This window comes from Papaver somniferum, unplaced genomic scaffold (assembly GCF_003573695.1).
Source record: "Papaver somniferum cultivar HN1 unplaced genomic scaffold, ASM357369v1 unplaced-scaffold_137, whole genome shotgun sequence".
Lineage (NCBI taxonomy): Eukaryota > Viridiplantae > Streptophyta > Magnoliopsida > Ranunculales > Papaveraceae > Papaver > Papaver somniferum.
In genome coordinates, this window is record NW_020622934.1 from 22,174,352 (window position 1) to 22,246,440 (window position 72,089).

General features: G+C 35.5%; 1 protein-coding gene across 1 annotated transcript; it reads right to left on the bottom strand.

Moving 5' to 3' along the window:
• Nucleotides 1-32,538: 32,538 nt before the first annotated feature.
• On the bottom strand, nucleotides 32,539-46,698 carry LOC113334689 (probable RNA-dependent RNA polymerase 1). Its single transcript, XM_026580885.1, has 5 exons — nucleotides 46,393-46,698; nucleotides 42,126-42,380; nucleotides 38,091-39,991; nucleotides 35,014-35,164; nucleotides 32,539-33,339 (listed from the first exon to the last, which is right to left on the bottom strand). The coding sequence occupies exons 1-5, from the start codon at nucleotides 46,696-46,698 to the stop codon at nucleotides 32,539-32,541; spliced, it is 3,414 nt and encodes a 1,137-aa protein (XP_026436670.1).
• Nucleotides 46,699-72,089: the final 25,391 nt, after the last annotated feature.

A 72,089-nucleotide genomic window follows, 5' to 3' on the forward strand; every position in this document is an offset into this window, starting at 1 on the left:
TGTTTAATCTGGACTAGGCCCCGGGGTTTTTCTTCATTTGCGGTTTCCTCGTTAACAAAATTTCTGGTATCTGTGTTATTTCTTTTCCGCATTATATTTTTATATAATTGAAATATCACAGGTTGTGCGTAGTTCAATCAGTTGATAAATCCGACCTTGGTTGTTGGATAGAACTTGATTGATACTTGGGCATTGGTCTTTGGTACCGTCCAAGTTATTTCTCATATAATTCAGGCTCACATATTTCTATCTGTTTGATTTGCTGATTGTATTGAGAAAGAGATAAAACTCTTTGATATATCTCTTGATTGAGCTCGCTTTTAAGTTGGTGCTCTCGGAATTATATTGGAGTTTAATCCATACTGATTTCCAAACGAATTATTGGTTGTGGTTGTTATACCCACGCTTTTTTACTATGTACAGCCACACCATTTTCTCAGGGCTAAATGGTGGTCGCGCATATGCTTGAAAGGAGAATATCCATCGTTAATTTATAGAATTTTTTTGAGAAAAAATTTAAAAATCGAAGTAGTGATATATTTTGGTGAAAATAGAATATTTTTTAGGAATTCAGTTGACGAATATAACCCTAGAATTAATTAACATGTCGCTCTATACTAGTAGGAAATCCATCTAGGAGCATTGTATTGATTCGAGAACGAGGTATATGATAGTAGAAGCACTACAACGGTTCTGAATGCATACATTCTATATAATGAAAAAACATATGTGAAGTGTTGTAGAAAGCACCAATAGTGTTTTGAAGTCTCAACAGAGTGAGTTTTGAATACAAAAACAAATACTGAGTCGGGCAGTATAATTAATAAAATATATAGAATACTGAGAGCTCAGCCGGGGGAGGCTATAATTATTTTCGTATATATTTATGTTTTGAAAAGGTTGCATACTCATTCAAAGATGCCTGTAATGAATTTATTTCAATTCTCTTGCAGAATGTAAAATATGAACTTCTGAAAATGTGGGGGTATCAAAATGCACCACCAACCTTTTTCTTAGGCAACTTGTATGGACAAACTTATATATAATTTCGAGATTTCAACTTGATGAATCTTAATCAAGAAATAATATTTAGAGATATATCAACTTCTCTCACAATTAGAAAGTTTACAGAGACATGTCCGTGAACCTGATTTGCGTATGAGAGTACTTGGACGATTCCAAAGATCAATATCCAAGTATCAATCAAGTCGTATCCAACAAACAAGGATGGATGTATCTACTTTGATTGATTAATGTACAACCTGTGATATTTCAATTATAAAGATAAACAATATAATGCGCAAAAAAAAAAAACACAGAAACCATAAATTTTGTTAACGAGGAAACTGCAAATGCAGAAAAAACCCGGGACCTAGTCCATATTGAACACCAAACTGTATTAAGTCACTACAGACACTAGTCTACTATCAATTAAATTCGGAGTGGAATGTAGTTGATACTGAATTAAACCCTCACAGTAATTCAGTTACAGTCGCGCTCCTTACGCAAGCTTGAATCCCAACAGAACTCTGTGCAATGGGCTTCCTTAGCTGACGTCCTTTATAGCCTAAGAGTTGCTTCAACTCAATTGAAGACTTTAAACCAATCTTCCTCCCACATATAAGCATATATGTGTGATTTCCTTTTTGATCGTATATCAACGTGAGACAGGAAATCGATAACAATACGCAAAGTATATCTAACCTCAAAATTTGGACTTACGCTTCCTGAAGAGCAGCCTCGATTATTATTCACCTCACAAGTATTAACCTTATGGAATCAACAAAGTCTGAGACAAACAGAACTTTGTGATTTTCATCTATTTTGATTGATGGAGCAAGCTCAACAATCGATCAAGATCAGGATACTCGAACTATCAAGATAACAAAACCTGGACCTGGCTTCACGAATCCCTATGAAGTTTTTATGGTTGCTAAACCCTAAAAGGGTTTTAGGAAGAGGACGAATTAAGGTTACAACTAGGACACAAAAAAGTAATGTCGGGATTCCCCTTTTATAGACTTTCAAAGATAAGTTGCTTTAGGTTTAAGCTAAGGTAGCTTTGGAAACAATCAATCAATATCCACCTTTAGATAAATCTTTGAAATGTTATTGACATATCAAGATATATACTATGGTTAGGATGAACCATAACGGAACCGTCTACAAATATATTTTCATAAACTATTAGCCGAAACTAGCCGATTGAACTATAAACTTAATCTTTTTCAGAAAAACTTAAGACTTTAAGTTTGAACCACAACCATAGGTTATAATGTGATTAGTCATGCCTCTATAGTGTTCTTAGAGATTTATTCAAATGCTAATTATCTCACAGAAATAATTTTATGTGTATTTGTTAGAGCACTTCCCGGTTGAACTCGCAACCGGTTGAAATAATAGTAAGTGTAGTTGAGATTTAGACTCCACGGCGTTCATGAAGACGAATAACTACTCAAGGGAACTTGTGAAACTTCATCAAAAAAAGTTATATGGAGACTTGAACTTATCTATCACTCAAAAGTCTATCTACTCTATCTCCTATATGAGACAAAAGTAGTATTGCTATATAGACTTCGATTATACACATTTGCTATTTCGAGCCGAGTTTATCTCGCTTATATATTTCTCGAAACATGTGTTGGTAAGCTTTCGCTTTGGTCAAGTTCATCTTTACTCGTGACGAAAATCATGTTGATTATTTCAATAACTTAAAAATCGCTTTGATGAAAATAGTTTGTGGATAACAACTATTTTAACATCCTTTAAGAAAGTTTCAATGATTGAAATAAGAGTTTAGAACAAGTAACCATGTTTGGATATAAGCATAGTATGTATTCACATTTGTGTATAAATCCACAACCGGGAACCTAAGTATGCGTACCCGTACGCGTACTGGCGGAAGTTTGGGTTCCGTGAATTTCTGCTGGAGTTTGGAATGTGAATTGGTATGCGTACCCGTACGCGTACTGGCGTAACCAAACTCGGTCCGGCTACTTAGGTATGCGTACCCCGTTTACATACTTAAGTAGGCTACTTTCTAAAATCGGTTTGTTCGTGAACTAAAACATTTATATAATAAGGAATGCAATCTTTTGCAAACCGTGGCTATGATGTTCATGAATTTAATCGAGTGAATCAAAATCAATTTTGCTTCAATTGTGTCTTGTATACTTCTATAAGATCTAAGCAATTGAAAAACTCTCTAACCAGTTTCATTTGAGTCATTTGAACTAGTTATGGTGAAGATGAATAAGGTTGATATGAAAGTGCTCATATGGCTAACCATTGGTTAACTATTATTGAACCGACTAAGTGTACACGTTTAGGTACGGTTTCCCAAACCTAAATGAAGTTACATTTCATTTGTGGATAAAAAGCTAAGTTCGATCTAAATGTTGAAAGATATTAGCTTGAATCTAATCTGGTTTTCATATAACAGTGAATATTGAATTCTTTGTTCCCTAGGTAACTTAGATTGCAAACCCTGATTTGAAATCTATATAAAAGAGAACTCTATCAACTGCAAACCTAATCCCCACACCTCCTATGTGATACTAGTTGCATAAGCTAGAGTCGATTCTCCTTTAACCTTAGGTTTTTCACGAAACCCTGTAGGTTAACGGCTTGAAGACTTCATTGGGATTGTGAAGCCAGACCCAACTATTTTCTCTGTAGTTGCGTGATCTGGTCTTTCTGTTTGCTATCGTGATTCAGTATAATCATAAGATTGACTTAAGATTTATATCTCCGATAGTCAAGATAGAAAAGTAGTCACAAAAACCTTTCTATCATAGTTTGTGATTCCACAATATCTTGTTTCATTAATCGATTAAGATTATTGTGAGGTGATTGATAATACTAGGCTGTTCTTCGGGAATACAAGTCCGGGTTATCAATTGGTTTATGTTCACCTTGATTTATCAAAAGACGGAACAAAAACTCGTAGGTTTATCCGTGGGATACAGATTTATCTATCGAATAGACTTTTCTGTATGATACAAATTTGTTTATCAAGTCTTTGACTTTGGGTCGTAGCAACTCTTAGTTGTGGGTGAGATCGGCTAAGGGAATCAAGTGCGCAGAATCAGACGTGGTTCTTGAGGCATAAAGAACGCGATTGTACCTTGATTAGTGTGAGATTGATTTGGGGTCAACTACATTCCAGAACGAAGTTAACTTGTAGTAGGCTGGAGTCTGTAGCGACTTAATACAGTGTGGTGTTCAATTCTCGACTAGGTCCCGGGATTTTTCTGCATTTGCAGTTTCCTCGTTAACAAAATCTTGCCGTGTCATTTTACTTTTATTTTCCGAATTATAATTGTTTTATTCTAATTAAAGTAAATTACACAAACGTTAATTCCTATTTACTTGATAAGCAATCCTATTGTGTTTGGTTAGGTCCAAACCTTTGTATCAAGTAAACACACTTCATTGTTGTATTGTCTTGATCTCGTATCCATAGACGATCACACGAAATGTGAACCGATTAGTTGTATTGTCTCGACTCAGTCCATAGACAATCACTTTCTGAGAAAGAAATTATACGTAGGAAAAGTTTTAGCCTGAGGTATATTTGGGTACCCTCGCCTTTTTAATTGGTATCAGAGCAGGCAAACACGAAAAGATCTAATCTGTGTTTGGTGCGATCCAACCTATAAGAATGAATCTGGTCACTGATTCAGTTAACGTTATGCAAGAGTTTAAATGCTCAGAAGTTGAAGATGTTAATACTTCGTTGACTCATGATCCAGGAGTTACGAAAACATCTATGTCTTTTTCTGAGGAAAAAGAAGATGCTGATAAAGAGTCGGTAAAACTCCTAAAACCTATACAATCTCTGTCTTCTAAAGTGTTTATTTTAAAGACAGAGCCAAATCTTTTTAAGCATAAGATCAGAGAAAAATACATTCAACTGGACTGTCTAGCCAAAGAGAAAATCGGTCTCGCTGTCAAACTAGAAGCTATAGGTAAATCTCTTATAGATAAAGAGACACGTCCTATGATTCTGACTAATGATGTTGTTGTGATTTCTTCTGATGAGGAAACTAAAAGTCCATGCTCGACTTTTACAAATTGTGAGAAAAATCGGTTTAATCACATCTGAAACAGATCAAGATGATGGTAGTTTTCCTAAATACATCAAGTTAGAAGAGGATAAGAAACCATCTTCTAGATCTACTGATGATCAAACGAAATCTTGTCCAAAGGAAACTTTGAACCGATTCCGTGGTGATTCTAAGGAATACAATTTTCAGTCACCTGACAAGAAACTTATTATTCTTCAATATAGGGTGGTAAAAATATTGAAGGAAGTTTCTTGTCTTAAAAAACTGAAAGATCATTCCTCAGTAGAAAGACAGATTATACCACATCCCGACAAGATCAACTCAAAGGAGTCAGAGGAAAGAGTAGATAATCTCTTCTGGAAAAAGGTTCCTCCACATCCATATTTTGATAAGGAACGACTTCAGAAGGAAGGGAAAGAGTGAATCTCTGCGAAAGGAAACAATCAGGAATTTCCGATAGTTGTTTCAGACGATCACACTAATGTGAATAATAAGGAAGTCCTTAGAATGAGAAAATATTATGAAAATCTCATTGAAAGAATTAAGAGAGATTTAGCTATCTCAGAAAATTCTCACATTAGTACATTTTCTCCACATAATCATATCTCTAGAGTTAGAAAAGATCATCGTTTTGGGAGAAAATATTTTAGGCAGAAATTCCCTAAAAGAAACATGAACTATGTTTCTGATAATCACTGTAAGCTGCAAAAAGCTTACTCCGATACAACTTAGTTGTATCATATGTTGTGCTTTCTCATCTTTTCATGCTCATATCTTTGATGGGAAAGGTATGATAAAACTGGAGCACATGTACCCGGTGTAGTAGTTTATCAGAAACTCTGTGATAGTATATGGGTTGCTGCGAATCCATGGCAGTCTAGAAAAAGTTCATTTTTAAACATGTTTCTCCAAATGGAGTTATTTGGAATTTTTAGATGTTTTTAATAAACCTTCCAACTTAAGTTTCTCAGATTAAGGAAACAAAATATATTTTCGGATTTTCCAGAGGTCTTTTGATCCGAAAGTTGTCTCTTTTATGAGGAGAAACTTTTTCTTGTCTGTATTCGAACCCCGGAGGAATCCTTTATATTCATTCATAATCTATCATGCCTCTAGTAACTCTCAGTGTCTCAAATACTAATAAGGAGGAAGCTCAAAAGGTTAAGGGTTGTCAAGGATTCAATACAGAGAGAAAGAAGAAAGGCATTATGTCTGATTATGACTCTGATAGTTCAGTTGGATCACAAGATGAGTCATGTATGTTGGCTTACAACAAACAAGATCCAACCAAAACCCAATGGATTCGTTATTATAGTATGTCTCAATATATCCAAGGTTTTGACGAACTAGAAACCAATCTTTCCATGACCATTCGACATCAAGATTGGGTAAAAGAGAAGTACGAAGGTACAAGAGGAATTCTTGCTGAGCTCAAAGCTCTAATTGAAGAACTTTAAAAACAAGAAGTGGTTGCGGACAAGTCCCTGGAGACATGCTTTAAGAGTTTGAACATCGAAGAGACCTCAGTGAACAACAAGAGAACCACTAAAGATTAAGTTATTTGTTGTATTACTTAATCTAGAATAATAGACATCAATTTTTGATTTCTTTCATTGATTGCATTGGTCTATTATGAATATAACTATTATGAATAAAATTATTTTATTAGTTTTTCTTGTGATAGTTTTCGGTTTACATAGCCTGTGCTTAATTGCTTTTATCTTATTTCTATGTATGTTTATGGGATGTTTGATTTCGGTTTTACTACCTTAATATTCGATCTCATATACTGTGAACCCTTATAGTTTGAGTGACTTTTTGATTTAGCGGGATTAAGTGCTATCCCTAGTAGGTAGGCTTTATCAAAGGATCATGAGGGGTTCTGATAGAAATAATATGTGAAAAAGTCACCATATGTTGAATCCGTTTTGGTTTAGCATAAAAGCATATATGTTTCGACGGTTTTCAACCTTTCTCTGGTAAAGCTTGAGGTATGTTGTTATTCTTTTGTTTATGCATAAGGATGACAACTAGGTGATATTTCGATATCAATTCTCCCTGAACGGAGATGCTATCATATTGGAGAAGTGGATGCGAAATTTGAGGTAACAATCTTGTTAGTTAATTGTTTTCCTGCTTAAGAAAAGCCTGAGTTAATATTATATATATTTGTTGCTTTAACTTAACAAAATTTCGGTTGAATTGATATTTATTCCATGATGTGTGTGTGGATGTGTGTTTAAATTGGTTCCGGTTAAGAACAATTATTGTTATCTTGCTTTATTATGTGGTATCAATTGTTTAGGCTTACAAAATTTCGGTATAATTGATGTGTGTGTGATTCAATTGGTTCCGGTTAAGAAAAACCATTGTTATTCTGCTTTTGTATGGGATCAATTGTTTAGGCTTACAAAATTACGGTGATTTTAATGTATATGTTGTTTCAATTGCTTCCGGTTGAGGTGAACAATTATGCAAGCTAATATATTTTGGTTTGTATAAATTATTTATGGCTTAACGAAATAATTTGTGTACCGGATGAGTTGTTTAATCCAATTCGATTCCGGATAAGAAACTAAGTTAATTCCGATCTTAGTTTGTCTTATCAAAGTGAGGTTTCGGTTATTCAAGTCTAATCGAATGCCTAAACAAGGAATGCTAGTTAACTAACCTAGTATTTGTCTTGTTTAAAATTGAAAGGTATAAGTTTATGGATAATTAGAACCTGATGAGAAAAATGGAGTTTATCTTTATTTTGGTCTTATCGAATTAAGCGGTTGTTTTTGAACAATCAGTTTAGCAAAGGGACTAATGTGATTAGTTGTTTTTGGTTTGCTAAACTAAAAATTGGAAAAATTGTTTCGGACAATTGTTTCCTTAGTAACATATCAAAATAAGACTACTTGTAGTTTCGGTTTTGATATTGGTTATCAGAACATGATGTGTGGAACCCTCGTGCCTAACTCTACAGGTTTGCAAGTCTATTAGATTTGTAAGATTCTTTTCGTGTTGTCCTTTATTTTTTTCGTTTCTTTATCATTTTTGTGACAAAAAGGGGGAGAAATATATGGAGTAAACAGGTGATGCTGGCATTGATTTTATATTGATTGGCATCGCTAGGGAAAAGAACATTGGTACTTGAATGTTTTATCTAACGAAAAAGTGAAAGCACAAACTAAGAGGGAGTAACATGTCATATATATTGGTATAACAAAGACGCGCGGATTGAATATCTACCTATCTTCCTTAGGGGGAGTATTTTATTTGTTATTATAATGTCAACAACGGCATTTCAAGGATTGAATGTAAGCAGTAGTACTGTGTTGTTGAATCGGGAAACAAGCGGATTGTAATGAATTCTTGTAATTTGTTTATCCATATGATGTAAGAGTTTTGTCACTAAAATTAACAAAGGGGGAGATGTTAGAGCATTGCTCGGTTGAACCCACCAAGCGTTGGTATGTCGAGTTTGGTTGTCATATTTTAGTGAATCAAAACTCATGTTAAGAGTCGCTTGATTATGTACTAGAGTCAACTTCATATAGGTTAGCTTGAAAGTATTAGGATATGATACATTACAAGTATTGCGAAGTCTTGAAGATGTGAAGAAGCAAGGAGCTACAACGACAACAATCATCCTTCCACTTGAGGTTAGTGATATTTGACTTGAACTGTTTCATTCCCTAATGTATATTTCAAGTCGTTCATATTGAAAACATAACTGCGAAGCATATGTGAACTCTAGATAGACATAGTATTAAGGAATACAATACGAGGTTTATTACTTAACCATTAAACTTTGTAGATAAGACATCGCCATAATCATTTGAATGCTATTGTGATTATGTATGGGTATGAGGTGAGGATTTCATCCTAGGGAGCAATGTTTACATGTTTTCTAAGGAAGTAAGTTCATAAACTTGTTTGTGGACCGAAAAGGAAATTGCCAGGTGTTATTGGTTTTGTTATTCATTGCATATCTTATGAACAACCAATATGTGTGATAGAGTATAACCGCTCACATCTTGTTGTGTGGTAGGACTTGAAAGAGTACCTACGACTATGTCTAACTGCAAGTGCACAGTGTTACAATGTAACACAGGGCAAGCACAGGTCGATCCACAGGGACAAGGTGGGTGTAAAGCTGAAACTATGGTCTCACTTAAACTGATTTTAAACAAGAAAGATTAACCAAAATGGGGGTTGTTTTGATGTGTCGATACGACAAGTATGAATGATTATACTACACAAACAATATTATAATGCAATTAGAAAGCACTAGGGCAGTCGAATCCACTGCTTAACCTGCACTAGATAATTCAGTTATGGATATTACTCTTGTCCTTTTAATGAATAGCGGTGAGGATTCGTGTCTTCCGCTTATTCAAGGTGATCTGAAGATGGATGACTAATCACAACTAAAGTATTTATCCTAAGTAATAATTGTCTAATTAAAGCACAACTATTCAAAAGATAAATCAATTCATTTAAGCATGAGTTGCAGCACAACAACATAGAATTGTTCCAACCACCTAGGTTGCATGACAAACAAGGTGAAAGTAATATGTTGTAGCACAAAGATTAAATCTATCCTTCATCTAAGCCCTAGTTAGAAAATTAGAACATTATAAGAACTGAAAACTAAATACTACAGCTTGGTGCACCGGCTAATCCGGGCATCTAGGGTTGAGCTCTGGCTAACCCAGGCATACCCTCACACACACACAAACCTAATATCTATTTATAGTACCAAATTTTACAAACCCTAAATGAAAATCCCCAAATCAGAAAAATTAGGGTTTCGAAAATAACCACTAAAAAATCAATACTTTCCTGAAATCTGCTCGACCCATACTTGTACTTCTCTTCCTCTTCTGTTATTGTCTGCTCGATCAACTCCTCTTCAACTGTGATGAAACCCTAGTTTCATATCTCTCTTGATTGTAGCACCTAGTGTGTGTGGGTGCTAAGAACGAGAAAGAGAGGCAACTAGGGAATGGGTTTATGGGGTTTTGGTGATGGAGGGGGTATGGAGATGGTGGCGCAGCGGGTGAAGGGATGGAGTTGCAGACTGTTGTCTAGGAAGAAGAAAGAAATTTTGGGAAGATAAGATCGATGGGAAGAATGGGAGTGTTTGGGTGAAGGGTATAGGTTCCGATGCTAGGGTGTGAAGCGGGGATAGAGAACTTTGATGCACAACGAGTACAGAGCGTTGGATGATCCCATATAGATTGAATCGAACGGCTACGATGGAGAGGTATGTAGCGACCGTTGGATTATGAGATACAACAAAACTGACGGCTTCAGATGGAGTTAGGTATTATGGTGTTTGACAGGAGCTTCGGATTTTGATGCACAATGATGAGGCGGTCGTTGGATGATGAGATGGATCCAATCTGACGGCTCTCATGGAAATGGGTATGGATAATGGAAATGGATTTGGGTAAGGGTTTTGGGCCTTGGGTATGCCAAGCCCATATATTCTTTAAGAACAATTCTTCCTCTTCAAGCCCACTTCTAATTGATCCGGCTCTTGCAAACACCAATCTTCGCTTCCTCCTAGCGGGAGTCTTTGCCAGTTCTTTGCTCTTTTCGCTCCGTGAGTTAACCAGGCTTTATTTAGTACCTAAAAATGCAAAATTAATTAAGAAAAATATTTATTCTTGAAAACAACGAAAACACAGAATAATGGGATAAAATGGAGCGTTAGTGCACAAATGATGAGTTAAATGCCAATAAAAAGGTGCAAATATATACAATATTTGGCGCTCATCATTGTGTTCTATGTAGAACTATTCACACAGTCCTGACTATGTATTGGTATAAATTTTATTAGTAAAACCGATATTAAGTAATCACCTGTGGTATGATCGGATTTTGTATTGGGGTGCAGTACATCAAAGGGAATCGATCCTTGTATTGGGTGCATCAAGGTTTATAGCAGAAAGGGGAACCGATCCTATGGACATGTGCAACACGTTTTTAGGCAAAGGGGAACCAATCCTATGGACATGTGCAACACATATAAGTTAGATACCATATATATGTGGGGAACCGATCCTAGTACCTAGTCAACCGAATTTTCGGAAAACTAGTGTGACTATGCACAGTACTCACATGGAGGTAGAACCGAAACTTGTTTTGGTAGAACCGTAAACCCATGATTGTGATTGAATGTTGGTTTGATCAATCACATAGTTCTTGATAGTCAGATGAACCAATTACAAACTTGTATGGAAGTGTGGCAAATCGGTTTCAAGGTTGTAAGTGTGAAAGAGAACTTACAAAGTTAAGATGTCGACAATCTTTGAACACGTGCTGTGAATGTTTATTTCTTTAATTGTTCAAAGATATTCCTTAACGGCTAAGGGAAGAGAATCCCAGGATCGAAACATAAGTAAGTTAAGAATCTTTTAATTAAGGTTATTAATTTCATTTTGTAGGGAAATTACAAAATTAGTAATGTGCATTTACTAATTAGATTTTCCGAGAGATTTCGATCGTTATTTTTGGACAGAGCATTTCCAGGAATTATGGAAACCGAATTTGTGCTTTAATTAATATCTTGAAAATATTTTCGGTTTTGGAAATTCCTTGGTGTCCAAAATTTCTTGTCTATAAATACTCGAAGTTTTCCTTTCTAGCAAACTAATCTTTCGTAACAACAGACTTCCTCTTTTGTTGTTGTTACTGGTGAAGCCGCCTATTCGGAGAGGAGAGTAACCTAATTAGGCGAAATCTCTTACCGCTGCTCAGTTTAAAGTATTCTTTGGGATTGAGAAGCTCTAGCGTGTACCGTTGGTGGGGAACTAGATAATTACGGTTTATTTTTTGTTTTCGATTGATTTGATTGACTAACGGTGGTTGAAATCTGATTGCACCTAGTTTGCTTATTCTTGAGAATCTTCTCTTCTGATATAAGATTCACTCAAACTAGTTCAGAGTTTCGACCGGGATCTTTAGACTGTTGTTAGTTCTAAGGACGATCTTGTGATAATCCATTGTTAACAGACTCCGTTCTGTGCGTGATTGATCACAAGAGATTCAAGTGATTGTGTGCAGGTGTTTATTGAAGATTTAAGAAGATTTTAAGACAAAGAAGATATTGAAGATCTGACTTGGGTTTTATAATCTTTGGTGTGCACAATACTTGTTTCGGTGAAAGAGGATCCAATTAATAATCGGTTTATCCTTGTGGTAAATTGGATTGATTAATTGAGTACATCGGCATCAACACGGTTCTTCGGATTAAAGGTGTTGTTGGCTTAATCTTAATCGATTACCTTTGGGTGATTGAATATAAGATAGATCTAAGGACCTGACGAAGGAGTTCATGTTGAGATAAACGGAAGATCCTTTGTCCGACTCATATCACTTGGTTGATTAGAGTTGATACCAAACAGATTTGTTGTTCCTTTACTGTTTGGAATACGAACCAAAGGAATTGTTCCAAGTACGTGACTTATTTATAAGTTGGAGGCGTGGGAATACAAAAGGAACTAGGTGAACTATAGGGTTAGTTACTTGGTCCCAACTATACGAAGTTAGTGTAATTTTGTGTAGCGGCTTAATCCTGAGAGTATTCAATTCTGGACTAGGTCCCGAGGTTTTTCTGCATTTGCGGTTTCCTCGTTAACAAAATCTTGCTGTGTCATTTACTTTTATTTTCCGCATTATAATTTTTTTATTCTAATTAAAGTAAATTACACAAATGTCAATTCTTATTTACTTGATAATCAATCCTATTGTGTTTGGTTAAGTCCGAACATTTGTATCAAGTAAACACACTTAGTTGTTGTATTGTCTCGATCTCGTATCCATAGACGATCAAAAGAAGTGTGAACCGATTAGTTGTATTGTCTCGACTCAATCCATAGACAATCATATTCGGAGAAAGGACTTATAGGTAGGAAAAGTTTTAGCTTGAGGTATATTTGGGTACCCTCGCCTTTTTAATTGGTATCAGAGAAGGCAAACACGAAAAGATCTAACAATCTGTGTTTGGTGTGATCCAACCTATAAAAATGAATCTGGTCACTGATTCAGTTAACGTTATGCAAGAGTTTAAATGCTCAAAAGTTGAAGATGTTAATACTTCGTTGACTCGTGATCCAGGAGTTACTAAAACATTTATGTCTTTTTTTGAGGAAAAAGAAGATGCTGATAAGGAGTTGGTAAAACTCCTAAAGCCTATACAATCTCTGTCTTCTAAAGTGTTTATTTTAAAGACAGAGTCAAATTTCTTAAGCAGGAGATCAGAGAAAAATACATTCAACTGAACTGTCTAGCCAAAGAGATAATGGATCTCGCTGTCAAACTAGAAGCTCTTGGTAAATCTCTTACAGATAAAGAGACACGTCCTATGATTCTGACTAATGATGCTGTTGTGATTTCTTCTGATGAGGAAACTAAAAGTCCCTGCTCGGCTTTTACAGATTGTGATAAAACCGGTTTAATCACATGTAAAACAGATCAACATGATGGTAGTTTGCCTAACTACATCAAGTTAGAAGAGGATAAGAAACAATCTTCTAGATCTACTGATGATCAAACGAAATCTTGTCCAAAAGAAAATTTGAAACGATTCCATGGTGATTCTAAGGAATACAATTTTCAGTCACTTGACAGGAAACTTATTCTTCTTCAACATACGGTGGTAAAAATGTTGAAGGAAGTTTCTTGTCTTAAAAAACTAAAAGATCATTCCTCAGTAGAAAGACAGATTATTCTACATCCTGATAAGATCAACTCAAAGGAGTCGGAAGAAAGAGTAGATAATCGCTTCTGGAAAAAGGTTCCTCCGCACCCATATCGAAACAGTTCTGGTTTTGATAAGGAACGACTTCAGAAGGAAGGGAAAGAGCGAATCTCTGCCAAAAGAAACAATCAAAAATTTCCGATAGTTGTTTCAGACGATCACACTAATGTGAATAAAAAGGAAGTCCTTAGAATGAGAAAATCTTATGAAAATATCATTAAAAGAATTAAGAGAGATTTATCTATCTCAAAGAATTCTCACATTAGTACATTTTCTCCACATGATCATATCTCTAGAGTTAGAAAAGATCATTATTTTGGGAGAAAATATTTTGGGCAGAAATTCCCTAAAAGAAACATGAACTATGTTTCTGATAATCACTGTAAGCTGCAAAAAGTTTACGCCGATGCAACTTAATTGTATCATATGTTGTGCTTTCTCATCTTTTCGTGCTCATAATATTTGATGGGAAAGGCACAATAAAACATGAGCGCATGTACCTTGTGTAGTAGTTTATCATAAACTCTGTGATAGTATATGGGTTGCTGCAAATCCATGGCAGTCTAGAAAAAGTTCATGTTTAAACATGTTTCTCCAAATTGGAGTTATTTGAATTTTCAGATGTTTTTAATAAACCTTCCAACTTAAGTTTCTCAAATTAAGGAAACAAAATATATTTTCGGATTTTCCAGAAATCTTTTGGTCCGAAAGTTGTCTCTTTTAAGAGGAGAAACTTTTTCTTGTCTGTATTCGAAACCCTGAGGAATCCTTTATATTCATTCATAATCTATCATGCCTACAGTAACTCGCAGTGTCTCAAAGACTAATAAGGAGGAAGCTCAAAATATTAAGGGTTGTCAAGGAATCAATACAGAGAGAAAGAAGAAAGGCATTATGTCTGATTATGACTCTGATGGTTCAGTTGGATCACAAGATGAGTCAAGTATGTTGGCTTACAACAAACAAGATCCAACCAAAACCCAATGGATTCGTTCTTATAGTATGTCTTAATATATCCAAGGTTTTTGACGAAATAGAAACCAATCTTGCCATGACCATTTGACATCAAGATTGGGTAAAAGAGAAGTACGAAGGTACAAAAGGAATTCTTGCTGAGGTGCGGACAAGTCCCTGGAGACATGCTTTAAGAGTTTGAACACTAAAGAGATATCGGTGAACAACAAGAGCACCACTAGTGATTAAGTTATTTGTTGTATTACTTAATCTAGAATAATAGACATCAATTTTTGATTTCTTTCATTGATTGTATTGGACTATTATGAATAAAACTATTATGAATACAATTATTTTATTAGTAATTTTTCTTGTGATAGCTTTCGGTTTACATAGCCTGTGCTTAATTGCTTTTATCTTATTGCTATGTATGTTTATGGGATGTTTGATTTCGGTTTTACCACCTTAATATTCGATCTCATATATTGTGAACCCTTATGGTTTGGGTGACTTTTTGATTTAGCGGGATTAAGTTCTATCCGTAGTAGGTAGGCTTTATCAAAGGATCATGAGGGGTTCTGATAGAAACAATATGTGAAAAAGTCACAATATGTTGAATCGATTTTGGTTTAGCATAAAAGCATATGTGTTTCGACGGTTTTCAACTTTTGCTTGCAATTGTTAAAACCGGTTTTCAACCTTTCTCTAGTAAAGGTTGAGGTATGTTGTTATTCTTTTGTTTATGCATAAGGATGACAACGTGCTGATATTTCGGTATCAATTCTCCCTGAACGGAGATGCTATTATATTGGAGAAGTGGATGCGAAATTTGAGATAACAATCTTGTTAGTTAATTGTTTTCCTGCTTGAGAAAACCCCGAGTTTATATTATATATATTTGTTGCTTTTACTTAACGAAATTTCAGTTCAATTGATATTTTTTCCATGATGTGTGTGTGGATGTGTGTTTCAATTGGTTCTGGTTAAGAAAACTGTTGTTATCTTGCTTTATTGTGTGGTATCAATTGTCTAGGCTTACAAAATTTCGGTATAATTGATGTGTGTGTGATTCAATTGGTTTCGGTTAAGAAAAACCATTGTTATCTTGCTTTTGTATGGTATCAATTGTTTAGGCTTACAAAATTACGGTGTAATTGCGGTGCTTTTAATGTCTATATTGTTTCAATTGCTTCCGGTTGAGGTGAATAATTATGCAAGTTGATTTATTTTGGTTTGTATGAATTATTCATGGCTTAACGAAATAATTTGTGTGCGGGATGAGTTGTTTAGTCCAATTCGATTCCGGATAAGAAACTAAGTTAATTTCGATCTTAGTTTGTCTTATCAAAGTGAGGTTTCGGTTATTCAAGTCTAATCAAATGCCTAAACAAGGAATGCTAGTTAACTAACCTAGTATTTGTCTTGTTTAAAATTGAAAGGTCTAAGTTTAGGGATAATTAGAACCTGATGAGAAAAATGGAGTTTATCTTTATTTTGGTCTTATCGAATTAAGCGGTTGTTTTTGAACAATCGGTTTAGCAAAGGGACTAATGTGATTAGTTGTTTTTGGTTTGCTAAACTAAATTTGAAAAATTGTTTCTGACAATTGTTTCCTTGGTAACATATCAAAATAAGACTACTTGTAGTTTCGGTTTTGATATTGGTTATCAGAGCGTGATGTGTGGAACCCTCATGCCTAACTCTACAGGTTTGCAAGTCTATTAGATCTGTAAGATTCTTTTCGTGTTGTCCTTTATTTTTTTCGTTTCTTTGTCATTTTTGTGAAAAAAGGGGAGAAATATATGTAGTAAACAGGTGATGCTGGCATTGATTTTATATTGATTGGTATCGCTAGGGAAAATAACATTGGTACTTGAATGTTTTATCTAAAGAAAGAGTGAAAGGACAAACTAAGGGGGAGTAAAATGTCATATATATTGGTATAACAAAGACGCGCGTATTGAATATCTACCTATCTTTCTTGGGGGAGTATTTTCTTTGTTATTATAATGTCAACAACGGCATTTTCAAGGATTGAATGTAAGCAGTTTTACTGTGTTGTTGAATCGGGAATCAAGCGGATTGTAATGAATTCTTGTAATTTGTGTATCCATATGATGTAAGAGTTTTGTCACTAAAATTGACAAAGGGGGAGATTGTTAGATCATTTCTCGGTTGAACCCACCAAGCGTTGGTATGTCAAGTTTGGTTGTCATATTTTAGTGAACCAAACTCATGTTAAGAGTCGCTTGATTATGTACTAGAGTCAACTTCATATAGGTTAGATTGAAAGTATTATGATATGATACATTACAAGTATTGCGAAGTCTTGAAGATGTGAAAAAGCAAAGAGCTACAACGACAACAATCATCCTTCCACTTGAGGTTAGTGATATTTGACTTGAACTGTTTCATTCCCTAGCGTATCTTTCAAGTCGTGCATATTGAAAACATAAATGCGAAGCATATGTGAACTCTAGATAGACATAATATTAAGGAATACAATACGAGGTTTACTGCTTAACCATTAAACTTTGTAGATAAGACATCGTCATAATCATTTGAATGCTATTGTGATTATGTATGGGTATGAGGTGAGGATTTCATCCTAGGGAACAATGTTTACATGTGTTCTAAAGAAGTAAGTTCATAAACTTGTTTTTGGACCGAAAAGTAAATTACCAGGTGTTATTGGTTTTGTTATTCATTGCATATCTTATGAACAACCAATATGTGTGATAGAGTATAACCGCTCACATCTTGTTGTGCTCTTGGTAGAACTATTCACAAAGGCCTGACTATGTATTGGTATACATTTTATTAGTAAAACCGATCTTAAATAATCACTTGTGGTATGATCGGATTTTGTATGTCTGACCAAGTAAAAGGAAAGAGGGAACTGATCCTTTTAAGGGGTGCAGTACATCAAAGGGAACCGATCCTTGTATGGGGTGCATCAAGGTCTATAGCAGAAAGGGGAACCGATCCTATGGACATGTGCAACACGTTTTTAGGCAAAGGGGAACCGATCCTATGAACATATGAAATACATATAAGTTAGATACCATATATATGTGAGGAACCGATCCTAGTACCTAGTCAACCGAATTTTTGGAAAGCTAGTGTGAGTATGCACAATACTCACAAGGAGGTAGAACCGAAACTTGTTTTGGTAGAACCGTAAACCCATGATTGTGACTGAATGTTGTTTGATCAATCACATAGTTCTTGAAAGTCAGATGAACCAATTCTAAACTTGTTTGGAAGTGTGGCGAATCGGTTTCAAGGTTTTAAGTGTGAAAGAGAACTTACAAAGTTAAGATGTCGACAAACTTTGAATACGTGTTGTGAATGTTTATTTCTTTAATTGTTCAAATATATTCTTTAACGTAAGGGAAGAGAGTCCCAGGATCGAAACATAAGTAAGTTAAAAATCTTTTAATTAAGTTTATTAATTTCATTTTGTAGGGAAATTACAGAATTAGTAATGTGCATTTACTAATTAGATTTTCCTAGAGATTTGGATTGTTATTTTTGGACAGAGCATTTCCAGGAATTATGGAAACCGAATTTGTGCTTTAATGAATATCTTGAGAATATTTTCGGTTTTGGAAATTCCTTGGTGTCCAAACTTCCTTGTCTATAAATATTCGAAGTTTGCCTTTCTATCAAACTAATCCTTCGTAACAACAGACTTCCTCTTTTGTTGTTGTTACTGGTGAAGCCGCCTATTCGGAGAGGAGAGTAACCCAATTAGGCGAAATCTCTTACGCCGCTCAGTTTAAAGTCTTCTTTGGGATTGAGAAGCTCTAGCGTGTACCGTTGGTGGGGAACTAGATAATTGCGGTTTATCTTTTGTTTTCGTTTGATTTGATTGACTAACGGTGGTTGAAATCTAATTGCACCTAGTGTGTTTATTCTTGAAAATCTTCTCTTCTGATATAAGATTCACTCAAACTAGTTCAGAGTTTCGACAGCGATCTTTAGACTGTTGTTAGTTCTAAATACGATCTTGTGATAACCCATTGTTAACAGACTCCGTTCTGTGCGTGATTGATCACAAGAAATTCAAGTGATTGTGTGCAGGTGTTTATTGAAGATTTAAGAAGATTTGAAGACAAAGAAGATATTGAAGATCTGACTTGGGTTTTATAATCTTTGGTGTGCACGATACTTGACCCGTCTGCTGTGGCGGGGCGGCTTTTTTCTTTCACAATAAGACATGGGCGATTATCCCTACCCTAGGTAGCTTACGAGTTTACGTCCATCCCTTTTCGGTAAAAGAGGATCCAATTAATAATCGGTTTATCCCTGTGGTAGATTGGATTGATTAATTGAGTAGATCAACATCAACATGGTTCTTCGGATTAAAGGTGTTGTTGGCTTAATCTTAATCGATTACCTTTAGATGATTGAATATAAGATAGATCTAAAGACCTGATGAAGGAGTTTATGTTGAGATAAACGGAAGAGCCTTTGTCCGACTCATATCACTTGGTTGAATAGAGTTGATACCAAACAGATTTGTTGTTCCTTTACTGTTTGGAATACGAACCAAAGGAATTGTTCCAACTACGTGACTTATTTATAAGTTGGAGGCGTGGGAATACATAAGGAACTAAGTGAACTATATGGTTAGTTACTTGGTCCCAACAAAACTAAGTTAGTGTAATTTTGTGTAGCGGCTTAATCCTGAGAGTTTTCAATTCTGGACTAGGTCCCGAGGTTTTTCTGCATTTGCGGTTTCCTCGTTGACAAAATCTTGCTGTGTCATTTACTTTTATTTTTCGCATTATAATTGTTTTATTATAATTAAATTAAATTACACAAATGTTAATTCTTATTTACCTGATAAGCAATCCTATTGTGTTTGGTTAAGTCCGAACCTTTGTGTCAAGTAAACACACTTCGTTGTTGTTGTTAGAGCATAGCTCAGTCAACCTCGCATGCGTTGTTATATCACGCATGTTTGTCAATGTTAGTGATCAAAACTATGAGTCTTGATTTCTAGTCTATTATAGCTAAGTCTCGGAATAGGATAGAAAAGTGTAGTTGAGCTCAAGGATTGCATGGCGGTTCATCATACAACGACGAAGATCTACTCAATGAACCGTGGAACTTCATCAACAAAAAGGTATGTGGAGACTTGAAGTTATCTATCACTCAAAATTCTATCTATTCTATCTTCTACTTCTTATGAGACAAAAGTCGTATGCTATATAGACTGGATCATACACATTTGACATTTCGAGCTGAGTATACTCTTCTTATCTTTTTCTCGAAATCGTATGTTGGTAAAGCGTTTCGCTTTGATCGGGTTTATCTTCACCTAGTGACTAAAGTCATGAAAAGTTTCAATTACTTTGAAAATTGCTCTGACGAGAAAGGTCTGTGAATAACGACTGAATAACGTCTTCTGAGAATGTTTCAATGGTTGGAATGAGAGTTTAGATCTATATAACTAATGATGGATATAAGCATGGTGTGGTAACACATATGTGCATAAGTCGTATTCCTTAATCCGAAGTTTTCGAAATTTGTTGATTGAGTGAAACAGGAGGAATTGGCTTTGCCAAGTTCGCGAACCCAGTCCGCGAACTGACGGAAGTTCTCTTACCGAGAATTTCTGTTGGGATTTTTAAAAACTCGTTTGCGTGTTTAGTCCGCGAACTGGCGGAAGTCTCTTTGCCGAAATTTTCTGCTGAGTTTGGAAAACTCTGCCGGTTATCTTAAGTCCGCGAACTTGTTTGTGAGCTTAAGTGGTTATGATCTAAAGATGTGCTCTGAACATGAAACTTAAATTACTAAGGAATGCTTTATGCAAACCGTGGCTAAAGTTCATGAGCCGATTCATCGAATCGAATCATCTTTGTTTCAAATGTGTCTTGTGTAGTTACATAAGATCTCATAGCAATTGAACAACTCTCTAACTAGTTTATTTGAGTCAATTAAACTAGTTATGGTGAAGAAGAACATGGTTTATATGAAATGCTCATATGGTTAACGTTTTGGATTACTATGTTGAACCAACATACATGTACATGTTTGGGCATGGTTTTCACAAACCCAGTAAACGTTTACCCAAGTGTGTGTGACAAGCTAAGTTTTCGATCTAACGGTTGAGTAATATTAGCTTGAATCTAAATCAGGTTTTCATCTAACGGTGAATATGGATTGCTTTGTAACTAAGGAAAAACCCTGATTTGAAGGCTATATAAAGGAGACATCTAGCATTGGGAAAAACTAATCCCCGCATGTCTGTGTGATACTAGTGCGCTCGCTAGAGTCAATTCTCCTTTAACCTTTGGTTTTCTTCTCTAAAACCAGGTTAACGATTTAAAGACTTCATGAGGATTGTGAAGCCAGACCGATACTACGTTTATCGTAGTTGTGTGATCTGCTCTTGCATCTCTATCGTACGAGTACAATCTATTGATTGGATTGAGATCGTGAGAGTTCTCCGATAGGCAAAATAAATAAGTCACAAACATCTTCGTCTCACTGTTTGTGATTCCTCGACATCCTCTTGTGTAGTCAAGAAAGATTGTTGAGAGGTGATTGATTAATCTAGGATGTTCTTCGGGAATATAAGACCGGATTATCAATTGGTTCCTGTTCTTGATTTCATATCATAAGACGGAACAAAACCTAGGGTTTTTCTGTGGGAGACAGATTTATCCTTTGATAGACTTTTATGTGTGAGACAGATTTGTTTATTATCAAGTCTGCGATTTTGGGTTGCAGCAACTCTTAGTTGTGGGTGAGATCATCTAAGGGAATCAAGTGCGCAGTGTCCTGCTGGGATAAGAGGCGTAGGGAGTACAACTGTACCTTGGATCAGTGGGAGACTGATTGGGGTTCAACTATAGTCCAGTCCGAAGTTAGCTTGTAGTAGGCTAGTGTCTGTAGCGGCTTAATACAATGTGTATTCAATCTGGACTAGGTCCCGAGGTTTTTCTGCATTTGCGGTTTCCTCGTTAACAAAACTTCTGGTATCTGTGTTATTTCTTTTCCACATTATATTTTATATAATTGAAACAATACAGGTTGTGCGTTAAGATCATCAATTGGAAATCCAACCTTTGGTTGCTGATTGATCCTTGGACATTGGTCTTTGGTACCGTCCAAGTTATTCCTTGTGTTTGATTAAAGACTCTCCATTGTTTTATCTTGAGTAAATCAAAACAAGTGAGAGATATTAACTCCTTGAGATACTTTAATCTAGATTGAGTCTGAATGTATAGTTGATTCTTTAGCAAAGTATTTCGGAGTTAGTCCGTACAGATTGCTAAGCAAAATATTAGGTGGTGTTGTTAGACCCCCGCTTTTTCAATTGGTATCAGAGAAGGCAAACACATTTAAGACCTCATCAGTCTGTGTTTGTAGCGATATGACTCTATGGACAAGAGTACTATCTATGATAAACGTGTCACCAGTAATAAAGATTCTCTCTCGTCTAAATCTATTAAATAGAAAAGTTATTCTGTCTCGAATATAGAAAAACCTTGTGGTTCGATGAGACAGACAAACAATGGCATGAGTGTTCTTGATTTCCCTTCGAAAGAGACCTTGTCTTCTAATGAATGGGGTACAACTGAAGAGAGTAAATTGATTCTAAATCTTGTTAGAATTCAAGTTGTTAGATTGGATCAGTTAAAACACCATGTCAATGTTCTTCTTGGCATTGTAAGATATTGCAAAGTCCATGGCAATGCTGAAGATCAATCTTCATGCTTGACTCTTGGGGCCAGCCTTGGAAAAGATGCCTTGGATATTGAACGCCGTTTGAATAAACTCTCCATTCAAGGATGTTCAAAGAAATATAATACACCAATAACTTCTGATGCTTTACATTCGGAAGTAAAAACAGGTGTTCCTAATGTTTCCACCAAACTTGGGACATTCTGTAAAAGAGGCAAATCTTCTGATAATGATATTAAGACAACATCCTCTGATCATTCTTATGATCAAAAGGTATGTCTTGTTTGTGAGACCAAGAGTTCTATTAGACAAAATAGAAACTCTAAGTTGAATAAAAACTCCTTAGTTCAACTTCAACACACCCTAGATCTGATCCTCAAAGGTGTGACTGACATCCGTATGATTGATCCAATTGGATTTCGTCCCTATCCTGTGTATGCTACCAGGAAAGTCAGTACAGTGAGTTCCTCCAATGTTCAAGGGTAGAATAGACGTCTTAATATTCATCGTCCGAAGGAAGTTCAACGCCGTGTCTCTAAAAGCAACGTAGTTCCTGTTGAGAAAGTCATCCCAGAAGAAAGGAAAATCGATGAGATGAGAAACGATATTAAAGAGATAATTGTAAGGTACAAAGAGCTTGTCGACAGATTATACTCTTCCTCATGTCAAGGCACTTCTAGTAAGGAGTCTAACTATGTCTCTTATTTCGATGACAGTAAATTTTATGATAATTTCTCATGTCAAATATGATTCCTCTCTAAGACTAAAAGGAAAAACAAACTTAACCAAAAACACAAAACTCTTAATGAGCCTATGGCTCGTACTTGTGTTAATTAATCACAAGGTTCGAGAGCTTACTAAAAAAAAAAAAAACCTTGTTGAGTAAGTTTGTGTTAAAAAAACAGGTCTACTTGTTGCTTGCATCTGTTAAGTTAGGATATTTTCTTATCGTTCATAGCAAAACTTATGTTGACAGATCCGCTAAGAACAAGTATTGGTTAAGTCAAAAGATTTTGTGGCATAGAGTCTTAAAATTTGTGTTTAGGTCATGTTTTCAAATACCTTAAGGACTTTATTTTCAATGGGTATTTGTTGTACTTGAACGGATTCTGTTCTGACCCGGGTCAACGTTTTTGATGAAACCCTAAATGGTCGTCCCCAAGAATAAATATCTAACTTCTTAGGGTTACAAGTCACATACGTGTACTCCTGGTTGTTTTCGGGTTTTCAAGAATGTCTTCCTCCTCTTCTTGCTATGGTGGTTTTGCAAAAGGATTTCTTGACAAAGGTGTTGAGGTTGATTCCAAGAGGAAGAGAACACTTGTAGATGAAGATCATCCCAATGCCTCATGCTTCTTTGCTTATACTCATGAAGATGCTGAAAAGGATGATATGATCTCTGCTGAAGTTATTCATGACTTTCTTAAGTACTTTGGGGAAGCAAAACAACAGCTTGTTGATACTCTTAAAGGTCTTGATATGGTGAAAACTGAGTTGGAAAAGGTTGTGTCTGACCTTGGTCTCATAAAATCTCAAATCAAGGATCTTCGAAAAGAGAATCATCTCTCCGTTGATACTGAGAAGGCTGTCGATCACAAGCTTGAAGACTTCTTGTCTCGTATGAATCCTGAACCTCCCGTGTTCTTGTTCGTTGTTGAGGATACACCGGAGTCCGTTTCCCCTTTAGCTTGTCATCTGTTTTATATACCTAGTAAATCTTCTTTTTGGATTAGTTGGAAGAATAACTAGCATTTTGAATAGCAAATACTGTGACTACACATAGTTATTTTTGTTTTCATCTTCTTATGTTATTTTCTAGGTTTATTTGTTTTAAATTCTAAAAATATTTGGAGGATGATGGTTATTGCATTATTAATCTATTTTGAAGTATTACAATATTTTTTATGCGATATGTATTGTTTGCGTCCGTGAACTTGAAGGTCCCATATTTTGTCGAAAGTAAAGTCGTTCATAAATTGATATTCGTATTAATGAAATGACGAATGGACTTTTGACAAATAAAAAAGTTATGCCTATGCAGTCATTTATTTGATGGAAAATATGATGAAATCTTTTGTAAGACAAGGATAAAGTCTATTATATCGTTATGCATATATATTGATGGAAAATAGAATAGATCCTTGTATGTTATCCACGGTATCGATCTTCATTGATCCATTTTTTTATGTATTACCGTGAAGGCTCCATTGAGCACGATACAACTAAGTCGATTAATTTTGGCCTTTTTGGTTGTTCCGTGAGATGTTATATGTTGAGCATTCTTGAACTAAATTAATCATCTTGATTGGTTATTTAGTTATTTGCTCCGAAAGTCTTCTTTTATCGAGCAAATCTTTTGACAATTAAATTGATTACTTTGGTGATTAGTTTGGTTGTGTATTCCAATTAGATTAATTATAGGTTCTCTTGTAATTAATCTAGTTGTGCTTTCATATATTCACAAGTTCTTGTGTTGAGTATATGAACGTCTATACTAATCATGTTCTATTGGTTAATGTAGTTGTATATTCCGTAAGGTTTTCCTTATGTTGAGTATTTGATCGGTTAAGTTAGTCATCTCCGTATGATTGGCTTAGTCGTAGCTCCGTAGGTTTACTTATGTTGAGCACAATCAATTAAATTGATCACTTTTGTGGTTTGATTTAGTTGCGTATTCCAATTAAATTAATCATGGGTTTTCTTGTGATTAATTTGGTTTAGTTTTGGATATAGAAAATCATTTCCATGGTTTTTGGTGTCCAATTAAAAATCCTTCTTTTCTTTCGAAATTAAGGTTGCTCTTGTTGTTCTTTCGGGAATGACATCAAATGGGGGAGAGTTCTTTTGAACGTGTGCTTAATGGTAACATCTTGCGGGGTGTGCGACTGTGGAATTTATAGGAGTTATCTTGTATCTTAAAACTCCTTGATGAATGCATTTAGCTTCGGCTTTATGATTGCATCTAAATTAAGTTGGTATGTATTTTTCTTTTAGTCTATGAAATGTCTCTTGTGGAAATTTCATTGTGATCCCTTTCTTTTACCTTTGCCAATTTTGTTGACAAAAAGGTGGAGAAATAATGTAGTTCACACTACAAATACATATGGTTTTCGGACCATTGTGTAAGGGGGAGTGGTTTCCATAATCGAGATGGAGTATTGACTAGGGGGAGTGATACATATCACCATAGTATTGTTGTTAAAGTCGTGATGCAATTGGACTTTGATGTTACATAATGATACTATGTCACTGTATAATAATGATCGAGAATCTCGATTTCTCTCATGGTTATAGCTACGGATCTTCAACAACGGTGGTGTCAAACTTACAACCTTTGGGATCATTGGAGTACTTGGAAGGACGAAGATTTCAAGGAACATTGAAGATTAGACTATGGAATAGGATCCACTAAAGTTTATCTTTTTTGTATTCCATATGTATTAATAGTTTTGTCACTAAAATTGACAAAGGGGGAGATTGTTAGCGCATAGCTCGGTCGACCTCGCATGCGTTGCTATATCAAGCATGTTTGTCAATGTTAGTGATCAAAACTATGAGTCTTGATTTCTAGTCTATTACATCTAAGTCTCGGACTAGGATAGAAAAGTGTAGTTGATCTCAAGGACTTCATGGCGATTCATCATCCAACGACTAAGATCTACTCAAGGAACCGTGAAACTTCATCAACAAAAAGGTATGTGGAGACTTGAACTTATCTATCACTCAAAAGTCTATCTATTCTATCTCCTAATTCTTATGAGACAAAAGTCGTATATTATATAGACTGGATCATACACATTTGACATTTCGAGCTGAGTATACTCTACTTATCTTTTTCTCGAAATCGTGTGTTGGTAAAGCATTTCGCTTTAATCGGGTTTATCTTCACCTAGTGACGAAAGTCATGAAAAATTTCAATTACTTTGAAAATTGCTCTGATAAGAAAGGTCTTTGAATAACGACTGAATAACGTCCTCTGAGAATGTTTCAATGGTTGGAATGAGAGTTTAGATCTATATAACCAATGATGGATATAAGCATTGTGTGGTAACACATATGTGCATAAGTCGTATTCCTTAATCCGAAGTTTTCGAACTTTGTTGATTGAGTGAAACCGGAGGAATTGGCTTTGCCAAGTCCGCGAACTGATGGAAGTTCTCTTACCGAGAATTTCTGCTGGGATTTCCAAAAACTCGTTTTCTTGTTTAGCTTGCGAACTCAGTCCGGGAACTGGCGAAAGTCTCTTTGCCGAGATTTTCTGCTGAGTTTGGAAAACTCTGCCGGTTATCTTAAGTCCGCGAACTTGTTTATGAGCTTAAGTGGTTATGATCTATAGATGTGCTATGAACATGAAACTTAACTTACTAAGGAATGCTTTATGCAAACCGTGGCTAAAGTTCATGAGACGATTCATCGAATCAAATCATCTTTGTTTCAATTGTGTCTTGTGTAGTTACATAAGATCTCATAGCAATTGAACAACTCTCTAACTAGTTCATTTGAGTCAATTGAACTAGTTATGGTGAAGAAGAACAAGGTTAATATGAAATGCTCATATGGTTAACCTTTTGGGTTACTATGTTGAACCAACATACACGTACACGTTTGGGCATGGTTTTCACAAACCCAGTAAACGTCTACCCAAGTGTGTGTGACAAGCTAAGTTTTCGATCTAACGGTTGAGAAATATTAGCTTGAATCTAAATCAGGTTTTCATCTAACGGTGAATATGGATTGCTTTGTAACTAAGGAAAAACCCTGATTTGAAGGCTATATAAAGGAGACATCTAGCATTGCGCAAAACTAATCCCCACACGTCTGTGGGATACTAGTGCGCTCTCTAGAGTCGATTCTCCTTTAACCTTTGGTTTTCTTCTCTAAAACCAGGTTAACGACTTAAAGACTTCATTGGGATTGTGAAGCCAGACCGATACTACTTTTATCGTAGTTGTGTGATCTGATCTTGCATCTTCTATCGTACGAGTAAAATATGTTGATTGGCTTTAGATCGTGTGAGTTCTCAGATAGGCAAGATAAAGAAGTCACAAACATATTCGTCTCACTGTTTGTGATTCCTCGACATCCTCTTGTGTAGTCAAGAAAGATTGTTGAGAGGTGATTGATTAATCTAGGCTGTTCTTCGGGAATATAAGACCGGATTATCAATTGGTTTCTGTTCACCTTGATTTCATATCATAAGACGGAACAAAACCTAGGGTTTTTCTATGGGAGACAGATTTATCCTTTGATAGACTTTTATGTGTGAGACAGATTTGTTTATTATCAAGTATGCGATTTTGGGTTGCAGCAACTCTTAGGTGTGGGTGAGATCAACTAAGGGAATCAAGTGCGCAGTGTCCTGCTGGGATCAGAGGCGTAGGGAGTAAAATTGTACCTTGGATCAGTGAGAGACTGATTGGGGTTCAACTATAGTCCAGTCCGAAGTTAGCTTGTAGTAGGCTAGTGTCTGTAGCGGCTTAATACATTGTGTATTCAATCTGGACTAGGTCCCGGGGTTTTTCTGCATTTGCGGTTTCCTCGTTAACAAAACTTCTGGTGTCTATATTATTTCTTTTTCGCATTATATTTTATATAATTGAAATAATACAGGTTGTGCGTTAAGATCATCAATTGGAAATCCAACCTTTGGTTGCTGATTGATCCTTGGACATTGGTCTTTGGTACCGTCCAAGTTATTCCTTGTGTTTGATTAAAGACTCTCCATTGTTTTATCTTGAGTAAATCAAAACAAGTGAGAGATATTAACTCCTTGAGATACTTTAATCTAGATTGAGTCTGACTGTCTAGTTGATTCTCTAGCAAAGTATTTCGGAGTTAGTCCGTACAGATTACTAAGCGAAATATTGGGTGGTGTTGTTAGACCCTCGCTTTTTCAGTTGTATTGTCTCGATCTCATATCCATAGACGATCACACGAAGTGTGAACCGATTAGTTGTATTGTCTCGACTCAGTCCATAGACAATCACTTTCGGAGAATGGACTTATAGGTAGGAAAAGTTTTAGCTTGAGGTATATTTGGGTACCCTCGCCTTTTCAGTAGATATTCACAAGACTTGTCTAATGGACTATAGAACCAATCTAATTGAATTAGTAAACCTTATTTATGCTAAAGATAGTGAATAAAAAGGGATAGAACCATAAATGGGCTTAGAATCATTAGATGGAATTGTATGATTCTTGTGTGAGCCATTTTGGCTAGATTCTTAGACTTCTTGTGTGATTAACAGTTAGTCTATATTAATGTCGATCGATTCAAAGGACGAACCAGTGGATCTTGGATCTCGAGGTAGGCGTGGCTTATCATCAAAATAGTTGGGAATATATTTGACTCTTTTGTAACCATTGTTGTTCTTTTACAAAAGTTTATATGTCAAGTTTGAAGTTTAAGCACAACTTTCTTCAAACTCATGCATTGTCTAGTGTGCATTCCATGCTTTGTTTAAATTGCTTTACTATACTTCTGTTGATTTTGTTAATCTTTTCATGGTTTGGGAAGGACTTGTAATGTTTGTTTGTCATATGAATTGTTATGGGAAATACGAATTTCCACTTGTGGTATGTAGGATATGCTCCTTCACATTTATACCTGAATTATATATATATATATAGTTCACCCTGCTATCTATTTCATCAACCCTTTTGGATAATTCGTTTACAGTACGTAACCACGATTGGCAGTCTAGAAACGATTCATTTGATACCACTTGCAGGAATATGTTACAAATGCATTCAGATTTAACAGTAAAACGACTCGTACTTGTTATTCCCAACCAAATTAACATCTTTTTTCTTATTATTATGGTTCTTACATTGTCTACAGAGAGTTTTCATATGGCAAGGAATTCCACAAACATAACAAGCACCCTTAATTTATTAATGCTAGATTTGTGTTTTTGAAACATACCTTTCTCGTGAGGACCACGCTTGGAGTTGTGTTTGTTGTTCTTACCTTTTTCAGCATTGGAGATTCGTGTTCAATTACACGAGCTTTGTTAGACGTGTCCCTTACAGAAGACACATTCTTGTCCTTGGAACACAACAATTCTTCCAATAAAATCTTCTTACCCAAATCAACCATATTAACTTTACAAGTTTCATGCCTCAATCTTCGTTTGTTCTCTGACCAGCAAGACACTAGTTTCTCAATCACATCAGACAGTTGAAAAATTTCATCAATCAATATACTTTCACAATAATTTCATTGATAATGCACTAAAGTTCAATAAATTGATCAATCACAGATTTGTCATTGGACATCTTATATATCGAGAACCTAGCTACCAAGAATTTCTTACTTCCAACAGTTTCAGCTTGGTACTTTGTCTATAATGCAACTCACAAATTAAATGCAGTAAAGTTCTCTTTTGCATTGTAAAAATCATGCAACATTGTAATGACCCGTCCCTTACAGCGATATTGTCCCCACTTAGCCACTGCGGTGGGACCAGCACTGTGAGGTTTTCAAAGGGCATCGCTGCGGTAATCCAACAGAAACTTCCCGGGAGGTCACCCATCCCTGGATTACTCCCGTCCGAGCACGCTTAACTTTCTGCCGACTATGGAGCCAATTGTGCTGAAAAAGCCTCGGTGTTAGGAAATGACAAACCATTACTTGTATTCCATTCGGCCAACCACTTCCGAATATCGGGTATTACAATACCACCACCTTAAATTGGAGCCGTCCTCGGCTCCAGAATATATACAAGCCCAGATCACCGACTTTCGTGCCTCTCATGAGATAAACATCTGGAGCAACCCCGTCCAGCGTACTTTCCCACCCTCGGCAGGTGAACCGTCGTCGGCTCTGATACCATTTGTGATGATCCGTCCCTTCCACCGGTATTGTCCCTACTTAACCACTGCGTTTATCCCGCAGTGTGGGGTTTTCAACGTGCATCGCTGTGGAAATCCAGTAGAAACTTCCCGGGCGGTCACCCATCCCTGGATTACTCCCGTCCGAGCACTCATCCCTGGATTACCCCAATATTCGGAAGTGGTTGGCCAAATGGAATATACCTATATAAGTAATGATTTGTCATTTCCTAACACCGAGGTCTTTTCAGCACAATTGGCTCCAAAGTTGGCAGAAAACTCTGCAGTTAAGCGTGCTCGGACTGGAGCTATCCAGGGATGGGTGACCTCTCGGGAAGTTGAAGTTGTTGCTGGATAACCGCAGCGATTCCCGTTAAAAACCCCACGCTGCTGGATAAACGCAGTGTCTAAGTGGGGATAGTATCGGTGGAGGGATGAGTCATTACAAATGGTATCATAGCCGACGACGAGTCACCTGTCGAGGGTGTGAAGGTACGCTGGACGGGGTTGGTCCAGGTGCTTCTCATGAGGGGTAGGGAACTTCGGAGATCTGGGCATGCGAATATACTCTGGAGCCGAGGACGACTCTAATTTAAGGTGGTGGATTGTATTACCCCCCAATATTCGGCATTGGTTGGTCGAATGGAATATAATATGGTTTGTCCTTCTCTAACACCGAGGCCTGTTCAGTACAGTTGGCTCGAGAGTTGGCAGAAAACTCTATAGTTAAGCGTGCTCGGGCCGGAGCAATCCTGGAATGGGTGACCTCCCGGGAAGTTGTTGTTGGATTATCGCAGCGATGCCCGTTGAAAATATCACGCTGCCGGATAACCGCAATGGCTAAGTGGGGATAGTATCGGTGGAAGGACGGGTCATTACAAATGGTGTCAAAACCGACGATGGGTCACCTGCCGAGGGTGGGAAGGTATGTTGTACGGGGTTGGTCCAGGTGTTTCTCATGAGGGTCGGGGAACGTCGGAGATCTGGGCTTGCGAATATATTCTGGAGCTGAGGACGGCTCCAATTTAAGGTGGTGGTATTGTAATACCCCGATATTCGGCAGTGGTTGACCGAATGGAATATAAGTAATGGTTTGTCCTTTCTAACACCGAGGCCTTTTCAGCACAATTGGCTCCAGAGTTGGCAGAAAACTCTGCAGTTAAGTGTGCTCGAGCGGGAGCAATCCAGGGATGGGTGACCTCCCGGGAAGTTGTTGCTGGATAACCGCAGCGATGCCCATTGAAAACCCCACACTGCCGAATAACTGCAGTGGCTAAGTGGTGACAATATCGGTGGAGAGACGGGTCATTAGAAATGGTATCAGAGCCGACAACGAGTCACCTGCCGAGGGTGTGAAGGTACGCTGGACGGGGTTGGGGTTGGTCCTGGTCCTTCTCATGAGGGGCAGGGAACGTCGGAGATCTGGTCTTGCGAATGTATTACCCCGATATTTGCCTACGGGTTGTGCGAGGCTTGGTCAGGCCTGCGTAAAAACTATGTCCAATATTTGGGAACTAACATTGTCTCCTACCCAAACCCGGTACTTGCTACTGGAAAATGGGTTTCGGTTCTCGGTATTGTATTACCCCGATATTCGGCAGTGGTCGTTTGTTCTTCCCTAACACCGAGACCTTTTCAGCACAGTTGGCTCCAGAGTTGACAGAAAACTCTGCAGTTAAGCGTGCTCGGGCGGGAGCGATCCTGGGATGGGTGACCTCCCGGGAAGTTGTTGCTGGATTACCGCAGCGATGCCCGTTGAAAACCCCACACTGTCGGATAACCGCAGTAGCTAAGTGGGACAATATCGGTGGAAGGACGGGTCATTACAAACACGGCCTCCAAACTGTTCAGAATATCGTTTTTCGCCATGTAATGTTCCCTTCTCCGTTCGCGGAATTGTAAATAAAAGCGGACACACATGTTTTATCATATATACAGAAGGGTTATGATTTACAATGGTCTTGTTTGGTAGAATTTATGATTATACATAATCATGAATAGATATATGATTCTGATTGAATCATTTTTATGATAAATTTTTACAAACACCATTTTTAAATAATTGATTATCTTAGAATAAAGGAAAGCAAATAACGAGGACCTATCTCGCTATTTTTTTTGTCACTTGATAGTTGAAAAAAAATAGGAAAAAAAAACCAAAATCAATTTTCTTAAAATATAACTGATTATGACAGCTTTTAAAAGTAACACTCATTTAATAAATTATGAGCTGATCAACTGAAATACTTGATTACGTACAGTGTTCTTCCGCTTAATGTGGATCAGTTTGTCATAGACACACCAAGGGAAACTAAGGTAATAAGCCCTTTTCATTCCATCGTTATAACATCCCCAGTAACTGGGATGATAAGTAACGTAATACCAAGCCGAAGCCTTGGCATAAATATCATCAACTGCTTCATTTACTGAAATTGTACCACTGTTCTCATCAAACCAAGTTCTTGCTTCGTTCCTTAAAGACCTAAATTCCAAACTGATTGCTTCCGCATCTTTCCTCATGTTGAATGATTTTGACATTTTTAGTATGCCACCGCCAAAAATCTCTGCCTCGGACTGGATCCCATAATAAGCCAGCAAGTTCCCCAACTTGAAATCATATTCTCCTTTGTAAAACTTGGCATCAACTAGGTGTTTCTCAAAACCATGAAACTCCATGTCATGATCATAGGATTTCTCTGCCACCTCCCGGGTGAAGGATTTCACACAGCTCATGTTTGGTGCAGTACCTTTGACCTGCCTAAACAATCTCCCGATCACTCGGTCTGATATGTAGCTGGGCTTATCAAACTTTTCCATGAAGTCGGGATATGTATCTACACGTAGATGTGGAGGAATTACTGCAGGTACACCAGTTTTTGGGAAGTCGACAGCAATTGAGAATAGCTTAGCAAGCTCTTTGCACTGGGAGCTCTCAGCCATGAAGTCGGCAAAGGCAAAGTGGGTATTCCCAATTAGTCCCAAATTATCATTTATCATGTAGTCGGTGAAGAACTGTTCAACCTCCTGCACATCAAAAACAAATACATTAATACTAATAGTGGACTGCAGAATAAGGCAAGCTAATCATATCTCTCCATTAGCATCCCCCATGCATGTTAACGAGTAGGTAGAAAAACTTTACCAAAATTGATTCGAATAGGCATCGGTTCTTATCAGTTCATTACATATAATAGATATAATGCTAAAACTTAAGAGAACCAATAAATCATTATAAGGTAATTGAAAGCCAATTGGCAACGGTAAGGATCCATGAACAATCATTGTTCACCAGTTTTTCGGTTATAATTTCATCTTACTAAATTCTATATTCCATCAAATAATTGAGCATGATTAGAGATACCAAACCTCACCATTTACCAATTTTAATTTCGACCGTCAATTTCCAACTGTTGGTTTTCAAAGTGGTAGATAGTGGTGTTATACGTCTCGGACTTCTTTCATTTTTTTTTGTAGGATTGTCGAGTTTCAAAAGAAGCACATATCATCAAAGTATTGGCTTCAAATTCATTATCGTTTGGCCTCTAAAAAAAGTTGGGTTAAATCTTGTAAGATAGTGTTCATGTAAGATTATCCATGAATCTTCCCTCGGATATAAAAACATACTCCCTCCATTCCACTTTAGATGATGTTTTTTGGAGTTTTCACGCAGATTAAGAAATTGAGAGAGATATGAAAATTTTTCATTTATATCCTTAAGAAAAGTCTTCAAACATTAATTGTTATTAATGTATTTAAAAAAAAAACTTATAGTTCCAAGACAAAATGTCAAGGTGTAATTGGTAGTTATGTGAAAAAATATGAAAACTTTCAAGTATTGTAGAACAAAAAAATAACCCTAAAACATCATTTAAAATAGAACGGATAGAGTATTATAGGTGATGCCAGGGTTGCAAGCTACTTTCGTTGAGTACTGTCTGGCATGTTGTGTCTCATTACTTGGACAGGTTGAGGTCTTGGGTGTTTGCGATCATGATTTCAAGTGCAACATGATAGTCACACATCGGTTCATCATCATTCTTTGCTTGATATGCGGTCTTTTAGATGTTACTTTTTGGGTAGTATACCTAAAGGCTAAATCAATTGATACGCCATGACGAGTGACAAAAATGTGTTCGTGTGTTTCGGTGGTAACAATTGTAAGAATATAAGAGTAAATAATGTTCTTATTTAAGCATTGTAGTGAAGACCGATAATATCTGATGCACGTTAAAAGGCTTTCTGATGCCACTACAGCACGCTCATAAAGTCATTGAGTGATGATACTAATGATATAGACATGAACCTTGAAGAAAAATAAATCAGCTCTCTAATAAGTTAGCATTTAATCTGTGATGCATATTAAAAGACTTGCTGATGCCACTATAGTAGAGTGATAAAGTCATTGAGTGACGATACCCATAACTTCGTCATTACCAAGTTCTTTATCAATCACAACAAATCAAAAGGCTCAAAGGCAACTTCCTTACAAATAAATGCATGCACTCCGGTGTCCTCATGAATTTCTACTTGATTACTTCACATTTCCTGCAAATGCTCTATTTTCACAATAGCCTAACGTAAACCAAGCATCGAATAAAAATACCCCATTTCCCAATAATCTTTATGTAAATCAAGCATCCAAACGTGTTGAGTAACAAAAGTAATAAAGCTAATCATTATATGGAATTTTATACATACCTCAGTTCTAACATCATGATCCAAGAGCACTGTAGGCGCTGCAGCATAATTCATTGCCTCTACTTGTCGAGGTGGAATAAGTTCAGGGTCCCATGAGACAAAGTATACATCACCGTCCAAATCGCTCCCGGAACACTCGTTTGGATGGGGTCTGCAATATCATTGTTAATCAAGCGTCCACGCTATTTTTTTTTGGGCTTTTCACAAAAATAGGCCCGTTTTTTTCTGGTGCTTTTTATTTCTAGGCTACTTTTTTTATTTATTGCTAGACTAGGTAAGTTTTGATCAAAAGTGATGGATGGAAAGTTAGCTACAGTTATCTTCCAGCTATCCATATTTTCTTAGCTAAAAAGACGTTTTAGTCCTTCAAATCTTCATCAACGACACAGATTGCATAATAAAGAGAACGGCAAAGATGTAGTGCTAAGCCATACTCTTCCTACACCAACCAAGGATAAAACAAAATCTAGTGCTAGCAAGAAAACCCCTTTGAATATAAACTAGTATAGCTAGTTTTAAACGATGGTAACACTAACCCCAGATCCCCCATAATTCAACATCGGAACTTCATATATTATGGGTAGAAACTAAGGAGACTAAGGAAGTCGCTAAACCACCACCTGACTGCTTAAAAGTAAAGTTGGACGCTTCTCCAGAGTAATAATCACTGTTTTGCATATTCTTAAGGGATTATGCAGGACATTTCCATGCAGCCAGATAAATCTATACAAGAGACGGCAGTGCCAAGCAGGCCAAACCTAGGGCATCTATTTCTCTAGAATGAACACATACGAGGTCACAAAACATACTGAAAGGATGCTAGATATCACTCACACAAATGTATGGAGAGCAACAACGGGATGGAATAGCACTAATAATCATTAGCCAATGTCAACCGAAATCGAAAAGATCCGCTACAAGATGACAGCAAAAGAATAAGGTTCCAGTAGTTTTATCTTCTCATAACTCGTTTTACTTTCCAAAATTTAATAGAAGAGGGGTAACATACCACAGGTCCATGGATAGGATCAATAGAGATGAAAGATTGAACATCAGAATTAGACCATTTGATTCCGTTCTCATTAGCATCTATAAACTTAAACTCATGTAATTTTGTACAGCAATACACATCTCCACTTTTGCTCATTCTCTCAACTCAAACACACAAATACCTTAAACTCATGTAATTCTGTACCTTAGCTCAACACAGTCAATCCCATAACCACTATGAGTTCTTCCCTGCACTTCACAAAACCACAACAACAATATCCTCACCACCACCTCCTTCCTCAATTATTCATATGTGCAACTTCAGAATCACCACAACCACAACAGTAAACCACAATTACAACTCCATTCTACATTGATCTCAATTCTGGTTCTATTCTCTATCAAATAAATTGAATACTTTAATCAGCTCAATTAAAAATACCAGAATTAGAAATAATTAGAGACTTACCCAGCAATTCACGTTCTCTGAATTGTTAAATCACCAAATCATTTCCACCCAGAACCTAATTCCTGTTTTAAGGAAGAACATAAACCCTAACTGACCACTTCAAGACCTGAAATGTCGTTCAGGCTTTCTGTCGTTCAGGTTTTCTGTCGAACACCTTTGTGTGTGTGAAACTGGGAACTCAGAGATGGCAATTTTGCTGTTGTATGAGCTCCCCTTTAACCTGCAATCGAATTGGAGATAAACCCATTCTCGTGTACCTTCTCAAATACACATACATTCACTAATCAGTCACCATTCATCTAACACCAAAATACTCTCATCATCACCAACAGTTCTCAATCTTCATAACAAATTCTATCGAACCCTTCTCTCGGTTTCCTGACTTCAATCAAATCCAGCACCACCACCAATCTTCTTTAATCTTGAAATACTCTTCATTGTTTCCATCAATTCATCATCAACAGCTTCTACATACTCTTCTCATATAACTGAAATCACCAGCAAACCTTAATTCTTTGATTCATCTTCAGGACAGCTTCAATCAAACATCAATTAGAACAAACCCATCTTCTAGCTTCTTCTTATTCATCCTCAAATTAAACTCTGATTCCATTTCTCAGAAACCGTAACTCAATTCCCAATTATTCTCCCAGAACTGCTTCATATCATCAATTCATCAACAACCCCTATTTTCCTCATCCATTAAGATCTCAATTCATTTCTCAATTTCATGCCAAACCCTAACTCTGATTTTATCATATTAATCCCGAAACCGTAAAATCTCTAATTGATTTTCTTCATGAACCTCAACCACACCATCTTCTTCAACAATCATACCACCTCAACATCTGATGTACTTAGATAGACATAACACACGACTCGCAGAGAGTCAGCAGAAAACAAACGGAGGATGATATCAGCAGAATCATTCAAAACCAGCACCAAGAACCCAATTTCAGTTCGAATTCAACCCTAGTCTTCGATTATCGAAACCATCACTGCCAAACACCATCAATACTTTCTTCACAAACTGAACCTTAATCTACTTTGCTTCTCAATTTCTATCAAACCCTTTTTCTTCACTAATGAGCAGAAGAAATAAAACGGAAGGAGAAGAAAACAAAGAAGAAAAAGATAAGAAGAAGAATGAATTAATCCTCGATAGCAACACGTGATGTCGTCTGGTTCTCAGATAATTAGGCTCGAGTGGTTTATCATGGCCGTTCAATTAATCCTCGAGATGTCGTCTTAGTTAGATTAGGCTCTCAGATAGCAACACGTGGACATCTTATCTAGTGTGATTGACACACACGTGTGAAGGACATTTCAGTAATCTTACCACATCCATGAGATATCCCTATATGATATTTTGGTGAGATATTGACAAGTCAACGCGATAAATTGACCGAGATGGTTAAAATGGATGGAATCCGTTTAACTTGCCTAGTTTTGTAAGAAATAAAAAAAGTGGCCTAGAAATGAAAGTGAGGGTCCAGACCAGGCCTACTTCTGAATATAATCCTTTTTTTTTGTTTTTTTGAACGGTAAAGAATTTGGTGCTAGTGAATTTCGAAATCAGTTCACTGTTATCACCCAATAAAAAAAAAAGAATTCTCACCTTTTTCCTTTTTGAGGAAAAACAACACAATCCACCGTATGGTGCAGAGCTGGCACATCAACCGCACACAAAACACGAATATCACAAGGGTGCAGGCATGGTTTCTTAGCAACCACTACCTTCCCAACCACAACAAAATTGTTCTCCTCTGATCCTTTAAGACTATTGTTAGAGAATGAATCTTCATGAAACTGTTTGCTGCCAACAGCGGAAACTTGAATAAACACCTGCCCATAATCTAAAATTCCCCTTTCGTCAAGACACCCAATCATAGACCTCCCTTTTGGAATAAAAATCCGTGTTTTAGTGCTCAGCTCATGCAGCTTTGATGCTCGAAAAGTTTGGAGCATCATCGATAGGAATGGCTCTTGATTAGGCATGTATCCACACAAGAGCATTTCCTTGATAATATTTGTGCTTTCTCCTGGGGACATGATTGCAAGTGTTTCATACGCTCTTAAGGGATCTGTCAAACTCAAATCCAGTTGCTCGGTAACTTCCTTTTGTTTTTTCTCAAATACAGAATCGCTGACCCCAAGTGTAGACAAAAGGGTGATCACTTGACGATTGAGGAAACACGGCTGATACTTGCTCCAAGCTAATACATCTAGTGTTGTATTCTTTGACTTGAACTTGTGCATGCTCTTCCTTAAAGACAACTTCTTTCTTGACATGGGATCTACAGCAACAACACCTTTGTAACCGCCGTATCGAACTTGGAAAGCAGTTGGAGTACTAAAACCTTCTAGGCCACACTTGTTAGCCACTTCACGCGCAAATGCATAAGAGATTTTTCCAATTCCATCAGAGAAAGTATATTTGGTTTCATTGCTTTCAATCTCTATATCAGGAATGATTTCCACTTCATGGCTGTAAACATTCAACGTTTCTGTCGAGGAGCCAAAAGATTGACCCAATCTGGCAGCATACTTGGCCACATTTCTGATCTCACGAAAATCACCCATCCAGTCCCTAATTCCAGCTGCAGTAAGGTTGCCAACAGAAGCAAACATCCAGGCTGAATTATTCCGGAGTTGACTTGACGAGAAGGCAAGAAAATCGAACTTCTTATCACCTATCACTATTCCGTTTCTCAACGTTGAGAGTACCCTTGTGTAAAGCGCTGTGCGGATTTCAGTTTCGTCTGAACGAGAAGATAAATCAGCTGGACGTAATTTCTCCCAGTCTTCGTCGACAAAAGATATACGGATAAAGTTATCAATATGCCTATGAAAATGACGCAGAACCCTGTTGGAAATAATTACTTCTGGGCCACAAAAGTATACTTTCGAAGGGGTTACTTGAACCTTGCGAACACTAACCAGTCCTTTATCCAAGGAGATAGCAGGGGACCCAGGATATCTCGGCCACAATGAGTAACTTAAGTACTGCTCGTCAAGCCACTTTGCTGGCTCATAACAGCATTCTCGCAAGTGATAAAGCTTTTCCAGGGCACGCTCTATGTGACCAGCAGGTATATACCTAGGATCTACCATCTCAAAGAAAGCTGCATCGAGAGTTGGCCCCGGAAGACACCCACGCTGGACCAAGGAACTAACCCTGAACAGGATCTCATATGGCAACTCATTCTCAAGTCCCTGAGGAGATGCAACAATGGGAACTAGATCCGAACTCTGACAAAAAATAGAACCACCCTGCTGCTCTTGCAATGCGAAGTAATATTTATCTTCCTTGAAATGGGGAAAGTTTACACGGAAATCTGGGAGATGGCAATCATCTGGGAGTTTCAAACATATAGCAGAAGACCGCCCAATACAACATGATTGAGTGAAGTCTGTGGTCCGAACCCACTTATCATCAAATGTGTCCTTGTAATATTGTAAAGCAGAATCCTCTGAAGAGGAAAGAAACTTCTTGTAAACCTTCGGAGCTGCAAACATCTGCCAGGTGAAAAGAATGTTAGTGCTCTTAGCTTACATGCTTTCCACATGAAATGAAACTTAAAAAAAAAAAGAAAAAAAAAACGGAAAATGGGTCATTTGTCCAAATATTTTTTAAAAGTTAGTATGGATGAAATGGACACCAGAAAAATTGCATGAGTGAAACTGGATTCATCATGGGTTAAACATAAAAAATTGCGAGGATGAAACTGGATGTATCCTGATGTAAATTAAAAATAAGAAAAAGTATTTGAAAATGGGCAGGATGAAACTGTTTACATCCTGACTATTTTTAAATTTTCTTTCATTTAAACAATATCAAATTTTACATGTTTTTTTCACCCAGAAATATCGTTATTGGGTTAATGGACCAAATTTGTGGAAAAAAAAGTAAAAACGAAATTAAAGTATAGCCTTATGGTTCGAATAAGTCAGTAATTTGCTTCACAAAAAACCAACTAAAAATGATAATAATTTTTTTTAAGGAATTGGATCTCACAATTAGTAGACCATTAGTTTTTGTAACTTTTATATACCTATGTGCCATTCATTTACTGGTATATATATTTTCTATTTTTATTTTTAGGTAGTAATAAATGGTAACTAGGAAGGAAGACTTCCCGTAAATGAATCTCTAGTTCTAAAAGTTCGCTTAGAGGTTGTCTTCTCGTAACTAGGTTACGTCATCTAAACATTAGTTATAGAGGTTAGACCTAAAGAAACATTTATGAGAAAGTGAATATGTATTTTATGTGGATTAAGTTATAACTTCTTTTCAAACACATTCCATTAGAGAAGGTCTAAGTGCTTCTTTAATAGTTGTTGTGTATTTTCTAAGTGGCAACGCAAATAGGACGTTTTTATTCCAATTTTTCCTCAAGTTCAAGGGAAATTCATCTCCACTCTTATTATTTGTGGTTCTTTCAGGATTAAATGTGAATTTTATTTTTAGTAATTTAAGATTTTATTATAGCTAAAAATGGTTATGTTAATACTCCCTTTGTCCCTCAATAGGTGATCTAGTTCAAGTTTGTAAAATTCTTAAGCCAAGTAAAAGGAAGGAGTAGTATTATTTGCAATTATATCCTTATGGATATTAATTAGTAAAATTTTGAAATGATTTATCTCTCAAACTATACTACATATACCGTCAACTTTATACCATAGAAAAGCATTTAAAAACATTTAAGTAACGAATATAAAGATTCTATCAAATTATACATATGTTTCTTGTGCTAACAATGATCAATTAATATGATAGTTTTAGAAATATCTCCTTGTTTAATGATATAGGTCTCCTATAAGTGGGACAAAATTTAAAACCGAATATGCCATCTATTGTAGAACGAATGGAGTATATTGAAATTATTTTAGTTAAACAAAAACTTACTAAGATAGTTAGACATCCTCAAGATGGTTGTCTAGAACTAGACATTCGCCTTGAGAATGTCTACCAAAATTAATCCACGTCATCTTCACATTGATTTAAGAAGTTGGGGTTGGAAAAAAAATTTAAGAAAAATAAATATGTATCCTATGTGAATTTAAACGTTTATTTTCACATACATTCCATTGGAAAAGCTCTAAAGCACACAAACAATATCTAAATTCTAATAAGGGAGAGAATTTCATAAACAATGGATTTTCATTAAGGCAGAGAATTTGATTATTTTCTAATAAGGTTTCTAAAACCAAGTGAGAGAATCGTAGGTTACACGTAAGAATAATTTAGTTGCTCTAGGTAATAAAAAAATGTTTTTACCTTTACACCAAAACTTTACACTAGATCCATTCACCACTATACGAACAATATCTAAACTCTAAATCCAGAAATAATGAATCATTTAAAATAATGGTGAATCGCACACGAAAATCATACATAACTATTTACATATAATGATGTACAGGTTTGTTGTAGAATTATTTAGCAACTAATTAAAAAAAGTATTCTACATTAATTTAAAAACATATGTCCCCTCTGTAACAGCACTTAATTTATTTGTAAGCTTTTTTTGTTCTTTATTTTTTGCAAGTTGATTACTATGTACCACGCTACAGCTATAACTATTTGTCGGAGCTATTAGAAGGAAAGAAAAAAAAAACACGAAATAATTCTTTAAAGATGATAGCAAACCTGAATTAGGAGCATCTGCGGACTTCGATTCTCTGAGCGATGTAAATGGATCCGCCAAATGCTCTCATATGTAAGTTCAAGCTTATAGTCCACGTGAAGATAAGATAAAAGAAAGCTTAATCTCCGAAATCCAAACTCGAAATCTACTATCACATTGTGCCCCTTCCAATTCGAAAGAAAACAATTATCAGAAACCTGGTCGCCGAAGTACAGAGCAGTGGCCTGTGAACGGAATACTGAAACCCTTAATGGCAACTGCAAGATCGAAACTTAGCTTATATAAAGACAACTCTATTTATTGATGTTTAGAAAATCTCTCAAAACTAAACACAAGCTCTATTCTTGCTCATGTGATCAACCACAACTTTGGTGATCATATATATATAGAACTATGAATTCCTTTTCCTAGTCCTATTACCTTATTACATGTCTTTCCTTTTCTTAGAACTTAGCTAGATCCTAATTCTTAGAACTTCATGTATTTCCTATTCTTATCCTAACCAACTTGTTAGTGATTTCTATGTTGAAGTTTAACCAACATTCTCCCCGTTAAGCTTCAACCTTACCCGTGACATATCTTGTACTCCAATCAGTTGTCTCATTTCTTCAAACTTGATCCGAGCTAATGCCTTTGTCAATATATCTGCTTTCTGCTCAGTTCCTGGTATGTGTTCAACGTTAATGACCTCCTTATCGATGCATTCTCGTATGGAATGTTACCTTTTATGAATGTGTTTCGTCTTCCCATGAAACACTGGATTTTTAGTGAGTGCAATTGCAAACTTATTATAATCTTGATGAGAACTTTTTCAGGTTCTCTTCCTTTGATTTCACCCAACAGCTCTTGAAGCCATATTGATTGTTTAGCTGCTTCTGTTGCGGCCATGAACTCAGCTTCACAGGATGAGAGGGCTACAGTGTCTTGCTTCTTTGAACACCATGTAATAGGTGCTTCACCTAGATAAAATATATGACCAGTTGTACCTTTTCCATCATCTTGGTCAATATTATGACTGCTGTCACTATACCCAACAATTTCTTTTGATCCTCCTCGACCATACTTCAACTCACAGCTGATTGTTCCTCTTAGATATCTCAATATCTGCTTTATTACATCACCATGAGACTTGCGTGGACTCTGCATATATCGGCTTGCTACTCCCACAGAGAAAGCCAAGTCTGGTCTTGTGTGTAACAAGTATCTAAGGCATCCAACATTTCTTCTATAACTCGTTGGATCAATCTCAGCTTCTTCTTGTTCCTTTGAAACTTTAAGTCCAAACTCCATTGGTATCTTAGTTGGATTACAAGTTTCAAGTCCTGCTTCTTTCAGAATTCTCCTTGCATAAGATTCTTGTTTAATATGAATCCCATCTACTCCTTGATGGAATTCTATGCCAAGATAATAAGTGAGTTTTCCGAGGTCTGACATCTCAAACTTTGATGACATTTCTCTCTTGAACTCATTGATCACCTTAAGGGAGTTTCCAGTCAAAAATAGATCATCTACATAGACTGCAATCACAAGAAGCGTTCCCTTTTCTTCTCTTCTGTATACTGATGTTTCATCAAAGTCTATGCCTGATTCTTGAACGTATCCCTTAGCTACAAGTCTTGCCTTATATTTGTTGACAGTACCATCAGCATTCCGTTTTATTTTGAAGATCCACTTAAGACCAATCACTTTTACCCCACCTGGCTTATCAACTAGAAACCAAGTATTGTTTTTGTTGATTGAAATAATTTATTCTCTACATGCTTGTGTCCATTTAGTCGAGACCTTTGCTTCCTGAAAATTTCTTGGTTCATCATTAACAGAAAGTAGCATTATCTCACATTCTTCTGCAGCTTGAAGAACATAATCCTCCAGATACTGTGGCCTTTGTATCTGTCTTGTTGATTTTCGCAGTGGAATGGGTTGAGTTATTTCATCGATCTCTTCTTCTTCTACTACTTCTTCGTTATTCTCAGTGTTTTCATTATTCTCTTCTTCTTCTTGATTAACATCATTGTTTCCATTGGTATTGATGATTATGGGTCCTTCGCCTTCATCAATTACTTGACCCCATCTCATGTGAAACATTCCTGGATCCCTACTTGGTCCATCATTAGTTTCTTTCCAGTTCCAGTTTGCTTTTTCATCGAATACCACATCTCGACTCACTATCACTCTTTTCGTTGTTGGATTGAATAATATATAGGCTTTGGATCCAGGCTCAATTCCTAGATTCACAAGAGTCTGAGATCTGTCATCCAGTTTCTTAAGAGTTGCAGAATCAAATTTTGCGTATGCTTTGCAACCAAACACTCTTAAATGATCTATGTTTGGTTTTCTCTTTCGCAAGCTTTCATATGGAGTCATGTCTTTCAGAACTTTCGTAGGTATCTTGTTTATTAGGTATTTGGAGTGTCGTACAGCTTCTCCCCGTAGATAATTAGGTAGCTGCATATCCTTTAAAGAACTTCTTGTCATCTCCATTAGAGTCCTGTTTCTCCTCTCCACCACTCCGTTTTGTTGTGGTGTATATGGTGCTGTGAGTTGCCTTTTGATTCCATTTGACTCACAGAACTTGTTGAACTCTGCGGAAGTGAACTATCCTCCTCTATCAGTTCCAATCATGAGACTTATCTTGTAGAGTCTATTCTGTGAGCGTGAGACTCTAACTAAAAGTCTTCCACTTGGGTCATGAACTGTTAGATAATCTTGTCGCATTCTAACATCACATCCAACTTCTGTAGCTTGTCCTAAACTTAGAATGTTGCTTTGTAAGTTTGGGATGAAGTAGATGTTTGTGACAAGCTTCTGTTCTCCGGTCTTGCTCTGAAATAGAATTGATCCTTTCCCTTAAATTTCTACAGAAGATCTATCCCCAAACTTCACTTGTCCTTTGATTTTCTCATTAAGTTCAGAAAAGTAGTGTCTCTTACCAGTCATGTGATTGCTGGCTCCATTATCTAAATACCAGATTCCTTCTTCTCCATCCTTTGATTCGTAGTTCTTTGGTATTAGTTTCCCTTCGTTTAAGAAGACAACTCCGTGCATGAAAAGAGTTGTATCTGCTTCCCTTGTTTCATTCTTGTTTGTTTCTTCCATCTTTTGTATTCTTTCAGGGCATACAGAGGAGAAGTGTCCTGGTTTATCACATCTGTAACAAATAATGTTTGATCTATCCTTCTTTTCTTTCCTTTGGTTTTGATCATTCTGACTTGTTGTTCTATCTTGTGAGTTAAACCTTCCTCCCATTCCTCGGCCTCTGTTTCCTCTTCCACCTCTTCCACGACCTCTCTTTTCGCAGAGTTTTTTTGGTAAGAGTTTGTGTAGAAGAGTTTTCCTTGAGTTTCTCCATTGTTTTCTTCATCAAGGATTCTCTCTTCATATGCTTTCAATCTTCCAATTATATCTTCATAGCTAGTCTTCTTTAAATCTAAGACTTGTTCGAGAGAAGCTATGATATGAATATACTTGGATCTTGGTAAACTATTGAGAAACTTCTTTACCAGTTTATCTTCATCAATGGATTGTCCAAGTGACGCAGCTTTTGAGGCTATCTCTGATAGCTTTCCTGCAAAGCTATCAATAGTATCCGTGTCTTTCATCTTCACTCTTTCAAATTCAGACATTAAGGTTTGCAGACGGGCTTCTTTAACTCGATCAGCTCCGAGATTACGTGCCTTTATTGCATCCCAAATTTTCTTTGAAGTTTCCTGTTCACCAACTTGTAGAACAAGACATTCTGGTATTGCTTGAAAGAGTAATCCAATGGCAACATTGTTTTTGTCTGGGTCCAATGTACCAGGATCAATTGTTTCCCAAACTTTGTAGATTTTCATCAGTACCTTCATTCTCATGGCCCATACTGTGTAGTTTGTGGTGTTGAGGATTGGAACTTGTATTGATGGTGGCGTGAACTGTTTTGCACCCACAATGGTAGTTTCGTTTTCCATGGCTCAGAAACAAGCTCTGATACCAATTAATGGCAACTGCAAGATGAAACTTAGCTTATATAAAGACAACTCTCTTTATTGATGTTTAAAAAATCTCTCAAAACTAAACACAAGCTCTAATCTTGCTCATATGATCAACCACAACTTTGGTGATCATATATATATAGAACTATGAATTCCTTTTCCTAGTCCTATTACCTTATTACATGTCTTTCCTTTTCTTAGAACTTAGCTAGCTCCTAATTCTTAGAACTTCATGTATTTCCTATTCTTATCCTAACCAACTTGTTAGTGGTTTCTATGTTGAAGTTTAACCAACAACCCTTGAGTTTGGCACAATATCAAGCGCCAAATCCGTAACTTTTAAATATGACTTGCCATCATAATTGAGCTGTTTATTAATCAAAGAAGACGCATCTTCTTTGCTTATGAATTGCACTTTTGCAAAAACTCTAGGATTCGTCCCTTTTCTTTTGAACTTTAACATTTTTAGTGGTGCGTATGCTTTCTTTTTCTTGATCAATAGTGCGTACACAGTTCCCTTGCCCGTATATTTCTCCAGGAATTCTTTTGCCATTTCTGCATTCACATAAGAAGGGAACTCGTCAACTTCGACTGTCCTTCCCATCTCCTCTATATTTACCTGATTAATTGAAGTCACCTGTTACAAACCAAGTTAAACTTTATCAAACAAATTTCCACTATACATACCGAAACAACCTACTCCCTCTGTTTCACTTTAGATAAGTGTTTAGGATTATTTTTTTGTTCCACATTACTTGAGAGTTTTCATATTTTTCCCACAAAATTACCAACAATATCCTCACAATTTTTCTTGGAACCATAAATTTATTAATACACTAATAATAATTAATGTTTGAAGACTTTTCTCATGGGCATAAATAGAATTTTTTTTGTATCTCTCTCCATTTCTTAATCTGCAAGAAAACTCCCAAAACATCATCTAAATTGGAACGGAGAGAGTATTTTTTTGGCACACAAAAAAATTTCAACCAAAAGAAAACTTTAATCCACAATGACATCCTATCGATATGAAAGTATATAACATTGTCATTATTGTCATTGTAGTATATTAATAAAGTCGTTAGGTGATAATATCACGTACAATCATATTAATTAGTATCCAAACTGCATGAGATTGTGGTCAATAGACAGCCAAACTGCTTATGGCACTTCATAATTCAAACTCAAACTGTTAAACACACCCTAGCTAGTGTAAGCTACTGTTTATGATATTTTCGATGAATCCAAAAATGTTGCTTCTAACTAAAAGGGAAGATAACGCCAATGCTTATGAAGGTAGAGATCATCTATTATTCTACTTGATATTTTGTAATTTTATTTAAGACTTCCTATTTGACAGGAGTCAATAGTGATTGGCAGATTAACTGCATCCCGGAAGTCTTAAACAGAGTTGAAAGAACACATCCATGTAGCATCACATCACAAGGCAATTACGCATCCTCTTATGAAGTCCTAATGAATTAATGTCATTTTCTGTGTAACTTGATCGTCACATCCTGTATAAGACTGGCTTAGTTTGAGGAACAGACTCCTCCTGTTCTCCTCTTTCCCAAATTCACAAAAATGGTTATTTGCCCAACGAAAGTAAAAGCTAAGCTAACCCCTTTGTAACCTAGTTTTTAAGCTTATTGAACGATATATCATCTCTCAAATTTTTGTAAATTTTAAATCGTTGGGAAGCTTATAAACATGACTATAAAATTGCTGTCATTTCTTAAGATAAGAGTTTAACACCACTATGTTAAAAATGATGATGAAAGTTATCGAGGGATTTGTTTAAATTTTCATTTTCATCAAAACTATAGAAGTCTTATTATCCATGGACTGTTTTTATTATTGAAGTAGAAGAGAGAGATGGATTTACAAGAAACAAAAAACATATAAGCTATATATCTATGGATTGATTATCAGAACAAAGATGAAACTAATATTTATCTACATAAATCATTTTAGTGTAAGTTGATCAAAATAAAAAGAAGTAGATGATAAAGTAAATCAGAAAACATATAATAACAGTAAACCAAAGAGAGCTTAATGAGATCTCACAAGTGTGATTAACGCGTTGGAGTGCCGCTCGATCAAAAAAACGATTGTACTTGATGCCTTAACGAAATATGAATGAGCTGATACAATCTGACAACCCTTTTATAGACAAATGGTATTATGTACGCAATGAAGATGATAAAAGCTTTCCCCATAAAACAACTATTAGTATTCTTCTAAAAAGTCAAATTTAGTCACTACACACTTTTCTTATCAGAGATTCAGAGTATGTTAATTAATTTCCCTGTGAATGGAAACTTATCGGAGTATATCAATTAGTCTACTCGTGAACGAAAAAAAACATAATTTCGAGAACTGTACATTTATTCTCGCTTGTTTAATGCTTAGAAAAATTTAAATATACTTTCCTATTTGGAAAAAAGAGTAGGTATTATCATTTTTTTTTTATTTTAGTCTAAAAATAAGTAGTGACAAACTAGTCTGGTAGTAATTCTTTTCTAAAAATAAAGAGAATATATTATCATATTGGGGTCTGACTGACTTCACTTTTCTTTTGTTATTCCTTACATTTATGTTAAAATAAAAAGTGATGGTATCTCGTTTTTGTAAGTGGAAGTAATATTATTTTTTGATAAAAAAGCTAAAAAGGACTGGAGATCAACTGCAACTACAAGAAGACAGGGAAGGGAATATCACTAATTTGGCCACATTTATCTTGTATTCCCGACCATATGACAGGTGTGTCTCTGCATTCGAATAAGAAATAGCGTCGAACAAATTCAGGTTCGGCCCAAAAATAACATGGTGGAGATAGCAACTCCGCTTTATGGAAAGAGAGAATTAAAGAAAATTTAATGGTCTTTAGGCAACAAACGAACAATCTCAATATAATATAACTATCATTGTTTTTAGTAATGTAAAAAAAATATTTTACCAAAAATTAATTTCTGATTCGTTACCGTTTGGGTTTAATAAAGAAAAATTGGTGCCTAAATTCTATGACATAATGTCAGAATAATTACGTCAACGTAATCTCTCTAATATAAAGAAAAATTTAAATATACCTTCCTATTTGGAAAAAAGATGTAGGTATTATGATAATTTTATTTTAACCTAAAAATAGGATAAATTGAAATCGTGATACTAACTCTTTTCCAGAAACAAAGGGAATATATTATCAAATTGGGGTTTGACTGACTTCACATTTTCTTTTGTTATTCCTTTCATTTAGGTTAAAATGGAAAAATAATGGTATCTCGTTTTTGTAAGTAAAAGTAATATTATTTTTGATAAAGAAGTTAAAAGAGGGCTGGAGATTAACTGCCGTTACAAGAAGACAGGGAAAGGAAATATCACTAATTTGGTCACATTTATCTTGTAATCCCGACCATATGACAGGTGTGTCTCTACATTCAAATAAGAAATAGTGGCGAACAAATTCAGGCTCCGCCCAAAAATATAAATGGTAAAGATAGCAATGTCTGCTTTGCAGAAATAGAGAAATTAAAGAAAATTTAATGGTCTTTTAGACAACAAACGAACAATCTCAATATAGTACGTAAAGTTATGTAAGAAAATATTTTGCCATAAGTAGTGCCTAAATTCTATAACATAATGTCAGGGTAATCACGTCAACGTTACCTCTCTCGTATAAAGAAACTATGCATATTGTGTAACATAACTTAGATGAAATTTAATATGTTTATGCGACGCTACGCATATCTATAACATAAAATTGGTCAACTAACCCAATAATGACAAGCCATGGGTGAAAAATACATGTAAAATTTGATACTGTTTAAATGGACGAGAATGTAAAAATAGTCAGGATGTAAACAGTTTCATCCTACCAAATTTCAAATACTTTTTCTTATTTTTAATTTACATCAGGATGTACCCAGTTTCACTCTCGCTATTTTTTAAGCTTAAGCTATTATGAATCCAGATTCATTCTTGCTATTTTTTTGGTGTCCATTTCACCCATACTAAGTTTTACTCGTCCATTAGAACCATGTTTTAAAAATATTTGGACAATTGACCCCAATTTTTCTATTTATAACATAACTAAATTGGTTCGACCAAAAACTAACACAAAAATCAACATTATGCAAATGTTGTGCGTCTTCAGGAGGCTCCGATGGCAATGACAGATGCAGCTACATGAGTCTGGTTATCATATATGCTCTGGAGTCTGGATGACGAGGTATGTTTGTGTCTCCAAGAGTCACGACTCTATGCTCTTGTTTGTCGTACGTCTCATATTTGTTCTTTTTGCCTAGCTGCAGCCTTACGATCTTTGGTTGCATTTTCTCTTTCCTTTGCTGCGCTACAACTTTTTGTTCCTTTCTTCTCAACTCAGCAAGATCCCGTAACAAACATCCCATAGAATATAAAACGATACGAAAAATACATATCGGGAACTCGGTGGACATTTTACTGATTTAATTATCGGAAAATGAGTCATTTGTCCAAATATTTTTAAAACATGGTTCTAATGGATGAGTAAAAATAAGCATGGGTGAAATGGACACAAGAAAAGTAGCAAGCATGAAACTGGATTCATCCTGCCTTAAACTTAAAAAATAGCGAGGATGAAACTGGATACATCCCGATGTAAATTAAAAATAAGTAAAAGTATTTGAAAATGGGTCGGATGAAACTGTTTACATCCTGGCTATTTTTAAATTTTTGTCCATTTAAACAGTTCAAATCTAGATGTCTTTTTCACCCAGAAATTATTGATTTTAGTCTTTTTAACCAATTTTGTGTTTAATTATACGCCACTGTTTTTGAGTTTCATTTTCTTGTTGATATTTATGAACTGATCGTCAAAACAAACAAAATAAAATATTGTGCTATACTATGTAAACTATAATGCATTCTAGTTCACAAGTACGAAAAGCCTCCATCAAAGTACACAAGCAGGTTAGAGGGCATATATTACATTTCATCACTTATTTGTGTCTTCAAATCTGTTTAAGAACAAAGTTTTGCTCGAAAAAAAGTGGAATATCACTGGACATAAGAGTTTAAGACATCGAAAAGATGAAAACGTAAGATTAGCAAATTTAAGAGTTTAAGAGATCGAGAAGATCCCACATAGAGTTTAACGGGCTGGCACGTCGCTGAGAACTTTCTACTTCTTCTGTTACTTAATTAGAGTCGTTAAAAATTGGTTTACATGCACTTTATTTTTATTCTTGTCATAGTAATTAATCCAAATTAGTCTATATACATTTTATCTTGGTTTTGTCTAAGTAATCAATTCTAGGGTCAAGGTCATTCTATATGGAAATCTTATTTACTTTTTTTAGTTGTGGGTTATTTACTTCATGACAAAAGAAAATAAGAATAATACTTTCTATCTAAATTTCATTATTAACCCCTAAATTTTATCTAACACTTTTTATTTATTGGGGCGGGATCGGCTCACAGTCTTGGCTTCACAGAGTTTGTCACAGACTCCCATGGCTGTTGATTGTTATCACTTTGAATGGCTACAATGAATTGACAAAACAAGCAGATTTTCAGAGTAACCCATGATCCGATTTGATATGTAAGAAACTTTTGACTTTTTTTTTTTAATTTCCTCCTGATCCTTTTTCCAATTTCTGTAATACTCCATCGAGGTCAAAAGTTCATCAGTTGATGAAACTCTTATTTTGTTCACTATGGAAATTGGAAAAATCTTAAAATCTCGAAAATTTATCATGTCTGCCAATATATTTCCAGTTTTTCAGATAATGATCTGATTTCTGTTGCTTTTCTGCAATTAAATGGACACTCAGTATACTTTATCAAACAGATCGGTGCAGTTATTTCTCTAACAACACCAGTTCTTGCTGGAACTGAATGTAGTAGAATCTCAAAAATTCTACATTTCAAACATAATCCAGTAAACCAACATAATTGTAAGTTTAATAATTCGATTGAAGAACAAGAGAAATGAAATCTTAGCATAATGACGTGGACTTAAGATTTAAGGTCATGAAGAAAGTCTAATTTGAAATTTCTCCTTTACCCTCACTTAGTCATGTCATCCTTTTTTATGACCTTCACCTTTGCATTGGAGATGAAACTTTGGTGGAACAAGTCTTAAATCATGTGTATCATTCAATTTTAAGACCTTGACCTCTTGCATTGGAGATGCTCTTATATGCGTATTTCGTGAAAAAAATGTAATTATTATAGAGGTGTTACTTCCCTCATTTTTTTTTCTTTTTATTTATACAGTGATCGAAAAGAAAACAACGCTAGATTATTTTGAAACTTTCAGTATTGATATTTCTATCTCTCTCCTGACACAATTTGATACGCAGTGATACCTGATTGGCTCAAAATCAATAATTGCAGAAATAATTGCTTGCATTCAAACAAGCACAAGGGGAAAAGAAAGTGTCTTCAATCACGGCTCTTATGGTTATACGTTCAAGGTAGCCGCGGAAGTCTTCAATCAAATAGTCGAGGTTATAGCAGTCTGTAACGGCATCAGAGGTATGAATCTGGTCTCTCCATGATTAGACTCTGTGAATATACTGCTAAAGATTCCGTAAGATGTTCTCTAGGAATATGTTTTCCTCCTTGATTGCATAACCGCCACTGAATAAATAGTGAACTTTACTCTCTACGTTCATACATGGCTAGAGAAGATATAATTCTTATGTTGAGTCATATCGCATAAGTTGTCCTCTTTGCTCCTAACTGGCATAGAGAATAGATTTTTTCGATGATTATTTTCCTCACACAAAAATTGTATCTTAGTGTCTTTAACATTAAGATCGTACTTTTTTACTTCTTTGTTCGTAACTAGAGAGAAGAGAAAAAAATATTGAATACATATCTACTTTGTTCGTAACTGACGAGTAAATTTGTTAATGTCTAAGAAATCCTTCTCTTGTGACCAGAGTAAAGTCGCTCATGTTGTTCTTTCATAAATGACATTAAATAGGGGAGAGTTTTTTTGAACTTATGCTTAATTGTCATATCTTTTTGGGGAAACCGAATGTGGAATTGTAGGAGATGCTTGTACCTATATATCTCCTTGATGAAAACACCGAGTTTTCTTGGTAGCATCTAAACTAAAAGCTGGTATGATTTCTATAATCTTGATACTCTTTTTTTTAATTCATAATGATCCTTGTTTTTCTCCTTTGCAAAATTTGTTGACAAAAAGAGGGAAAATTATTAAGTAGTATCTTACTACAACATATGGCTTTTCGGAGCATTATGTAAAGGGGAGTCAATTATGATCTGTATGTTTTACCTATTTTGAAAAACACGTAAGCATTGACTAAGGGCGGGAACATATCACCGTAATATTGCTTCAAAGATGTGGTGCAATTGAACTTTGAGGAAGGTAACAATAGTATGTTTTGGTATAACAACCGTTGAGTAGAGTGATTTTTCATTTTAATAAAGCTCTAATTAAATATTCTCATAAGTTGTTATCACTACGAATTATCTTCAAAAACAAAAGTGTTGAACGAACACATGCAGAACCATAAAAAAACTTGAAGTACGAAGAATTCAAGACGATGTTGAAGAACTAAGGAAATCAAGCATAGTGGATTTTGAGCTGAAAGTTTATTTTATTTTAAATCCATATGTTTTGAATAATTTTATCAATAAAATTGACAAAGGGGAGGATTGTTAGAGAACTGCTCGTTCGAACTCACAAGTTTTGATATCTCAAGCTTATTGTCAATGTTAGATGAACAAAACTATATCTTGATTTCAAATCTACTAAGTCAAGTCTCGGACTAGGTATAGAAGTTGGTAGTTCAGTATCAGACATCACCTCGTGAACTGAAGATCGACGAAGAAATTTATAGAACTTCATCAACAAGGAATGTGAAGACTGAACCATTTTATTTACTCACAAGCTTTACCATTCTATCTATTTGTGACTATGTCATATGACTTCTAGTAGATTTATTACAAAGAAGAAACTTCGAGTCAAGTTTGTCTTGTTAAACATTTTGAAATATGATTCAAGCAATGGATGTCCATCGGTCCCATTCAATACCAATTTGAAATAATTTAGTGTTTGAGAAATAATGTTTTATATCATTTGAAAATTGACCAAGAAATGATATTTGTATCTCTGGCAAGTGGGAAGGTTTCAAACATCAAGATAAAAATTTAGAACTACTATAATTTGGACTTGTTCACGGCTAACATTCGTCAACGTGTCTGATGGAAGATGAGATCACTTCATCAACACTCATATAAGTTTTCATGGCTAATATTCATCTTCATGTCTGATGGCATAAGAATCACTGCCTTAACACTCATCCTAGTATTCACGGCTAACACTCATATTTGTGTCTGATGACAGACGAATCACTGCCTCAACACTCGCTCTAGTGTTCTGACGGTACTGTTGCCTAACACTTATTCTGATTTCATCTTTCCATGCTCTTCAGATGATACTTCTACAACTTTTTTGGTCCTTCCTTTCCGGTCATTGCTCTTTGGGTGATTACTGGACATCACTACGCCTAGAGTATCAAATCTAGTCGACTATAGAGCATCTGGCAAAAACGCCACGACTATATTAAATTATTTATTTAGCTCCTGTTTGAAAAATTACTATCTGGTACTTATCTATTAGAGGTATATTGGTATCATAAGTCTTCACTTAGGCTAAAGCAACTCTTACGTTACTAAGGACGTCATCTAAGGGAATCAATTGCATAGAGCCTTGCGAGGTTCAAGAGACGTAAGGAGAACGAATGCAGCTGAATTTCTTAGAGGATAAATTTGGTCTCAACTACATTCCAGTCCGAAGTCTGATAGTAGGCCAGTGTCTGTAGTGGATCAAATATAGTTTGGTGTTCAAATTTGGACAAGGTCTCAGGATTTTTCTGCAGTTGCAGTTTTCCTTGTTAACAAAACTTCTAGTGTCTTGTGTTTTTTTCCTTTCCACGTAAAATTATTTTATCTTTATAATATGATGACACAAGTAGTACGTAATCAATTTTAGTAGATAACTCCATCTTAATCGTGATCAGTTACGAGACTCGTTCTTGTATAATTCGTATCTTAAAAGATAAATAACAAGTTTCATACTTGGCATAATTCATATTCAATTATTTGGAAATGACCAGATTGATCTTGGATATTGATTTTTGATATCGTCCGAGTAGTTTTCTATACAGTCGGACTCACGGATTTTATTTTCTTGATTTTCTGTTTATGAAGAGCTATAGATAGAAACTCTATGTACATATTGTTCAAGGATCATTAAGTTGGTCTACTTGCAATTGTATTAGGTTTTTTCCATACTGGTTGCCGAACGAAAAATTTGGTGGTGTACTCGGTACCTTCTACTTTTTACTTTCGTTATCAACCTATATGCAAGACACACTTTGTGTAATATAATATAAAGGCACGAACTTTCAAGGAAATAACTCAAACAAGATGTACACTTGGTATATATCGCAAGTTTTAATCTAAACCAATTTATGGGATCAAGCCAAGTGTTGATTAATGTATAATTATAAAGACAAAGCAAAATAACCCGAAAGTAAAGTAAATCACTCAACACACAAGATTTTGTTAACAAGGAAAACTGCAAGGCAGAATAACCCCGGGACCTAGTCCAGTTTTGAATACTCTCATAATTAATCTTCTATGAAAATTGACTACAACAACTTTGTATAGTTGAGGCCAAGTAAACATTGCTTCGTCACTCAGTTTCTTTAGTATCCCTGCGCCTAAAACTAATATAGCCTACGCACATTAATCCTAAGATAGAGTCTATTATCTCAAGATATTTTACCTGCTATGAATACTTCAAGAACTCAACTCCTTTGGATCGTAATCTGAAACAGTAAATGACTAATATGTTTCAGTAACCTCTCTATCAATCTCCAGAAATAATTCAGAGATAAATTTGAGTACAAAGGTTCTTCCATTTAATCAATATAAACCCCTTTTTCTGGTCAGATCACCTCGATCAAGATTACCAGAATAATCAATCTTAGTTCACAAACTATTAGAGTATATCTCAAAGACAAACACCTATATAGATTGTTGATATCCATATAACAAGCCTAATGTCAATTAAGAAAATATTTCTGTCGGATCCCACTCAATCAAGTGTGCACGAAGTTATCACTAAGATCTGCATACCAAAAAGAAAATATTAGTTTTCATTATTCAATCTTTAAAGTACCTGCACAAAAAAATTGATTTAACTAATGACCGATCACACACAGAACAAAGTCTGTTAACAAGGATGATCATATCTAGATGCAATAAAGTAGATCTGAAATCGTTGATCCTTGAACTAGTTCGAGTGATCTTATATCAAAAGAAATGGATCACTGAATAAATAAACTAGATCTATCAAGGTGCAACTTCACCTTTAGTCAATCAAATCCATAATCAAAAACTAAAATAACAATACGATTCTTAGTTTCCCACCAACAATATTACTATTACATAAGAGATTTCACCTAATTAGGATACTCTCCCTATGAACGAGTATTACAAGAATACTTCAGTGGGATTCCCATATAGACGGTTAGTTCAGTGTGTCCAAGGGATAAACTTATAAGAATCACAAGCTTCACTATTTATAATGACCAGGGTAGTTTGGACAACAAAGAATTACCAAATCCAAAAATTCTAAATATATTTAATAAATGCTTATTTTCGGTTTTGTTAAATGAAAAAAATCAAGTTTGTATTTCTAAATTGAAAAAAAATATTTAGAATATTTTGGTCTCAGGATCTCACCTTGAGTATCAAGAAAAATACTTGAACGTTAAGTATAAGATTTTAGCACATGTTCAAATATTATGTCGACATATTGTGAACTTTCCATAGTAACCGGACTACATTTATGATAGCTAAGCAAACCCTAAAGATAATAATCAAACCAGAAATGTCTATTTTAACTAATATAAGGATCGGTCCTGCTAGTGATCCATGGGATGCGTCCTAGTAGAGATCCCTGGGACCGTACCTAGTAAAGATCCTTTTTAAGAAATCGGTCATACTAGAGATCCTTTGAATCGTTCCTAGTAAAGATCCTTGTTTAAGGGATCGGTCATAGAGTATACTTTTTGATTCCTTTCAACTACGAAACAATTTTAATACTGTTAGAGCACTGCTCGGTCGAACTCGCAAGCGTTGCTATCTCAAGATTGTTTGTCAAGTTTAGTTGATCAAAACTATTTACTTGATTTATAGTCTACTTATATCTATGTCTCGGATTAGGATAGAATGTGTAGTTGAGCTTAGACTTCACGACGTTCACCAATTGAAGACAAAGATCTACTGAGGAGCATGGAGGAACTTCATCAACAAAAGGTATGTGGAGACTAAAACTTATCTATCACTCAGAAGTCTAATCTATTCTATATTCTAATCAGACTAAGTCGTATAACTATATAGAATTTTACATTATACACATTTGATATTTCGAGCCGAGTTTATCTCGCTTATCTATTTCTCGAAATATGTGTTAAAATCTTTTTTCTTTAGATATGTTCATCATATTCTTGACGAGTTTAGTTGGAAACAATTTATTTGTTGGAAACTAAATATTATGTCAAAAGATGATCATGTGAAAATTACCTTGAACAACTTATATGTTTGTGTCAGACCGTCATTTGATGTTAGCTTGGGAAGTTTCGTATTGATCATTCGATCACTTGAAAATTACTTGAAGCTAATGGTTTGTGTGAGACAACCATTGTCGTCTTCCAAGGATGTTTCGATGACTGAAATGAGAATTTAGAACAATTACCCATGTCTGGATACAACATGGTATGCATACCTAGTATGCGAACTTTATTGTGATGATTCAGGTCCGGAACTCTTGTCTGCGTACCTAGTATGCGAACTGATTTATCTGAGAAGGTCCGTAACTCTTGTTTGCGTACCAAGTATGCGAACAGGTTTACCTGAGTTGGGTCCAGAACGGTTGGTCGCGGACCGGGTTTGCGAACGGCTTGACTAGGCCAAGGTACGGAGCTGCTGTTCACGTACCTGGTTGGCGAACACAGTGGTGAATTTCTAGAATCGGTTATATATGATTCTCATATTCATGAACTAAAACATTTATGATCTAAGGAATGCAATCTTTGCAAACCATGGTTTAATGTTCATGAATTTTTTCTTTTTTTTCTTTTTTTAAAAAAAAATTTATTAATAAAAAAAGCATTCAAGAACACAGGGCCAAAAAAGAAAAAGAAAAAAAGGACAAAGAAAGACCAAAGCAAAAATCTAAACAAATTTGTAATATGGTTGATCAGGCCATTCCAAGCTAGCCAAACTACTTGATATGTCTTCATAAGTAGAAATTTTTCCCTTTAGTAAGTGTGCACCCTTTTTAGCAAAATGATCAGAAGCAAACTTGATTTCCCTGTACACATGCCGGTATGAAATTGATAGAAATTTATCATGAATTCTTTGCCATCTATCCATTAGGAACCAAGGGATTTTTTTTATGCATTAAAGATGTAATACAAGCCTTAGAATCTGATTGTAGAATAATGTTGTATCTCTGGTGTTCAATGGCCCATTCCATAGCTCTAATGCTTGCAACAAAATCTGCAATATAATTGGTAGTCACCCCAAGTCCTCCAGATTCAGCAAACACAAACTCCCCATATTTATTTCTAGCAACAAAGACATAACCAGCAACACCAGGATTGCCTCTTGAGGCACCATCACACATAAAAGAATTTCATCACCACTAGGAAGGTAGAAAAAAATTTCAACAATTCTAGTTCTTCTCATGGTCCTGTGCTGAATCAAAAAGTATTGCATAATTACTAATTCAGTGTTAGAGCCCCACATGGTACCTTTCATTCTACATTCACATTCATGTTCCCTATTCTTAATCTTGTTCTTCATCTTGACCAGATCAGGTTTGACATCATCATAATAAATCTCATTTCTTAAGAACCATAACTCAGTCATAAGGGTATAAGAACATACAATCCATAGATGTTTGATGATGGGGCTGACATGCTTGCAGAATTTCAAAACATCTTCAAAAGATAAAGGGTTAAGAAAATGGAAAATACCTCCCAACCAGCTCCAAAGAATTTTACTAAAATTACAGTTCCATAGAATGTGGTTCATTGAATCTTCCTCATGATGACATATGAAACACCTAGAAGTGGACTGAAAGACCTTCTTTCTCAAATATTCATCAGTAGGACAAAGTTCCCTTGTGATTTTCCAAACATTTGCTGAAACAGATGGAAGGACAGCATCATTCCATATCTTTTTGTACCAGTGGAGCTTAGGCATGGGTTTACTGATTTTCTTTACTGCATCAGAAACAGTGAAACAACCTGAGTGAGAGTTAGTCCAGATTAATAATTCATCACCTGATTTTGTCACTGGAAGTTGATCAGTGCTAAAGAATTGAAGAAAATCTTCTGGAATACACCATTGACCATCTGATATTAGTTGTTTAACTTTCATATTAGGGTGTAAGTGAAGAAAAGGGTGATCAGGGAACAAATTAATAAGTGGCTCGTCATGAATCCAACTATCCATCCAAATAGAGATTTTTTCACCATTACCAACAAGCCATCTAGTGTTTTCATTAAAATCATTGATGATCCATTTGATACCAGGCCAGACAGAGGATTTCTTGTAGTAAGAATTCCAATTGTCATCTCTGTCTTTATATTTTGCAAGGAATAATTTAGCCCATTCCTCTTGAGAATTCAACATTTTCCATAGGAACTTCATCAACAGTGCGTTGTTCATATCCTCAAGCTTCCTTATACCAAGACCACCTTCCTCCACAGGAGAACATACTTTGTCCCATTTTAAGGTGACACATTTTTGCTCCTCAACATTCCCTAACCATAGATAGTTTCTAATAATTCTTTCACATGCAGCAATAACTTTTCTTGGCCGTCTATAAATAGACATATTATATATAGGAATACTGCAGAGTACATGTTTAACCAAAGTGAGTCTTTCCTGGAAATTTAAAAGTTTACCACTCCAAGCAGTGATTTTGGACTACATATACTCCACAAGGTTCCATAAACGAATAGATTTGATTTTTCCCTGTACCAGCATAACACCCAAATATTTGTCTGAATAACAAGATAACTCCATGTGAAAGAACTCAACAATCTGCCTCTTCCTTATATCATAAGTTCCATTGACAAAACATTTACTTTTAGCAGCATTTATAACTTGACCAGAAGCTGCTTAATAATCAAGAAGTAAAGTCCTCAAATTTGTAATACTTCTCGTATTCCGATTAAAAAATAATAAGATGTCACTAGTACAAACCTTCACATAGGCCACGTTTTTTGGTTTACAGCCCAGCCACGTTTCGGGTTATTTGTGTGGCTACTGGTCATCAGTATAACTATAGCCACGTTTTGTGTTACCATGTAGCCATAGTGCACCATTTGGTCATGGGTTTAATCCTAAACCCATCAACTGTATCCACAGGGTATCATTTGGAAATAGTTTTCAGTCTAATCCCATCACATGTGGCCATAGATGCGTATATGGCCACATTAAATAATTATGTATGTGTCGAAAGTGTAGGATAGCAATAGACACACCTATTAATCCGTGGCGGAAAAAGGATTTATTTAGTCCATAATATATGGTTTATTAGACACGCATGTACTGATGAATTGACACATTTTATCAAACATGACAAAACATTGACATATGGTTACACCATTTCTTTTTTTCGTGTGTGTGTGGGGGGGAGGATTATGATATGGCTATACGAAAAACAAATTGTGACCATAGCATCAGATCCATTAGACACATGAGATTGAATTTTAACTTTTAAAGTACTAGCCATGGTTGTTACTGAGTCTTTTCTTGGGATAATGTTTATGCTTGTTCACTGCAATACAGAAACCTCAAACTCTGGTGTATAGAAGGACATATTACAAGTGATTGTGTCCATAGTTTATCATGCTAGGTTTGAAGTCAGAACCCTCCCAGAGCTTCTTGGTTCATAGTTTGTATGCTGGTATGCCATATTTGAAGTTCGAATCGACACTGAGCTTCATATTTATTGATTTCGATGATGTATCATGCTAAGTTTGAAGTCAGAACCCTCCCAGAGCTTCTTGGTTCATAGTTTGTATGCCGGTATACCATACTTGAAGTTTGAATCGATACTGAGCTTCATATTTGTCAATTTCGATGATGCATCATGTTAAGTTTGAAGTCAGAACCCTCCCGGAGCTTCTTGGTTCATAGTTTGTATGTTGTTATACCATATTTGAAGTTCAAATCGACACTGAGCTTCATATTTACCGATTTCGATGATGTGTCCTGCTAAGTTTGAAGTCAGAACCCTCCTGGAGCTTCTTGGTTCATAGTTTGTATGTCGGTATACCATATTTGAAGTTCAAACCGACACTGAGCTTCATATTTACCGATTTCGATGATGTATCCTGCTAAGTTTGAAGTCAGAACCCTCCTGGAGCTTCTTGGTTCATAGTTTGTGTGTCGTTATACCGAATTCGAAGTTCGAATCGACACTGAGCTTCATATTTATTGATTTCGATGAGGTATCATGCTAAGTTTGAAGTCAGAACCCTCCCAGAGTTTCTTGGTTCATAGTTTGTATGCCAGTATACCATATTTGAAGTTTGAATCGACACTGAGATTCATATTTTTCAATTTCGATGATGTATCATGTTAAGTTTAAAGTCAGAACCCTCCTGGAGCTTCTTGGTTCATAGTTTGTATGTCGTTATACCATATTTGAAGTTCGAATCGACACTGAGCTTCATATATATCGATTTGGATGATGTATCCTTCTAAGTTTGAAGTCAGAACCCACCTGAAGCTTCTTGGTTTATATTTTATACGTCGTTATACCACATTTGAAGTTCATGACCTGTATGACTAGTCAAAATTGCCTCAAGACCTATGTGACTAGTCGAAATTCAAACCGAAACATAAAGAAAAAGCACAAAAGCACAAAGAGAAAGCACAAAGAAAATACACTTTCTTATTTTTTCTGCTTCATTCCCATATATGTTTGGAATTTTTTTTATAATTTAAGGTCATAATAATATCTTAAATGTATTGATATATTTTTTGGATTTTTTTCATACGGAAAGTTGATAATAAAATCGAATGCACAAGTTTGAACTAGCACAGAGAGAAACACACAAGCTTCTCAATCCGTATGAGCATCTTAAAGCGAATCTACACCGTCCCTTAATTTCTGCAATTCGTATGAACACCCTAAAGAGAATCTACACCGTCCAAGACGGAGGGTTCAGATTATTGAGGAGGAATCCAAGTTATCATCATTCTAACGTGGCCGATGTTTATAGGCCGATCATCAAACAGTTGATACATAAAAATACATGGAAAATTAAAAACTTATGAATACCTTTTTCACGTCTCTCTCTATATCCCTCCTAATCTAGATTTTCCTCCGCCTCTAGGGAATATCGAAGATGCCGAACTTTGCAAAAACCCTCACAGCCAAACCCTCTAATTTCTGTAAGTTCAAATCCAAAAACTCTTACCTTTGCATCGCAAAAACTAAATCCACTGAAACTCTAATCAAAGCGAAACTGGAGGTACTGATTTACGTTTTTCATCTCCTGCAAATCAAACAAACAAGCGACCTTTAGGGTTAGTTATTCCCTACCGTTCTTCACGTCTCCTACAAATATCAATCGATTTACATCTTATTGTTGTTTCCTTTGTGTAGATTCATAAGAAATAAGAAGAAGAGAAGCCCTAACTTCACCAAATAAAGAGGAAGAAGTGATGAAACCCTAACTTCTATATTCAAATTGGGTTCCTATTCTTCCTTCACGAAGTCAATTTTCATATGTTCTGTTGATACAGGTTTAGTATTTCTTAATTTTTTTTTTATAATCCCTAGTTTAATTTTGGCATCAATTCTTTTAAAGATTTTGTTTTTCTCCGTTTTTAAGAAAAAAAACCTTCATTGAATTTCCACTTAATTTTTTTTTCAATTTCATTACTAGACAAATTCTGAGATTTTGGTAAGTTAATTTCTTACATTTGTTGTTTAATTCATGTGTTTTACAAAAAAATTTTTTTGCTGATTTGGATTTTGGTTCTGTTAATGGATATTGAGCTTCCACAAGTAATACATTAGGACCAATCGATTATGATTAAATTACTCTAGTAATCCATGTGGAAGAGGAAGATGTTATTGTTGTATCTTGTTCAAAAGGGCGCTATTATTCTTTGTAAACCAATGAATTCTGGTTTTTGAACTCATTGTCGTCTTTTGAGGTACTAGGATCAACTTTAATATATGGAAGTAGCTATTCTGTTGATTCAAGTTATTTTAATTGCGGAATACCTCACTTTGATTGGTTGTTGTTTTTGTGGCTTGTATATGTTCACAATTCTTTTCTCCAGTATGCTCAAGATATTTTCTAAGTTTTGTGTAATTCATCTCCTTGCAGTGTTCTATTTTAAAATTGTATAGTTCTGAATGTGTTGTATCTTGATGCCTCTATGTTTTTTTTATGCTTTTTATGTTTTTTTTATTCTCATGGTTTAATTCTTCTTGCAAATGCAGGTTACTTCTGGGCTGGGGTGCAAAAACAATCCCAAGCACAATAGAAGATGCTTAATTAACAGGCTGAAGCTAGAAGCTCTTCTTGCAACAATCATATGAGCTAATCCAAATCTAAGGGGACTGAATCTATTGTATGTCAATGGTTCTCAGTCTAGTGCTAAATGGACTACCACTCTTATAATAGTAGATTGTACATTTGATTCAAGTCTTTTGCATTTCTATGCTTGTAAGTTTGTTAATGGGTCTTAACCTTGGTTGATGTCCTCCTGGCATTTTGCTCATGTTAAAGGAGTGGTCAGTTCATATAACCACCTCTTAGCTTAATGTACTACCCTTTATCATTCAAATAATAAATATAAATAATATGTTTCAATGTCATTTTCGTTTGCACAATGTACATTTTTTTATATTTTTTTGGACGAATGCAATTCTTAAGCCATGGCGGTAAATGTTACCCGTAACTGTAAGTTGTCATTTGGCCACGTTAATATGTATTTTGTCAATTTATGTGATAGCAATGGCTATGGTTAAAACGAACCTATGTGGATTAAAGGTACACATTAGCCACGTTGAAAGCCTATTGTGTGTCCGTGAGGAATTTATTAACAATTTTCCGTGTCCAAAAAGTAAATAATAGCTACTTTGAAAACGTTTTGCGTGTTTTTATAAAGTTTATCGTCATGGTGTTCCAAGTTCAGTGTAGCTATAGGTCACAAATTGGCCATGATAAAATGAATTTTGCGTGTCCGATTGATGACAAAGGCCACGGCTATAATAAAATTCACGTGACTTTAAGGTAAACTTTAGCCACATATAATTAAATTGTGTGTCTATAAGGATCCTATGGCCATGGTGATAGTGAAAATGCTTAACTACAAAAAAAATATTGAGTACCATATAGACACGATTTTAGAGTTATGGCCATGGTAAATCATATTTTATAGCCACTCAAAGTTTATGTAGCCATAGGGATACCTTTTTGTCTTGGCACCTGATGCCACATTTTTGGAGTGAAAAAAATCCATGACCAAAAGCCTATGGACACGGTAATTAAGTGTGACCAATGCGACTTTTTGTACTAGTGTGTCATCAACAAATAATAAGTGGGTAGGATGAATGCCATTCCTTATCACCATTGGTTGCAATTTATGTTCAGTGACCATTTTCTGAATATTTCTACTAAGGACATCTTCAGCAATTATAAACAAAATGGGGAAAAGGGGGTCACCTTGCTTGAGCCCTCTACCAATTCCAAAGAAACCAATTGGGCCACCATTTAACATGATGGAAATTTATTAATATTTAAGAAGCACCAAAATCCAGTTACAAAATTTAGCAGAGAAGCCAAGTTTTTCATAGTTCTATACAGGAATTCCCAGCTAATAGTATCATAAGCTTGTGAGATATCCAGTTTAAGACTCAAATTACCCCATCTTCTAGTAGTAGACATTTCATTCACTAATTCAGAGGCAAGGAGAACTTGTTCATGAATATTCCTATCTTTAATGAAGGCACATTGTTGGTGAGAGATAATTTTATGCATGAAGTTATTAAGCCTCAGAGTAATAATCTTGGTGACAATCTTAAAGTAGAAATTACTCAAACCTACAGGCCTAAAACATTTAGAATTTTTTGCACCTTTAATTTTAGGAATCAAAACTAGGAAATTTGAGTTCATACCACTAGGAATCATGTTGTTCTGCCAACAAAATTGGATAGCATCCACCAGATTGTTGTTGATAATGTCCCAAGATGCTATGTAAAAGAAACCAGTAAATCCATCTGGACCTGGTGCACCATCTTGATTAAGATCAAAGACTGCTCTTTTTATTTCATCTGCATCAGGAATGCCTTCTAAAAAAGAATTATCATCTTCAATAATAATATGAGGAACAACATCAAAGATAGAATCATTAATTTGAACATGTTGATAGTAAAAAAATTTACTGAAATATTCAATTAAAACATTGGATATACCCTGTTCATCAGTAATGATGTTACCATAACTATCTTCAATTTCAGCAAAGGAATTTTGTTGTTGTCTCAACTTAATACTTGTATGAAAGAAACTGGAATTGATGTCCCCCTCTTTAATCCAATTTGCTCTGGCTTTATCCCTTAGAAAAGTATGGTAATTGTTAGCTGCAACATCATATTCCCCTCTAGCAGGTACAAGTTTGTTTAAGAGAGTAATATTAGAAGGATCATTATCTGATTCCACATTAGCTGCCATAACTTTGTCCTCAACAATTGAAATATTAACTTTTACATCACCAAACACCTCCCATTTCCAAATCTTCAAAATCTTTTTATGTCTTTTAAGTTTATTCATGAATATAAAGATGGGATTTCCAACTAACTCTTCATTCCAAGAATTAAGAACAACTTGCTTAAAGGAAGGATGGGATAACCACATCTTCTGGAATCTAAAAGGAGTATTAGCAGCTCTAGGAATGATAGTACCAAAACCAATGAGATAAGCATGATCAGAAATCCACCTAGCACCCACATGATAATGACATCCTTTAAAAATATCTAACCATTGCAAATTGAAGAAAGCTCTATCAAAATTACAAAGAATTCTTTTTGATCAAGCTCTACCATTACACCAAGAGAATTCAAGACCACTCTTTGAAGCTTGTAGGAGACCACAAAAATCTATACAGTCCTGGAAATCACTAATTGCTGAATAAAAAGGACTTCTACCACCTTTCTTCTCATCCACAAATAAAACATAATTGAAATCACCCAAAAGAATCCATGCTTTATTTAATAAACTAATATCACATAAGTTTTGCCATATAATTCCCTTTTATTAACAGTATAAGAATTACCATGGACACCAGTAACCAAAACACCGCCAATTTCAACAGTAACATATTGGCTTGAAGAAGCAACTACAGAAAAGAACTAATAGAGCAGTTCCAAAACAACCAGATGTTACCTTTACTATTATCATCAGAAGCATTATGAATGATTTTGTGATTCATACCAGGAAGTTTAATAATATTTTTCTTAAATTTAATCTTAGGTTCCACAACCCAAATTAGAGAAGGATTATTTGTGTTAACTAAAGAATGAAGCTTATCTTTGGCATTTTGTCTTTTAAGGCCTTTAATATTCCAAAAAACTATCTTCATTTAAAAGGTGGAGGAATAGAAGGAGGAGAGGAACCCCCTTTTTCAACCACATGTTAAAGAACTTCTCTACTGCCTTTCCTAGTGACAATAGTTTTTGTAGGTTTTAGAGGAGGTTTTTTCTTAGAAACTCCAACCACCTTATTAATCTCACCAATTTCAGTAATACAATGGATAAAGCTTGTAATATTAGGCAAAATAGTAACATGCTGAGAAACAATACCAAATTCCAATAAACTTGAAGTACTAACCTCCTTAATTTCACCATCTTCAGAACTAGAATCATCATCCATATTATCCTGAAGAATTTCATATTTATTGGGACTTAAATGAATACCATAATTAGGAATAGTAACATGATCTACCTTTTGAGAAGTAACCAAAATCTCCAAAGAAGGAGGTTCCACAAGTAATGTCTCTGCCACAATGGTTGGCGGAGGATCCCCTGAGGTAGTTGTTTCAGGTGACAATGAAGGTTGTGGTATCTCAGGATTTTTAAAATTTGAACCTGAAATAGTGGGGGTTGAAGTGTTCAAAGACTTGGGAGAAACATTTCCATTAGTCTTTTTTTGATGTGGAGGGTTATGAACATTATCTCCAGAAGAAACTTGTTTATCGAATCTATATTCAAATGATAGATGTCCAACAATCTCACACTTACTACAAAATTTAGGTAAGTTAGTGAGAATTACCCCCCTGAGAGAAAGCTCCATATATGGTGATGATCCATAGCTTATTAGGAATTTGTTTTGCTAAATCCACCTCAATAAGAACTTTAGCATAGAAACCATTATGGTAATTTAAAGTAGGTGCATCAACCTAAACCAGGGAATTGAACCCAAACCATTGCCTTAGAAGTACGCTAATTTTCTGATCTAAAATTTGGGATCCAGTTTCTAATAGTAAGAACTTGATCAAGAACTTCCCATCTGCCAGATTTGATATAATTCTTATCTTCATCATTATCTAGTTTGATAGTAAAAAAACCTTTACCCAATTGAATCATTTGACATTGACCATTTAAGCTCCATTGTTTCTTCAAAATAGATACTGCTTCTGAGAATTTAAGGACGAAAAAGATCAAGCCTACCAATTAGAGAGAAACGTCGTGATTCATATTTATTATTATCTTGTTCATCAATCAGATTAACCGAAGGCTGACTACTAGAATTTTGTGAAAGATCTACTATCGATGGATCTATTTCAGAACCATCGACTTTTTCCTCAAAAACCATATTTAATCAACAAAAGAAAAAAAATTATTACAAAATAAATCCCTAATAATATCCAGATGATGAAATCGAAACACCGATCAATGAAATATGAAGAAGAAACACCTGAATTAATGATGTGTTGACCTTGAAATTTGGAAGAACGATGGAAAAAAGGGGGATGAGTCGATTGCCGATTCGTAGAGCTCCACTCAGTCAATACCAGCAGTAGTTTTCTCGATGAAGTTGGTATTGATTTTACTGTATTATTGTCGTGATTGAAATTATAAATGCATGAATTGATTCTTTTATAAGTACTTTGTACGACTGCGAATCAAACCGATTTCTATTCAATTTGTTCATATATATTTCTATGAGATAGTGAACAATTGAATAACTCTATTTGAAACACAATTAGATTCATTTGATTATCTTTCATGATTGATTGATCTTCATATTTGATCTAGAAGTGTTAGATGAATATGATTATGTCAAAAGTGTTCATATGGCTAACTTTGGTTAACTGTTATTGAGCCAAATCAATATACAAGTTTAGGTACGCCAAACCATATCTAAATATAAGTATATTTCATTTGTGTGTAACAAGCTAATACCATCTAACGGTGGAGATTGATTGCTTAATTTTTAAGTAGACTTAACTTGAATCTTAAATCAGGATTTCATCTAACGGTGAATATTGAATGTTTTGTTATTAAGATATCTTAGCTTTGATTGAAAGCAACCCTGATTTGAAAGACTATATATAAGGGAGAACTCTAGCAACTGGAAAACCTAATCCCGACACTTTCCCGTGTCCTAGTTGCGTGCTAGAGTCGATTTTCCTTAAACCTAGGTTTTTCCAAAACTATTATAGGTTAACGACTTGAAGACTTCATCTGGTATTCTTGAAGACAGGTCCAACTATTTTCTCTGTAGTTGCATATTATGATCTTACTTGTTCTATCATATTGAGTTTTATCTTCTCTAAGATTTACTCGAGATTTATCTCTGATATGTAAGATATAAAAAGTAATCACAACAGTTCTTCGTCTCAGAGTCTTGTGATTCCGCAATAACTTTTCTTGTTAATCATTTGGGTTATTGTGAGGTGACTAATTTATTTTTAGGTTGCTCTTTGGGAGTATAAGACCGTATTATTAGTTGACTCATGTTCACCTTGATTTATCAAAAGACGGAACATAAACCAAATAAAGAATATACATATCTGTGGGAGACAGATTTTTTTATAAGTCTTCAACTTTGGGTCGTATAAACTTTTAGTTTTGGGTGTGATCATCTAAGGGATTCAAGTGCGCAGAATCCGGCGTGGTTCTAAAGGCGCAAGGAACGCAACTGTACCTTAATCGGTGTGATACTTGGTTAGGGATCAATTAAATTCCAGTCCGAAGTTACTTGTAGTAGGCTAGAGTCTGTAGCGGCTTAATACAGTGTAGTGTTCAAATCTGGACTAGGTCTCGGGTTTTTTCTGCATTTGCGGTTTCCTCGTTAACAAAAATTTTGGTGTCTGTGTTATTTGTTTTCGGTATTATATTTGTTTATATAATTGAAATATCACAGGTTGTGCGTAGTTCAATCAGTTGATAAATCCGACCTTGTTTGTTGGATAGAACTTGATTGACACTTGGGCATTGGTCTTTGGTAGCGTCCAAGTTATTTCTCATATCAATCAGGCTCGCAGGTTTCTATCTGTTTGATTTGCTGATTGTATTGAGAAAGAGATAAAAACTCTTTGATATAATTCTTGATTGAGTCTTTCTTTTAAGTTGGTGCTCTCGGAATTAAATTGGAGTTTAGTCCATACAGATTGCCGAACGAATTATTAGGTGTGGTTGTTATATCCCCGCTTTTTCAAATATGTCTACTTCCTTAAAACTCATGTAGTTAAACATGGTCGTCGAGGTATGGAATCAACTCGAAAGTTCAACACAGTAAATAACAAGAAGTTATGAAATAGTATTATGTTGAGTCTAAGAAGTCCAAATAATTAATGTATACTTCATAATCCAATATATAATTTCTGTAAAATAACTAGTATATGCATCCTTGACACATTGATCATAATGAAGTGATCAAGCCACCAATACTAGAGATATATAAATATACTTTGTAGTAATGTTTTCAATTCAAATGACTTGAAAGAGACGTAAATTAAAAGGAAAAAATCAAGTTTGTATTACTAACCTTGAATGGAAGGATGATATGTTCATTGATGAGATTTTTTACAGTGGTAAGTGAAAAAGCGGGGGTCAAAAAACTTAGGAAATCTGTATGGACTAACTCCAATATATTTCCAAGAGAATCAACTAGGCAATCAGACTCAATCAAGGAAAATACATCCAAGAGTTATATCCCAATTTCTCAAATCAATCTGCAATCGAACAAATAGAAATATGTGAGCCAAATTAATATGAAAAATAATTTGGATGGTACCAAGACCAATATCCAAGCGTCAATCAACAACCAAAGGTTGGATTCACCAATTGATTGAACTACGCACAACCTGTGATATTTCAATTATATAAAAATATACTGCGGAAAATAAATAACACAAACACCAGAAATTATGTTAACGAGGAAACCACAAATGCAGAAAAACCTCGGGACCTAGTACAGATTTGAACACCACACTGTATTAAGCCTCTACAAAGTCTAGCCTACTGCAAGTTAACTTCAGACTGGAATGTAGTTGATCTCTAAGAAATCTCACACTGATTAAGGTGCAGTCGTGTTCCTTACGCCTCTTGAACCACGCCGGATTCTGCGCACTTGATTCCCTTAGCTGATCTCACCCATAATTAAGAGTTGCTACGACCCAAAGTCGAAGACTTGATAAACAAATCTGTCTAACACAGAAAAGTTTATTGAATAGATAAACCTGTCTCCCACAGAAATACCTACGAGTTTTTGTTCCGTCTTTTGATAAATCAAGGTGAACAGGAACCAATTGATACACCTGACTTATATTCCCCAAGAAAAACTTAGTAATATTAATCACCTCACAATAATCTTAATCGTGTGGTAGCGAAACAAGATATTATGGAATCAAAAACGATGAGACGAAGATGTTTGTGACTACTTTTTATCTTACTTATCGGAGATTAAATCTCGAGAAAATCTTAGAGAAGATAGTACTCAATACGATAGAACAAAGTAAGATCAGAACACGCAACTACAGAGAAAATAGTTGGGTCTGGCTTAAGAATCTCAATGAAGTCTTTAAGTCGTTAACCTATAATGGTTTTAGGAAAAACCTAGGTTAAAGGAGAATCGACTCTAGTCGCAACTACTATCACACAGGAGGTGTGGGGATTAGGTTTCCCAGTTTCTAGAGTTCTCCCTTATATAGTCTTCAAATCAGGGTTTGCAATCAATGTTACCTTGGTAACAAAGCATTCAATATTCACCTTTAGATGAAAACCTGATTAGAGTCAAGATAATATCTTTCAACTATTAGATCAAACTTAGCTTGTTATACACAAATGAAATCTAACTTCATTTAGATATGGGTAACCGTGCCTAAACGTGTACACGTGGTTGGCTCAACAATAGTTAACCGAAGGTAGCCATATGAACACTTTCATATCAACCTTGTTCATATTAAAAACAACTAGTTAAAATGACTCAAATGAAACTAGTTCTAGAGTTGTCAATTGTTTATATTCTCACAGAAGTATACAAGACACAATTGACACTCGAATAAATTCATGAACATTATAGCCATAGTTTGCAAAAGATTGCATTCCTCATTATATAAATGTATTTGTTCATGAACAGACCGACTTTAGAAATTAACCCACTCAAGTATGCAAACGGGTACGCATACCTAAGTATCCGTACTTGGTCTGGGTTCGCTAGTATGTGAATGGGTACGCATACTGTCGTACATGACCAAACTCAGTTGAATTCCCGGACTTGAACTTTTAAGCCGGTATACATTCGGGTATGCATATATACTAAGTTCCTAGATTTCAACTATCAAACCAGTACACATACGGGTATGCATATTATGGTTCCCGGACTTGGAATATCTTGCAACAGTTAGCATGCAAGTACG

Bases quoted from the DNA above. Each gene is read 5' to 3' on its own strand.
- LOC113334689 (XM_026580885.1), bottom strand. From the start codon at position 46,698: ATGGGAAGGACAGTCGAAGTTGACGAGTTCCCTTCTTATGTGAATGCA. The intron at 42,381-46,392 runs GTTGTTGGTTAA...TCGATCTTGCAG, and splicing joins ATATTGTGCCAAACTCAAGG to TTGCCATTAAGGGTTTCAGT. The intron at 35,165-38,090 runs GTGAGAATTCTT...ATGATATTGCAG, and splicing joins TTTCCTCAAAAAGGAAAAAG to ACCCCATCCAAACGAGTGTT.